Source organism: Nicotiana tomentosiformis, chromosome 12 (assembly GCF_000390325.3).
Source record: "Nicotiana tomentosiformis chromosome 12, ASM39032v3, whole genome shotgun sequence".
NCBI lineage: Eukaryota > Viridiplantae > Streptophyta > Magnoliopsida > Solanales > Solanaceae > Nicotiana > Nicotiana tomentosiformis.
This window is the reverse complement of record NC_090823.1, coordinates 12860258-12932346: the sequence shown is the minus strand read 5'-3', so window position 1 is coordinate 12932346 and position 72089 is coordinate 12860258. Positions and strand designations below refer to the sequence as shown.

General features: G+C 36.4%; 1 protein-coding gene, 1 long non-coding RNA gene and 2 pseudogenes across 2 annotated transcripts; 3 read left to right on the top strand and 1 right to left on the bottom strand.

Annotated features, from left to right (window-relative positions):
- The first annotated feature begins 11653 nt into the window (after positions 1-11653).
- On the top strand, positions 11654-12508 carry LOC138902247 (mitogen-activated protein kinase kinase kinase 20-like). The gene has a single exon (XM_070190094.1). It carries the CDS (start codon positions 11654-11656, stop codon positions 12506-12508), a length of 855 nt encoding a protein of 284 aa, XP_070046195.1.
- Positions 12509-45170: 32662 nt separating this feature from the next.
- Positions 45171-45989, top strand: LOC138902246 (mitogen-activated protein kinase kinase kinase 20-like; annotated as a pseudogene).
- Positions 45990-55186: 9197 nt separating this feature from the next.
- On the bottom strand, positions 55187-56144 carry LOC104117556 (uncharacterized). The gene is made up of 2 exons (XR_691088.3): positions 55966-56144; positions 55187-55527 (listed from the first exon to the last, which is right to left on the bottom strand). It is a non-coding gene; the product is annotated as an uncharacterized lncRNA (long non-coding RNA).
- Positions 56145-58844: 2700 nt separating this feature from the next.
- LOC104117557 (mitogen-activated protein kinase kinase kinase 20-like) lies at positions 58845-59879 on the top strand (annotated as a pseudogene).
- Positions 59880-72089: the final 12210 nt, after the last annotated feature.

The following is a 72089-nucleotide window of genomic DNA, read 5'->3' as shown; positions in this document are numbered from 1 at the left end:
TAGAGTCATAAAACTGAGTTATGATATGCAATGAAATAAATATGACTGAGTATGACTTTTCAATTTAACACAATAATTCACAGCAATATGACCTCTGTGAGTCCCAATAATACTGGCACATAGCCTCAACATGATTTGTAATATGCTTTTCAGCTCAATTTCTTTAACACATAAAATCGCATGAAAAATACCAAGGTTATTTAACTATAACATTCCACATAAACAATTATGTCGTAATTTCTATAGTGCACGCCCATACGCCCGTCACCTAGCATGTGCGTCACTTTCCAACAATTCACAAAATACATATATTCAGGGTGCATACCCTCAACTCCAAGATTAGAAGAGTTACTTACCTCAATCCAAGAAAATTCTTTAATCCAATAAACCTTTTCCTCGTGATTCGGCCTTCGAACGCCTCGAATCTTAGTCAAAAAAATTTGATACAATCAACACGAAGTATAGAAATCAATTCAATATGAAAATGCTAATTTTCCATAAAAATCCGAAATTTAGTTCAAAAATTGCCCGTGGGGCCCATATCTCGGAACCCGATAAAGTTACAAAATCCGAACACCCATTCCGATACGAGTCCAACCATACAAAAATTATCAAATTCCGATATCGGATTGACCTTCAAATCTTCATTTTATATTTTTGGAAGATTTTATAAAAATCTGATTTTTCTTCCATAAATTCATGGATTCATGATATAAATGAGTATGGAATCATGAAATATAATCAATATAGGATAAGGAACACTTACCCCAATGTTTTCCCGTGAAAATCGCCCAAACATCGCATAAACCGAGCTCCATAAACTCAAAAATGAGTAAAAATGGCAAGAACCCCGTTTTATAGACCCTCAGTTGTTTCGGGCGTCACAGGTAGCGTGGGGCGCTGCCTGTGGCGCAGTTTCCAGCATCCCGAAATTTCCAGCACCAGGGCTAGCGCCCCACGCTACCCTGGGCGCTCGCGGCGACGAAAAATCATTCCCGATACGGAAATAGGCATAACTCTCTCATATGATGTCCGAATTCAACGATTCTTTTTGCTATGGCTCCGTAATTTCAATACGGATCTAATACTTCAATCAAAACTGAATTTGGAGATCATTTGCTTGATGTGATACCACATATTCTTGAAGAATCGACATCGAACATTCTAGGTTCGATGCCGAAACATAGCAAATCAATCCGGAATGAACTCACATTTTGCGTACAAGTCGTAAATAGAATAACAAAGTTGTTCCAACTTCAAAAATATGATACCGACCTCGATATCAAAAAGTAAAACCCCGGTCAACCTTTCCAAAAATTCAACTTTCGGCATTTCAAGCCTAATTCCATTACGGACCTCCAAATAATTTTCTGGACACACTCCTAAGTCCAAAATCACCATACGGAGCTATTGGAATCATCAAAATTCGAATCCGAGGTCGTTTACACATAAGTCAACATCCGGTCATTATTTTTAACTTAAGCTTTAAACCTTGGAACTAGATGTTCTAATTCATTCTAAAATCTCACTGGACCCGTACCAATTGCCCCGACAAGTCACACAACAACTGTAAAGCCCAATTTTAGCAGTAATGGGGGAAGCAAGGTTGTAATACTCAAAATGACCGGTCGGGTCGTTACATTCTCCCCCACTTAAACATACGTTCAAGAGTTGTTTCCAAGCCATCAAATCACCGTTCCATCTTACCACACACGTACCCGGGGGTGAACCCACGTCACCCTATTCCATATAGGCTTGACAACACAATCCAACTGAATTCATTAATTTAACTCTAGCCCATAAACCTTGGAATTTTATTTCCAACCTTTAGAATTTCTTTCAAGACACAAGTCTTAAACTTACACACCGTATAAATCCGAACAAGTTGCATCGAGCTATAACTATCACCACGGATATAATCAACCAACATATTACACAACTCGCTTGCTCGTAGCACCATTCCCGATCGCAGTGACTACTCCAAAACTAACCGCATACTTGTATTAAACCCATATCGAACCAAACCTCATCCCAAAACCTTTGTACCCTGTTGATAATAAAAGAAACACGCGAAATAAACAAGTCATGGAGCTCTCTCGCCCAACCAGAACCATAATCGCTTTTTGAGCCGACTTTCAATATTATCCTCCCTAACATACGGTAATCAAACATGATAGTACCCATTTGAGGTCCAATGACCTTATATTACTAAACACAACTATTTCCACAGTCATGCCGCACCAATATAACTCAGAGCCACAACTCATGCCATCTGTGCACCAATACGCAACAATTTAAATATACTCAGTCATGAAAAATGACTCAAATGAGAGAACTGCCCTGCAATATTAATAACTACCGCCACAACGAAATGCTGAAAATTCATCATACACCGTAGAACCATCACCTGATTCTAACACAAGGTTCATACCTTAATATAGCTCTGCTGCAATGTGTGTCCCCATCCAAACGTTGGTCTATATAATATACCCCGCGCCACCCTGCTCAAAATTAATAACCACGGAGAGGCAAATGACAAAAATGCCACATAAAACCTGAAAGAACATAACCATTACGCAATCGATCATGCAATACCAAAATACTCATTACGCTCAAATTCCACTATAAACTCAAATAGGACCGCACTATCTGTGCACATAACCAATGAATCACAACTCCTCGTAGCATAAAGGAGCAACTCACAGATCATCTCAGAACACGAATAAGCTCAACATCAACCAAATGTCACATCCCTCATCAATAGCAGTATGGAGTCAACCATTCCGGCTCGGTGTAGAATACACATCTTAATTGGGCCTACTAATGGACCGCCAAATCAACTCGGGTTACCCACAAATAGATAAAAATTCTTCCGAAACTCCATAATGACTGAATCATAACACATTCTATCATCTGGCCAGCTCCGGCCACAACTTCACAGTCCATAACCATTAAACAATCCGCTCTTGAGAACTCCCAATCTCCAAATCCATAGAACACGCGAATCACCATATTTGATTCCATCTCCACCGCCCGAATGTCTAACACCTCTCTAATACAAGATCATCCCACGAGAAATACTTTAAAAAAAATTCTTCCGTGCCACTTGTCAAAATTTGAATATCAGCATTCTATCAACAGTGTGAGTATCGCAATACAAATTTATACATCCGTAAGTCAAAATACAGTGCGCCTTCTGAAGTCCGCCCCCTTCTCATACAACACCAAGTAGTAATAGTATTAATCTAGACATCGAAAACTGTTCATGCCTCTAAGAATTTATGACCTCCCTTTCAAGGCTAAACCGTGACCTTGCACACGCCAACCTTAATCCCACACAACTCACCGCATCTATTATGCCATCATGTGACAAGCACAAGAATCCCATTATCAACTTTGAGTCACCAATAATTTACATACCCTTTTAGTTATAAACCTTTCTCTTGCTTCTTTTCAGGAGAAAATCACAATACATAACACGTTCTCCACACCGGTAGAAACCATCAAGAATTCTTTGGAATCCATTTGCACAACCAAGCCACCAAGACCGAATCTCTCCAACTTATCCAAGCCACGCAAGTCGCCAAGTCTAGGTGTATTGCCACAAAGCACCTGTAGAAAACCCACCCCCCACATCATAAGCACCCAAAGAACCGATCATATATATTACCATACTGATCCAACCTACTACCCAGTTGTCCTATTTTCTCCGAGTTCCTTCCAAATTTGTCTTCAGATTGATACTTCTTCTTGCTAAAATACCATGATCTTTAACTACAACTCACCCTACAAACCTTACCAAAGAACCACAACGCCCTACGTCCCATAAGCACCTGTATTCTTCTTAAGCACCTTCAAAAATACCACAACTATAACACTCACTTTGAGAATACCTTATGTGAATTTGAAATTGTTCTTCTTACCTTCCTTATACAAAAATGTAGAATCCTTAGTCATATAGAATTTTCGCAAGTCCAGGCACCATCAAACGCAAATCTCGGATTTTATCCATACACAAGTCCGAAAATATTCTCAATTGCTATATATAATTCTCAAACCCACTGGAATTTTCTCGGGAGTCACCTACTTTGCTCAAATTTAATTGCACCGCCCAAATGGGTCGAAAGACACGTGCCCCATTAGTACAACAATACTCAAGGAAGTAACTCTACTTTAACACCACCTATCAAATCCATACTCTGTGTGCACTACATCATTCACCCATAACAACTCACTCATCCCGCGAATTCCATTTACTCATACGTGCAATATAATCCTTAACCAGAAATTTCCTTATTCGAGTCATCCTCGATCTCAACTTTTGCAAGTCATAGCTATTTCACAAGTATGCCTCAGACCAAAATTAAAAATTAACACCTAACCATGAAATTAAATTGTCAATAGCAGACTCCCCCACTTGGCTGAAAGCCATAGATTAAAATATTACATAACTCACAAAACCAATACTTTTTTTTTACTGCCATAATGTCACAGTCAGTCCAACGAAACTTCTTCCCAAGTTCATACAACGCCAACCATAAAAATACCTCAATCATCCGCTAAGCTCGTATTTATCCTCTTAACACACAAGTCAACTTTCTCAACCAGTTTCAGATTCAAATCTCTACCCATACACCCCGTTGGTAGAAAAGAAACTCTCTACTCATATCATAAGGAATACTCCTACGTAGATTACTCCGCAGGGGATAATCCACCTACTTAGCCTCACTCTGGTATCTTGTTATACCCTTTCACATTCACAATTACTATGTAATCACTTAGTTTATCTGAGTCCAAACTCATTAACCAGACGTGAGAATTTAGTTTTACCCCAAAATTTAACCATGTGAAAGATCCTTCAAAACATACTTACTAGAGACTATACGCCACATCAATTCGAAAATCAAGCATCCAATGGCCTTTCCTTTACATTTCAAGGAAACACTTCTCGTCATATTCAAATCGTCTTAACACATCCCGCATTTACATCATACTCATCACAAAGTCATTCCACCGCTCATCGAGCCACAACTTCCACTCATAGGGATATTACCGGACATATGAGTCCAAATGTACAGGTTATAACTGAAGCTACCGAGCCTAAGCTGCGGTCTAAACTTGGCCTCAAGTCCTCCAGACTGGCCTATCACCAAAACACAAAATACACACCTCGAACCTCATTTATAGAATCACAAGCCGGCGATGCACAACTGATACCGAGCGCTCATGTGCGCATACGAATACGTGGAAGGAATTCAAAAAGTTATATTTCAAGTTGAATCAATTCCACACGATAAGGAAAGAAAGATGGGAAATTATCCTAAATGCCTTGTAGCCTCTCGAAGATAAGTATGGACGTCATCATACCGATCCGCAAGACTCTACTAGACACTTTCTCATGACTTGTAGAACCTATGAACCTAGTGCTCTGATACCAAATTGTCACGACCCAAAATTCCACTAGTCGTGATGGCACCTAACCCAACCCATTAGGTAAGCCAATTTCCAACTATCCAATTCCAATGAAATTAATTAAAAGAAAATATCTAAAACTGATACATCTCCCCAAGAACTGGTAGTACAAATCATGAGCTTCTAAGAATAGAGTATACAAAGCGGAAATGAAATAAATACATAGTCTGTTTGAATAATACATAAACAGAGCTTTTATAAATCTAAGGCTACCCTGAACAAGAGGCAGCTACAACAGGAACGCAGGTACAACTTCAAGTCCCGCAACCAGCTAGCACAGCAACAACAACAGCCAACATCTGCATGCAATGTGCAGAAGTGTAGTATCAGTACAACCGACCCCATGTACTGAGTAAGTAACAAACCTAGCCGTAGGTTGAAAGTAGTGACGAGCTTCTACCAAGGTCGGGTCCATAACCAATAGTACACAACAATCCATAACAACATAAAGCAAATAATACCAGAAATAACTCAGGGATAAAATACTCAGGCAAATAATGATTTCAAAAATTATAGTTCTTCCTTTCAAATATCTCAGTGAAAACCCAAATCGTTTGTCGAAGTTTCCAATAACATAAATAGTTTGAAAACATTAAATTTCTCCCAAAACCTTGTCAATAATAAATAAGATGTTTCATTTTCCTTTCGGATAACCCGTGTAAAACAAATGCATCACTATGCCTATCTGTCAAAAATGTGTGAGAAATCATGAATGATGTGATGTTGTACAGCATGAGGAAAAAATACATCTCTATGCTTGTATGTCATGTGTGCATGCCAATGCGATGCAATTCATTGATAAAATCATAAACAGCCCCTCGGGCAGAACATCACTCATATACAGCCCCTTGGGCAAACCTCACAGTCACTCGTGCCACTCGGGCATACCTCACAATCACTCTTGCCACTCGGGCATACCTCACAATCACTCTTGCCACTCGGGCATACCTCACAATCACTCATGCCTCCCAGTCACTCAACACTCGGCACTCGGCACTCGCACTCAGTAGGTACCTGCGCTCACTGAGGGTGTGTACAGACTCCAGAGGGGATCCTTTATCCCAAGCGCTATAATCTGCATGGACAACTCACGTGCGATAATAATAAAGTATGCTGCAGGCGGGCAGCCCTGATCCACACTCTTCCTCACAATTTAGGCCCTCGGCCTCACTCAGGTATGCTGCAGGCGGGCAGCCCCGATCCACACTCATCCTCAACAATCAGGCCCTCGGCCGATATCAAACATGCTGCGGCGTGCAGCCCGATCCCATGAATATGCAACATGCTGCGGCGTGCAGCCCAATCCCATGAATATGAAACATAAATCAGGCCCTCGGCCTCACTCAGTCATAAACCTCTCAAGCCACTCGGGCATCTCAGTAAAACAGGGCATTCGACCTAAAATATTTTTATGCATCAAAATAGAGTCATAAAACTGAGTTATGATATGCAATGAAATGAATATGACTGAGTATGACTTTTTAATTTAACACAATAATTCACAGCAATATGACCTCTGTGGGTTCCAATAATACTGGCACATAGCCTCAACATGATTTGTAATATGCTTTTCAGCTCAATTTCTTTAACACATAAAACCGCATGAAAAATACCAAGGTTATTTAACTATAACATTCCACATAAACAATTATGTTGTAATTTCTATAGTGCACGCCCACACGTCCGTCACCTAGCATATGCGTCACCTCCCAACAATTCACAAAATACATATATTCAGGGTTCATACCCTCAACTCCAAGATTACAAGAGTTACTTACCTCAATCCAAGCAAATTCTTTAATCCAATAAACCTTTTCCTCGTGATTCGGCCTCCTAATGCCTCGAATCTTAGTCAAAATAATTTGATACAATCAACACGAGGTATAGAAATCAATTCCATATGAAAATGCTAATTTTCCATAAAAATTCGAAATTTAGTTCAAAAATTGCCCGTGGGGCCCACGTCTCGGAACCCGACAAAAGTTACAAAATCCGAACACCCATTCCGATACGAGTCCAACCATACAAAAATTATCAAATTCCGACATCGGATTGACCTTCAAATCTTCATTTTATATTTTTGGAAGATTTTATAAAAATCTGATTTTTCTTCCATAAATTCATGGATTCATGATGTAAATGAGTATGGAATCATGAAATATAATCAATATAGGATAAGGAACACTTACCCCAATGTTTTCCCGTGAAAATCGCCCAAAAATCGCATAAACCGAGCTCCATAATCTCAAAAATGAGTAAAAATGGCAAGAACCCTGTTTTATAGACCCTCAGATGTTTCGGATGTCACAGGTAGCGTGGGGCGCTGCCTGTGGCACAGTTTCCAGCATCCCAAAATTTCCAGCGCCAAGGCTAGCGCCCCACGCTACCCTGGGCGCTCGCGGCGACGAAAAAATTATTCCCGATACGGAAATAGGCATAACTCTCTCATACGATGTCAGAATTCAACGATTCTTTTTGCTATGGCTCCGTAATTTTAATACGGATCTAATAATTTAATCAAACCTGAATTTGGAGCTCATTTTCTTGATGTGATACCACATATTCTTGAAGAATCGACATCGAACATTCTAGGTTCGATGCCGAAACATAGCAAATCAATCCGGAATGAACTCACATTTTGCGTACAAGTCGTAAATGGAATAACAAAGCTGTTCCAATTTCAAAAATATGATTCCGACCTCGATATCAAAAAGTGAAACCTCGGTCAACCTTTTCAAAAATTTAACTTTCGGCATTTCACGCCTAATTCCATTACGGACCTCCAAATAATTTTCCGGACACGCTCCTAAGTCCAAAATCACCATAAAGAGCTATTGAAATCATCGAAATTCGAATCCGAGGTCGTTTACACATAAGTCAATATCCGATCATTATTTTTAACTTAAGTTTTAAACCTTGGAACTAGATGTTTCAATTCATTCCAAAATCTCACTAGACCCGAACCAATTGCCCCGACAAGTCACACAACAACTGTAAAGCTCAATTTTAGCAGTAATGGGGGAAGCAAGGTTGTAATACTCAAAATAACCGGTCGGGTCGTTACAGGCCTTTACATATTGGGATTGCTACTATGTTGGGACTTCATCACGTCTATCAATTAGGCCATCTATGCTATATATGCTAACACCCCCTCAAGCTTTGGGGTGAGAGAACTCCCAGCAAGATTGTGTGGAACACCAGACAAGGATTTAGTGAAAATATCGGCCAGTTGAGATGAAGAGGAGATGAAATGAAGAGAAATCAAACCATCTCAAGCTTCTTCCGCACAAAATGACAATCAAATTCAGGGAAAGGGTTGCATGATTTTGAGGTAAAGCAGTACGTGAAATCGATTCTCTTGGGGCTTAGTGATATTCACAGGAGAGGTTTCGTTCACCTTGATATTAAACCGGATAACATTCGCGAAGTTGCCAAAATTACTGATTTTGGGTTCACGAAGAAGGTTGGAGTGAGGAGTCAGAAAATAAAGAGCGGACTCAAGGGAACACCTATGTACATGGCACCATAATCAGTTCTTCATAACGAGTACGGACCTGAAGCCGATATTTGGGCTTTTGGGTGCACTGGCTTTGAGATGGTTATAGGGAAGATAATGTCGGATTGCAGTGAAGCTGACGACGTTGTTTATCTATTGTGCAAAATTGGAATGGGATCACCGGATTTGAAGAACAAAGGTTTGTCAAAAGTAGCTGAAGATTTTTTAAAAAAAGTGTCTTGTAAAGGAGCCGAGATCGCTATGGACTGCTGATATGCTATTGAAGCATCCTTTCCTTTCATCTGAGCAGACAAGAAAAAAGGAACTCAACCCACTTTTGTTTATAGAAATTGCTAGAGGAAGTGATCGATTGATTGATGATTTTCGCAATAATACGGAGATGGATAAGCTAAAACCAATGAAGTTGTTGAATTGCAGATCCAACAAAAGAAGAAAGTTACCGGAAGGATGATGATTATCAATTTTGATTGGAATTATACAAATGTAAAAAACTACGTTTTGGCTTGATCCCCTTAGAAAGTTCACGTGTAAATTGAATAATTAGCACATATGGAGTTTACACGAGTTACCTCTTGAAGCTTGAACTAAGTACGTTTTTTACGTTAGCCTCCAATTCCAGAACAACTTAATCAAAATGCCATGACCAACACGATCACAATCTCCTAACATCTCGTAGTCTTTTACTGTATTACTCAAATAATATCTGGAAAGAATAAATTTAGTATGAGCGAAATTTGAGAAAAAAAAAAGCACCAAAAATTCGGCCATCCCTGCGGCAGAAAAACCCATATATATATATACACGCACAAGGTCAAAACAGTAGGAACCATAGAATTTAATTAACAAGGCTCCCTATTATGGAATTAATTTCGAAAATTTGAAATTAACTTCAACCGTAGTAAATTGCGAATTATTTCACTAAAAATTCGTAATTGTACTCCTTAGTTTAATTTCAAAATTCTTTCATAAAATCTCATTTAAATCCTCGTGTTAAGATTCAGATATTAATCAATCAATTTAAATTACTGACAATTTAATTTATATATCGATTACTACCTTTAAACATTTGATTAGTCTATTTTATGCCCTGGATACAAAATTCAATGGGCGGGTTTATCCATAAAACTTTATAAGCTTTCAAAAAGGTATATTATCAATCTCAAAGTCGAGATATGGATTCTATCAACTAATTATTATTTTGTCAATGTAAGTATATTACTAGTAAAAATAGCACGGGTTAGCCAGTTTTTGGACTGGTCATTCAAAAATAGCCAGCGTTTGTAAAGTCATTTAAAATTAGTCACTATTTTGCTGTAACACGGAAAGTTCCAGCATAATATACTGGAGATCGATGTACCTGTGTATGAACTTCCACCATTTTATGCTGGAACTCCAACACGCGGAAAGTTCCAGTATGATATACTGGAGATTGGAGCAACTGTGTATGAACTTTTAGCATATTATGCTGGATCGGTATATTATACTGGAACTTCAGTATATTATGCTGGAAGTCCAGTATAAATATACTAGAGTTAGGGTATACTTTTACATGAAAAGTGGCTAAATTTCGATTACTTTTGAAATTGTGGCTATTTTTGAATGACTACTTGTAAATCTGGCTATTTTTGAATTTCTCCCTATATTACTATTGTCCAATTTACCAGGCTTGTTAAAGAATCTTGCTTTTAATAAATCAAAACAATAAATAACATGCCCAACTAATAATAATTATATCAAGATTTAGAGTATAAGTACAAGAAGTTGGAATTAAATCATTCTCATAATCAAGATAAATTATATTTAATCTTGTGCTACAACGCCATTCCGACGGTTTGTGCAACTTTGTCAATAAATTGTGACCATAAACTTTATGACTTATAAGAACCGATGATTTAATCTTCCGTGTATAAGCTCAATTATATACACTAAATCATCTACTATATATGCAAAGCACACACAACAAATACATGACCTATTTAAAATAAAATTTTATTGAATTGAATAAATAAATAAATAATTATTTCATAAAAAATACTATAACAAAATGCATAGTTTATAGTATACCCTAGCAATATTTTTTGTTTATAGTGTCTTTTTCCTTTTTGGCAAGGTAGAATATTTCTAGGAGAGCTAGAACAAAGAATACTAATTTCACGAATTATTTACTTAGACTTATCAATCTTCCGTTTCGTGCTTGAGACTTGACCAAATTTATTTTCTTTTTGCATAGCTAAAGCATAAATGAGAAAGAAAATTCAATTGCTACATTGAACCATGACCTTCATCGGCGAAAAATAGCCCTAAAGTATGAGTGTTCTGGAAAGATTCCTTATACGTGAACTTCTCATCAAATCTGTACCTATTAATTAACAGCTATTAGTAAGATTACTTGTAAAAATGGTAATCATTTGTTACAAATTACTACAATATAGGAAAAAGAGAAAAGAAACAAATTTTGGAAACTTTACAACTTTAGTTTCTCGGCCCTAAAATAAAAACCTAGCTTGTAACTCAAGAAACACGTAATCATATGTTAATAGGGAAAAGGAAAACTAGGTAACTCCTACTTATATATAAGTAAGTACAGCAATAACAGAAAGTTACCAAAACAAAACAAAAACCAGGTTATCAATTACTATTGAGAGCAAGAAAAAAATTGATTCAATGGCGGCGATCACCGATCATCCAATAATATGGACGAGAGGCAAAACCATCGGAAGAGGCAGTTTTGGTATCGTCACTTCAGCAACAACAACAAACTTCTCCATTGATATTCCGTCGACAATCGCAGTAAAATCTGTCTTGTTTTCGCGTTCAAAGTCGTTACAGAAAGAGAGAGAATTACTACACGAGTTTCAAGATTGTGATCACGTTATTCGATGTTTCGGAGCTAATGTTACTGAAGAAGATGGGAAGATATTGTACAACATGTTACTCGAGTACGCGTCTGCTGGAAGTTTAGCTGATCGGATTGGTCAAAATTCAAGGCACGGGTTGCAAGATTTTGAGGTAAAACAGTACGCGAAATCGATTCTATTGGGGCTTAGTCATATTCATGGAAGAGGTTTTGTTCACCGTGACATTAAACCAGATAACATTCTTCTAGTTGGTACTGATAAAGTTGCCAAAATTGCTGATTTCGGGTTCGCGAAGAAGGTTGGAGGAGTAAAGAGTCAGAAAAGAAAGCACGGACTCAAAGGAACACCTATGTACATGGCGCCAAAATTAGTTCTTGATAACGAATACGGACCTGAAGCTGATATTTGGGCTTTCGGATGCACTGTCTTTGAGATGGTTACAGGGAAGACAGTATGGGATTGCAGTGAAGCTAACAACGTTGTTTATCTATTGTGCAAAATTGGAATGGGATCACCGGATTTGCAGAACAAAAGATTGTCGAAAGAGGCTGAAGATTTTCTGAAAAAGTGTCTTGTTAAGGAGCCGAGATCGCGATGGACTGCTGATATGCTATTAAAGCATCCATTCCTTCCATTTATAAAAGCAACGATCATTCTCTGATGGAGGCTAGATGGTAACATATTTTCCATCTGCATTAGCACAATGGCTCAAACCTATATATAGTGGCTTTTCCTCTAGCAATAGGATCGTGAAGCCAAAGTTTATCTAGCACCTTCTACACCAAAATTTTATCCCATCACGCCAGTTAATAGTTATTACAAACTACAGCTGCTGCCATAGTTAGCCATCATGGTAAAATTGTATAGTGACCACAACCAATCTATATGATTTATTGTTCACTGCAGCTATTGACCTTGCTTAGGGTGGAGACGCGGTCAAGCCTTTGACCAGAGTGTAAAGTAGACAGCTTGGGTCAAATTTGAATAGTAGGTTAAAATGAGTAGAGTAAATGATTGGGTCATGAACCTGAACAGAACGAATTAAGTCGATGAATAAGCTATGATCCAACCCCCAACAGAATATGTCAATTTGAGCAATTTAAATATTATCAAATCAAATTAAACCAAACTTCCTTTTTTATAGAGATTGAAAATCTTTTTCTATGTTTGATGAGATTATATAGACAGAACAACTTTGAATTCACTCGACAAAGTTTTCCTATTGATTAATTTGGACTATATGTATAGTTTAAAATGACCCAACCTTAGGTTAGGTTAATTTGAGCTTTGACTAGATTGACAATCCAATCCGTCCAAGTTTTGACAGATTACACTTATGGCTCAACGATTGCAAACTAGGGTTAAGGCCCGGTCAGATTCATGGAAACATTGGTGACGATTCAAACAGTTGTTTGTCTAATTCGATCGGATATTAGAATCGAAAGCAATAATGCCTCTTTTATTCACTTATCCTCTATTTTTATGGCTGCCATAAAAATCATAATACTTTTTAATTTTACGGAAAATAGTCAAAAATATCCCTATACTATTGAATATTATATATAATTACCCTCCGTTATATTATTTGGTTAATTTAGCCCTTATATTCTTACTATTGGCCATATATACCCCTGAGTTAACAGAAGAAACAATAAAGCAGAAAAAGATGGACCCCCTAACATCTCATTGCATGCATTCTATGTCATAGACGCTGTTAAGAGTGGTCTCTTGTGCTGATATTTTAGCTCTCGCTGCTAGGGATGCTGTTGCTCTTGTAAGTTCTATATATCTATTGCTAAACTATTCATTGCTGGCAAATAAAAATAAACATGATATTACCATAAAAACCATTCCTAGCAAACCAAAAAAGAAAAGCAATATTACTTCTTTACTAATGTGAAATTATTTATTGGGCATATATATTTTGTCCAGTCTGGAGCTCCTACTTGGGATGTGCCAAAAGGTAGAAAAGATGGAAGAATCTCCAAAGACACGGTAATATCAAGACTCAATTTGAAAATGGTGCTTTTAATTTGGTGAGATTTTTAGAAATGATCAAGATAAGTAGATGCTCGGACACTCAAGCAAGATGAAGCCTGCCTTACGTCTCGCTGCAAATTAAAACTATTCCGTATCAAACAAGGGCTAACATTAGCAAACGAAATAGGCTATAAAGAACTAAAATTGAAATTATTGTCACGCTTGTAATAGAGTATGATATACATTGTCACCCGTCTCCAATGGGTATCAATTGGCACCAAAGTTGGTCGATTTTTTTAAATGACCCGCCGAATTAACCGACCAATTTTGGTCGGTTTTTTTAATATTAATTTTTATTTATTTTAATGGAAAAATCGATCAAAGTTGGTCGGTTTCTTGAAATATAAATTTCGCGGGACTCAAAAATAGTTTCCCGCATTTTTGCGCCAAAGAAAACCGACCAAAGTTGGTCGGTTTCGTAAAAAAAAAATTAAAAAAAATATTTTAAAAAACCGACCAAAGTTGGTCGGTCGACCTTGGTCGGTTTTTGCCGAATTTCTAGTAGTGTTTGTAGCCATCCGGGAAAAACTAATGACAATAGCTAGCCACAAAATAAATCATACAATTAACAGCCCAAAACTAATTAAAAGGCTAGCCCAATATCACTGCCACTCAAAACCATAACTTCCTTCTCTCAGCGATCATACGCATTTTTCTCAGCCGAAGAAGCCGTTGTTATCCCAAATATCCATTTGTATTACTCCCATTTTGACGTGTACCATTTGAGCCCGAACCCGAACCCAAATTGGTATTTTGATTCCTTGCAAATTCGCCTAACTGCAAATTGGACCCATTATTATTCGTATTCAAAGCTTCCAGCAAAGCCCCAAATTGCGGCCCGTTTGACTCCAACAGCGAACTGAATTGCCCATTAGTCATACCAATCACTCTACTAAGGTTCTGATCAAAAGCTGGAATTGCAGGTATACCAAATGGCTCTGGTTTTGGATTTGTTATCTGATCAGGTTTTGAAGATTAAACTGAAGACGACGTCGTTGAGGAGAAAATTTTCTTATTGGATGAAGAAGAACATTTTTGTGTTCTTACGAGAACCACCACCAACTGGAATATTCCTAAGAGTACCACCTTTGGTCCAATACCTACGACAACTCTTACAAAAGTGACGTGGCTGAGAAAGATTATAATTGTTGTAATAACAGAATTTTGTGTTTGGTGAATCACATCTTGGACATTTCAAGTGTTCTTGCTCTGGAAATTGTGGTTTTATTTGTGTATAAATTGATGGATCTTGCATATTTAATTTTCTCTTTAGCCTATAAAAATTCAGTCCTTTTGAAATAAACCAAGTGAATTAGTAGTATTGAAACCAAAAAAATTGGTTCTTAGTAGTATTGAAACAAAAATTTGTATAGTGAATATATACAAAAATAAATTATCATTATATAAAAAATATACTAAATAGACTGTCACTATACAAAATATAGGATTGGTTTAGCAGTGAATTAGTAGTATTGAAACAAAAAATTATACAAAAATAGACTGTCACTATATAATTTATATACAATAGGTTGTCACTATACAAAATATGTACAAAATAGACTGTCACTATACAAAATATATACTAAAATAGACTGTCACTATACAAACAATATAGAAAATATACTGTCACTATATAAAAATATACTAAATAGACTGCCACTATATAATTTATATACAATAGACTATCACTATACAAAATATATACAAAATAAACTGTCACTATACAAAATATATACTAAATAGACTGTCACTATACAAAAAAATATACAAAATATACTGTCACTATATAAAATATACTGTCACTATATAAAATAGACTGTCACTATACAACAAATATACAAAATAAACTGTCACTATACAATAAATATACAAAATAGATATTTCGGGCTATTAGATGTAATATGTTTGGGCCGAAGGGCTATTTTGTGTCAATGTGCAAAAATATGGGCTATTAAAATTTTGAGGGGCTACATAGGGTAGTTTTCTCAATCAGAAACCCAAGCCCTAAAATTAAAAAAAAAAAACTTCCACTTGCGATTGAGAAGAAACCCAAGTTAAGACAGCTCGAGTTGTCATAATATTACATACAGTTGTCGATAAAAGGCAAACGAAGAAACTTTTAGGCAAAAAAGATTTAAAATTTTCAGTGCACACTGTTGTGTATATCTTTCCAGATAAAATAAAGAAATAAAATGATAGAAGCAAGAATGTTAAGCATAAAAAAGACATAGCTTGGTGAAGAAACGCAAATCGTCAACCATAGCATAATGCTCAAAAAGAAAGGTAAAGAAAATGCATTTCGGGATGCCCAGATTCAAAAAAAAATTAATCCCTTTTTCTTTCTAGCTTTATTCATTTTATTCTTCCTCTTCTTCTTTTGAATACATGCAGAAACATATATTTATGTATACTATATGTAGAAAAAGAGAACTGGGATAAACTTTTTCTCGTGAAGAACACTATAATGAGAGGGTTCTTTAGTGACCCTTCTATTCAATTATCACGGCCTTGTCGGACAATATGTTTTTGTGCAGGTTAATTTGTTATAATTCTGTATTGCTGTAATAAATAATTAAACTTTCTGAAAAAACAAAACAGAAAGTTAGTAATATTTGTTTAACGAAATAGATTCTGAAAAAAAAAATAGTATAGGAATAAATCGAGCCCACTGAATATACAGTGTATCCTTAAGAAAATTATTTCCCTCAAGTACCCGAGGTGCTGGAATATATCCTCCCAGGATAGAACGATTTAACTCACCGGAGTATTGGTACCAAAGCGCCGGTGAACAGCAAGCCACTCGAAGGCTGTAAAATACACTGGAATGTTTTTGTGCAGAAGAAGAAGAAGAAGAAGCTCAGAAAATTTCGTAAGGAAAGATTCTGGGATTCAAACTCTATTTATAGAGTTGCTGGCATTGTTTCTGAAAAGGTTTGCAACCTTTCAGAAACAGCCATGGCTGTTGGAACAGGGTTGTTTGAAATATTGCAGGAAAATGTATTTAAAATAATCCGGGAAAGAAAACGGGCCTGATCGAACCGGGTCGCGGGTTATTCCGAATTGAATTTTTCGTTAATTCCGAAGCCGAAGCCGAAGCCGAAGCCGAGCCGAGCGAGCGACGACGACGACGGCGCGAGGCTTCCCTTCTTCTTAACTCTTTAAGAGCTAGAAGAAGAGCAATTATATATATACTCATCAAAAGTCTTTTCATTCTCCGATATGGGACAATGTCCCTTTGCCAAGGGAAACTCAAATATTTCATTTTCCCTCCATTTCTCATTCACCCTCTTTAAGCTACACAAGCTTAAAATCCCAACAATCCCCCACATGAATGGGGAATGGCTATAAAATAAAGAAATGCACGGACGCGTGTGTGTTTTACATGCAAGAATTAATTGCATCTGGATAAGTAAATTTCCCTTTGAACTTTCCGTAGTGAACTTATATCGGATATACTCGGTCAATCGGTAGATTTGATATCTTTGAACCGTCGAGCTTTGTTGTATACCTAGACAACATAAGTCACACGATCAATCCTTAACCATCTATGGTTCTCACGGTTGTATTCGTTTCAGCCATGAACACCGCCTGGTTTCATAAGTGCTTAGAGAATGGGCCTTTACTTTCATTCCCCTTGAAGCGGCTTACACTTCACACTCACATAGGTGATTTCTAAACGTGTAATCCTATAGACACACTATCTGGTCATATCCTGCCAGACTTAATAAATCATTAAAAAACCTTTAAGCTTTGTTGACTCATCAAAAAGCCTTAATGCTTTACCTCAATTTCTGAATATTGTCTTCATCACGAGAATGGGTTGAGTTATTTGACAATGTTGAACTGTCATTCATAACTTTGTTTGATCTGTTTGCACCTAGCTCGTGGGATCTCCAGTCTGCTAGGTAGAGTTACCGTCATGATGACTTGTCCTAGACCTTAACCCCATTCCCTTTTGATGATCTTTCAACTGCCTCTCTAGAAAGGCCTTTTGTAAGTGGATCTGACACGTTATCTCTTGACTTTATGTAGTCAATTGTGATAACACCACTAGAGAGTAGTTGTCTAACAGTATTGTGTCTCCGTCGTATATGACAAGATTTTCCGTTATACATAACGCTCCCTGCCCTGCCTATTGCCGCTTGACTATCACAATGTATACAAATAGATGCCAAAGGTTTGGGCCAAAATGGAATATCTTCCAAAAAATTCCGGAGCCATTCAGCTTCTTCACCGGCCTTATCTAAAGCTATGAATTCAGATTCCATTGTAGAACAGACGATGCACATTTGTTTGGATGATTTCCAAGACACTGCTCCTGTGAAAACATATCCACTCGTGGATTTAACTTCAGATGATCCATTGATCCAATTTGCATCACTATATCCCTCGATCACGGAGTTAGTTAGTTAATAATACACGTGATTGGTTAGTGAGGTGGTTATAGTAGTTAGTATCCATTTTACTGCATCCTAATGTTCTTTTTCAAGATTAGAAAGGTATCTGCTAACAGTACCAACGACATGTGCAATATATGATCTAGTGCAAACTATAGCATACATCAAGCTACCACTGGAAGAAGAGTAAGGAATACGAGACATATCCTTTTTTCTCCAGTAGATGGACTCTAACTAATACTCAATTTGAAGTATATAGCAAGAGGAGTACTAACCACTTTTGCATCTGTCATATTGAACCTCTTGAGTACCTTCTCAATGTATTTATTTTGGGACAAAAATAGCTCCATTTTATCTCTGTGTCGGTAGATTTGAGTGCCCAAGGTTTTTTTTGCTGGCCCCAAGTCCCTCATCGCAAACGATTTGCTCAACTACTTCTTAAAGACTGTAATTATAGATTTATTATTGCCAACATTAAGCATATCATCCACATAAAGCAATAAGATAATAAAATCATCATTAGAGAACTTCTGGAAGAATACATAGTGGTCTGAAGAAGTTTTCTTGTACTCTTGTTTTTCTATGACAGATTCAAACTTCAAATACCATTGCCTTGGAGCTTGTTTCAATCCATACAAGCTCTTTTTCAATTTGCAGACATAGTTTTCTTTTCCATTAATTACAAAACCCTCAGGCTGCTCCATATAAATATCCTCATCTAAATCACCATGAAAAAAAGTAGTCTTGACATTCATCTGCTCAACCTCTAAATCTAGACTTGCGGCTAAGCCTAGAACCACACGAATAGAAAGCATCTTCACAATAGGGGAAGATAATTTCATCAAAGTCAACTCCCTTCTTTTGGCCAAAACCTTTAACAACTAACCTCGCCTTGTACCTGGGCGCAGAGGTATGGTTATCTGCTTTACTCTAAATATCTATTTGTTTGATAAAGCTTTCTTATCTTTCGGCAATTTCGCTAACTCATATGTGACATTCTCATGGAGTGACTTCATCTTATCTTCCATGGCTTCTATCCACTTATCTTTGTGAGTATCTTGCATGGCTTCATCATAATTCTTAGATTCTCCCATGTCAGTCAAAAGTACATACTCATCAGGAGGATAGCTCATGAATATTTTGCTTCTCCCTTGTAGATCTTCTAAGAGAGGTTTCAGGAGCATTCGAAGTAGTTACCTGAGCAGGAATTGATTGCTGATCAACCACAACTTCATCAACTGGAGCATCCATAATATCTACACCATGATGATCATTTTGATCTTGATCACTATCTTCATTATTGTCTTGGGTTCCTTCATGTACAATAGGTTGCTTAGCAATAGAAACTGGATCAATATCAACTAAGCTTTCATTACTCTGAGAATCTATCTTCTCAGCTTTGTCAATATCTTCAATAGTCTGGTCTTCAAAGAATATTGCATCACGACTTGTAATAAGTTTATTGTCAACATGATCATAAAAACGATGCCCAAACTCATCTTGACCATAACCGATAAAGATGCAATGCTTAGTTTTGAAATCCAGTTTCGATCTCTCATCTTTAGGAACATGCACACAAGCTTTACGCCCAAAACGCTCAGGTGATCATAATAAAGATCTTTGGCAAACCAAACTCTGTCTAGGACATCACCATCCAAAGCAACAGCATGAGACAAATTGATAACATATGCAACAGTGTTAAGTGCTTCCGCTCAAAATATATTTGGAAGTTTAACTCCTGAAAGCAAGCATCTAACTCTCTCAACTAGAGTTTTATTCATCCTCTCTGCCAAACCATTCAATTGAGGCGTCTTGGGTGGAGTTTTCTTATGACGATTTCCTTGTTCCTTGCAATAGTTATCAAAGGGACCACAATATTCACCACTATTGTCTGTGCGAATACATTTTAATTTCTTCCTCGTCCGTTTCTCAGCTAAGGCCTTAAATTCCTTAAACACGCCGAGTGTTTGATCTTTTTATTTTAAAGGATACACCTAGAGCTTGCGAGAATGATCATCAAAGAAGGTCACAAAGTAAAGTGCCATCTTTTGACTTTACTTTAAAAGGACCACACAAATCAAAGTGTACTAACTCCAACAAATCGGGCTTTCTTGAAGGAGGATGGCTATGGAAGGAAACTCTTTTCTGTTTGCCAGCTAAACAATGGATACACCTTTCCAGCTTTGCTTATTTCACCCCAGAAAGCAAACTCTTCTTAGCCAAACACGTAATCCCTCTCTCGCTCATATGACTCAATCTTCTATGCCACAATTCTGATAAAGTGTCACTTTTTACCAGATTTATGGAATGATTAAGAATAGAGTCCTGTGTCACATATAGATGAGAAGACTTGACTCCTCGAGCCACTACTAACGAGCCCTTGGTGAGCTTCCATTGGCTATTAAAGAGGGCATTATGGTAACCTTCATCGTCTAATCTTCCTGGGGAGATCAAATTAAAAGAAAAGTCTGGAGCATGCTTGACATCTTGAAAAAGTAACGTTGAACTATTATTAGTTTTCAAACAAACTGTGCCAACACCAAACATCTTAACTTCACTGCATTGCCCATTTTTAATACTCCAGAGTCAACTTGAGTATAAGATGAGAAAAAGTCTTTCCTTGGTGTGACATGTGATGTAGCTCCAGAATCTACTATCCAACTCATCTCATGGGGATACCAAATTGATGACGTTTTCATCATAAGAAAAAAGAAGTTCATCTCGAACAATAGCAGAAACATTATTCTCTTGCTTCAACTTGTAGCAAAGCCTTTTGATGTGTCCTTTCTTTCCACAATGGTTGCATGTAATATTATGGTATTTGGACCTTGACATAATTCTATTTTTACCTCTATTCCTCAAACCTCTTGTTCTATCTCTCCCCCGGTCTTCTGTAACCAAGATATCTGCTTATGAGGACGAACCTCAGATTTTCTCCTTACTTCCTCGTTCAACACACCACTCTTTGCATATTCCATGGTTACCTTACCTCCAGGAGCTGAATTTGTCAAAGAAATATGAAGAATTTCCCAAGAGTCTGGCAGAGTATTAAGAAGCCAAAGTCCTTGTACCTCATCATCAAAGTTAACTCCCATTCCAGACAGATGATCAAGGACACCCTGAAAATCATTTATATGATCAAGGATAGGACTGCCCTCCTTGTATTTAAAGGTCGTCAATTGCTTTAGTAGGAACAACTTGTTGTTCCCAGTTTTTGAAACATAAAGAGTCTCAAACTTTTTCCACAATGATATCGCATATGTCTCATTCACAATATGGTTGTGAATATTATCTTCAACCCATTGTCGCATATGTCCACAAGGGGTGTACGTGGACTGGGTTGGTTCGGTTTTTAGCAAAACCAAACCAAACCAACTATATCGGTTTGGATTGGTTCGGTTTTGTCGGGTTTTTTGGGTTTTCGGGTTTTTTTGTTACTTAAATATTATTTCAATCTTACTTTGTTAAATATTTGATAAGTAAATATATATTTAGTAAAAATATAAAAAAAATTGACAAACATATTATCGATTAAAATATTCTTATGGGAGAATTCTATTAGTAACACATAATAGTTATTTTTTTAGTTGTCTAATAATAATTTTTCGTTGATGTACACTTTTAGGTTAACCGAATTTAGTAATTAAACATAAAAATCAATATGATACATAAATATTAATAATCACTTCACATTCGAAAAAGATATAAGAATTTAATAGATCTTAATATATGATATGAATATGGAAGAATAAAGAGATAGACGCATTTCAGTAACACTTGATAAGAAAGTGATCATACAACCCATTATTTAAGGTCAATAAATATGGAGCATTTCATATTCTATTAAAATCTATATCCCGCAAGAGAATCCCAAATATTTCTAGACATATTTTAAAGAAAATTTTATATAAAATCTTAAAAGTATATATAAAAATTATATATTTATATGTCGGGCTGGTTCAGATTTTTTTACTCAATACCAAACCAAATCAAACCAAACCAAGTCGGAATTTTTAATCGGTTTGGTTTGACTTTGCGGTTTAGTGCGGTTTTTTGGTTCGATTTGTACACCCCTAATGTCCACATACTTGTTGGTGCTTGAAATCCCAATCTTCATCAGATGTAGTTTTGGGTTTATGAGCTGTAAAATCTGGTAGATACATCTTTTTCACGAACAACAAACTTTCATCTTGTTTCTCCAAACATTATAATTTCTCAAATTTAAACATACCATCCGCTCATATTCGGCTCCATTCCGTAAAAACTCGGATAAATAACCAAGGCTCTGATATTATTATGTCGAGGAAGAGGCAAACCCGAAAATAAAGAAGATAAAGAATACCAAATTTTAACGTGAAAAACCCTTCAAATCGAAGGTAAAAATCACGGGATCAGAAAGATCCAAAAAATTGCACTATAACAATAAGAGGGTTACAAAAGTTCTCCAAATTGACTACACAACAAGTGCCAAATACGGAGCAACAATAGCAACAACAAATCAATTGAAGAAAGAGGAGAATCCCCAAAAAAGTAACTGTTGTTTGAGGCTCAAAATCATAAGTTACAGGGTCCAACTCAGATCTCCACCTTTCAAATCTAAGACCAAAATGTTACGAATACTCAGTCAAAATGTCAGCCCGATCCAACGGTTAACGAATCGGGAAAGATGATTTGAAATTGGCTGGTCGGAATAAACAAATCTGCAGCAAAACAAATACTTTTCTTCTCTCTTCTCTCTCAAAAACCACTCTTATGTGCTTAAGTCTTTCAAAGACTTGTATCAATGAGCATAGAACAATTCTTCAAAGTTGTCCTATTTATAGATAATGAGTGATGCTTTCTCTTAAAACCAAAACCAACTCTAAATAGGAGATTAGTTCGGGGTACGTAGGCAGCCTGTTAGAAAAAAAGAGATCAGGTGCAGCCCCTTGTATTAAACAAAAACAATTTTGTGCTTATATTTTCTGGTAGTATTGAACAATCTGTACAAAAAGGCAGTTATTTGCTAACAGTGAGTACATTCTCTTTTTCAACATATCTTGCAGATTTATATGTTGTATCTTCTTCTTAGATCATGAAACAATCAATTTGTTCTCTTGAAAGAGAGGCTATTTTGCAAATAGAATTTTGCTAATAGTGACTACATTCTATTTTTAATGTGTGCAAAACATGAAAATTCTTTCTTCAAGCGACAAAAGATTAGGTTTTGCCAAGTAAATTCAGCAATTGGTTCCTACAAAGTTATTGTAACTAAGGAAACAAAAGGAGGCCTAATTACTAAACAGCTATCCAAAGCAATTGACATGGTTTACAAAAGCAATGATCATTCTCCGACGTAGGCTAGATGGTGACATATTTGTCATTGCATTAGCAAAATGGCTTAAACCTTAGATATAGTGGCATTTCCTCTAGCAATGGGAACATGAAGCCAAAATTAAACTAGCACTTTCTACACCAAAATTTTCTCACATCACACGAGTTAATAGTTATTACAAACTACATCTGCTGCCAAAGTTAGAACGTGAGTTGCAATCACACATGACACTACATCTTCTCCATAAATTTCCACCAAATACTATAACGCTCATTTTCTATTCAATTTCACTTCCATTCTTTTTTATAGACATTTTGTTTATAGTTTCTTTTGACAAGGTAGAATACCTTTATCACCAAACAACTCCCACGCATATTCTCATGAGAGCTAGAAATTATTTACTTCATCTTGTCAATCTTCCAATTTATGCTTGATACTTGACCCAATTTGTTTTATTATTGCATAATTAACTAAATGAGAGAAAAATTCATATGGTACATTAAACCATGTCTTTCAACAGTGATAAATAGGCCTAACGTATAAAGGTCTGTCCGGGAAATAGTATTTCTCAACTATCAATCAACAGGACAATGATGCATATTTGATAAAGCTTTTGGCGCTACAGAAATGGGAAAAGAAAAAAAAATAGAACTTTCACACAAGTCCCTTCTGAATAGAAAAAAAAAAAAAAAAATTCATGTCCTTTTATCCTTTGTTTGGGACTTACTAGCAAACAAAGGTATTCACATCACATGTTTCATGTCAAAATGGCAAATCAACACGGTATACCCAGCATATTTCTTTTGCACGTACTAGCTTACACTTCTCAAATTAAAGTACAATATATATTTGCGAATCACTTAATTTATGATATGAATGTCCAATCATTTCATGTGCAACCACTTGCCCAAGCAATCACCAAATTTGGAGAATGAGACGTAAGAATAAACCATAATGGAAAGAATAGACGCAAGTGCTCAACAATAATACAGGCCATAAGTTGCATATGCCACAATTGCAATTTATAAATCGCATTTGTCAAATGCATTCTCCAGTTACGAGGTATAAGTTGCATTTGTCAATTGCATCAATCGATTCCAATTATAGGTCACAGTTGGCAATTACATTTATAAGTTTCCGAACTGCGATATATAGATGTATAGGTATCATGATTATTCATGAGTTGCATTACTTATTCGTGGTTTTAATTTTTTGGTGTGGCTTTGGGATTAAGACCTAGGGCGGACCCACGTGGTGCTAAGCGGGTTCAATCGACCCCACTTCTTAATAAATAATACTATATATATATATATATATATGTATAAAATGTGACTAAAGCAGCATAAATATTATATAAAAATTATAATTGAACCCACTTGAGCTCTTGCAAAAGTGGTCAGAAAAGAAGAAATAAACCATAATGATAGCAGCATAGCCTAATATAACTGTCTTTGCAATCAAATAAAATTATTTTCCTCGTTTATATTTTGTAGTTTTCTTTATTTTACTTTATAGTATATTGCACGTGGCATTCAAATAACTGGCTTGATCCCGTTAGGAGATTAGTTTGGGGGTACTGAGGCAGCCTGTTAGAAACAAAAGATGATAAGGTCCAGCCCCTTGTATTAAACAAAAACAATTGTGTGTTAGTTCTCTTTATAATTGAACAATCTGTACAAAGAAGCTTTTTGCCAAGTAAATTTGGCTAGCAATTGTAGTACATTCTTTCCAATGTATTGTAGAGTCATGTTCTATTTATTTTCTTGGATCATGTCAGAATCAATTAGTTCACTAAGAAATCTCAAACAAGTTTTCATATGCTTGGCAATAATGCATTCTGTAAAATTGTCAAAAAGAATGTCATATTTTCCTTCTATCCAATAAATTTGTATTCGAAAAAAATAATAAAACGGGAGCTTTGGAACAAAGGTAAAGTTGTATCCGTGTGACCTATAGGTCATTGGTTCGAGCCATGGAAACAACCACTAATGTGTCTATTAGGGTAGGTTGTCTACATCATATCCCTTGGGGTACGACCTTTTCCCGAACCCTGCGTGAACATAGAATACCTTGTGCACCAGACTGCCTTTTTTTTTTTTTGAAAAAAACAATAGATTTGCATTAATCAGCTTCTTCTCCATGATCTCTTTTTGTTTTTCTTCTTCTTCTTCTTCTTTTGCTGTTACTAAATTCTTAGGTTTATGAATGTCCAATGTATGTCCTGACAGTTGGTTGGTTAATACCTTCCTAAGTCGCTAGGATTATAAGTTGCAATTCTCAATTGCGACCTATAAGTCGCATTAGGAGATTGCGGCGTATAAATCTCAATTGGAAATTGCGCTTATAGTACCCGAATTGCGATATATCGTGATTATTAATGAGTGGCATTTTTTGATTGCGCTTTATGAGTCGCATTACCTAATCGCTATTTTAATTTTTGGTATCTCACTACTTCCAGTTAAATGCGCTTTGGGATTAAGATTTGCTCAATGTTTAACGCTAGCAATTGAAACTTAACTGTTATCCTTTATCCTGTTTAGGAGCTCAAGTTTTATCGCTCGCTTACATTGATATTGTTTACCCTTAAAAACGGATAACAATTGAATTTATATGAGGTTTTAAGAATATGTGGATTAATTCAATTCAAGTGATTAATGACATTAGATTAAGCAAATGAAAGACGTAATAAATGGTCAAACCAATGATAAGAGTGATCCCGAGCTCTGTTAATGGCTCAACGAGGAACCTGCCTTCGGTTCTGAGCTTGCACTTATGAGGAACTTATGAACAAAAATAAGAACTTTGAATAACTTTTAGAAACATAGAGAATAGGAGTAAATTGCCTTGGTATGCATGTTACAATGTATTCTATGAATAATAAGCTTTTCCCTTGATATAATAGGTGAGTTTTACCCTACGTACAATTCTAAGAAAGGTAAAAATCTTCCGTTTCGCTAATCACTGATTTTCTGCCGATACGGGCCGAGGTACACTCCGTGATATCCAGTTCGTCACGGACATCACGGACCTTTGTTAGTCATGTGCAGCTGTTTGGTATTTCTCTCCAAAGTCTTGAGGCTCGAACCGGACCCGGAGGACGTGGTCCCGATGCTCCCGAGGGCAGGTGTTTTGCTCGAGCTCCGATATGAGGGGCTCCTCGCTCTGACTCCGATTCCTTACGGTCACGTTCCTGCTCCGTTTGCCTCACTGGGAAACCGGGGTGCTCATTGGACTCGGTTTTATCCGTATACAGATAGTCTCCTTGTTTCTTAGAGAGTAGGCTTGCCGAAATGATGGAAAACGACAGATGACTCCGGTTCCTTCCTTCGTACGTTATGACGAGGGAGCCGAACTGTCCCGTCAGTCGCATCGTTCTGATTTCGGACACGTGTCACTCATCGGCAGGTTGCCTCGAATGTGCAGCGTCAGTTGTTTCCCTATAAAAGCTTCCTTCCTTTGTTCTTTTTCTACTTTTTGACTAAATTACTACCTTCGAGCTTTCCAGTCATCATCAAACCTTCTTCAAACCTTCATATCTTCATCCTTGTTCTTCAATTTCTATAGTAATCTCTAGATTTTCCCCCAAATTTTCTTCAAATCTTCATATTGTGTTCTACATCTTCAAAACCCATTTTTCCAAAATTTTGCATTCTTTATTCAAATTTTCAAACACTCCCCCAGATGACAATGGCCAAACCATCGAAAATCGTTCCTCAAAAAGTTGCCTCTTCATCTTCTCAACCGCCCGTTGATCCTGAAGCGGTTGGCCCTGAAGTGGTCTCCCTCGATATGGCTTCCCTTGTTGTGGTTGCTAATGAACCCGCAGCCGAGCCTCCCTTAAAAGCGTTCATGCAAACAGGACCAAGGTGAAGGAGTCTCGAGGTACATATGTTCTATGACTGAAGATATTCTTCTCATAGTTTGTAAGGACTGCAATTGGAAAGGCAAGAACGTAGTAGTATTTGGGCCCGAGGAAGCCGTTACTACCCACGTGGAGGGGTACTTAAGTGTTTACACTTATCCCTTCACACTGGGCCTGATGGACCCGATCATTCTAGACTTTTGCAAGAGGTATGATGTGTGCCTCTGGCAAATCCATCCATCATTGTGGGGGATCGTGATCCTCCTCCGCTACTTTTTAAACAAGACCGAGTCTCGTCGGTTCACTATCGACCACCCGCTCCGATTAACAATTAAACTTATTTAGTGGTTTTAAGGATACGTGATTTAATCCAATACCAATTGACAAATAAGGAATTGAATAGATAATCTGAATAGTAAAATAAATTAAACCAGTGTTCTAGCAACGCTTTCGACCTCAATTCAAGATGGTCTCGAGGTTGGGTAAGAAGAACAGTAAAGAATAGAGGATAAACAATGATGAACAGTAATGGATAGTAAGTAAAATAGAGAGCAGTGTTTTTATATATTTTTATCAGTGAATCAATGCCCCTTACAAATAAATGTAGTCCCTCTTTATATAGTAGAGGAATCCTAAATAAGGTACAAATATAATAACGAAAATAAATCCCATGATTGACGTCAATAACTGCTTGATTTGATCTGTTCCAGGATTTCTTCCGAGATCTTCGGTCAGTTGCTAATATCTCGCCATTCCGTTATTATGCCTTACTCGAAGTTGTTTATGCTCGATCTCAATCTTCAGCGAGTACTTCGATCTTCGTGATCCGTACTTTGCCATTGAGCTCGAGCCTGGTTTATTGCGAGCTTACCCTCGGGGCAGCTCCTCGTGCCTAAGATATCTGACATGCCCGATTTCGACCGTATACAACATCTAATGTTGAAAATCTTACTATATTTTTTAACTGTTAAATCGTACTTTGTACAAGAAAAAAAGACATTTTTTATATTTAATTAGTGATAGTAAATGTCGATAAAAAGCTTGTTTAAAATATTGACATAACAATAACGACAGAATAGTGTAAAAAAACGATAACAAAAATAATAATTTTGATTTTGATCTTAAATCACAATAAAGTACAATTTAGTGACATTTAGAACTAAAAATGAAAAATTTACCGCATTTGTAACTTAAATGTGATAGGTGGATATTAAGAAAATTTTAAGACTATTACTGAAAAACAAATTAGGAACTCTTAATAAAGGCCTCACTCTAATTCTTTTCTTTCAAAACCCTAACCGCCTCTCACCTTTCCTCAACTCTTTCTCACGATTGATTTGGGATTCCTTGAAAACATCCAGATTTCCATTTGCAAAAGCCAAGAAAATATGAAATTGGGGAAGGACATAAAAAGGTATTCTGAATTTTAGGATTATTATCAACTTGTTAGCTATCTTTTTTCTCAAGAGGGGGGTATTATTTATCTTTTTGTTTGTTTATGTTTTAACGAGTTACAGGTTCAACAAGTTTGGATTTATAGATCAGTGACCTAGGTTGTGGTACTGGATACACAACTTGGGTAACGATCTGTTTCAAGGAAGGCTTCTAGCTAGCCGATCAATCAAGAACCCCTTTCGATGTTGTTCCAGTGTTATGACGGAAAGTCGATTATTATGAAAGATTTGGTTTTGAGTAATATTCTCCAACACGGCACGAGCAAGATAAAAAATGCTTGAAACTAAGTTTAGAGATAGATCTTGTCCCCTATTGCTGATTATTATTCGCCTAGACTATAGACGATCTTAACTTATTTTAGAGAAGTATAAAAAAAAATTACATTTGTTTGAGAACAATTATGTATTACTATGTTGCTTACAATATTTTGATAATTACAGTTCGTAGTTCATTACAAAAAGAGTATGCAGAAGTGGCTATTTGTTTCATTTTTGTGGTGTATGGTGTTCTGAAATATCAAATAATTATTTGATCATGAAGAATTTTAAAATTCATTATATTATTTTAATATAGGAACCAAAAACAGAAAAACTATTGAGGAGACATATTTTCCGACATTTCTATTTTATGTCGCAAGCAAGATGAGTCGAGAGTACATCTCATTGACATTTGACAACATGTCGTAAAACAAATGTCACTAATTAGTTTACGACACTAATTTAAATGTCGGAAATTTCCCGACATCGAAATTTCCGACATTTATTTTAAGTGTAAAATAAATGTCAGTTAAGCATTTTGTGACATTTATGTGATCTATGGCGACATTTTTAAAATGTCGTCATAGCCTTATTTTCTTGTAGTGAACCAACAACGTTCGCTCTGATACCATGTGAGATTTGCAAATGAAAAGAGAGAAATTGAAGGATTTTGGTTAGACGAACCCTAGAATGTTCGAGAGAGAAATATCTGAAAAAAATATGAGCTTCATTCATTATTAAAAAGGTATCTGTACAAGTGTAATACCCGGTCCTTATACAAAAAGAATACAACTAAATAAACAGTGGGCCTTTACATATTGGGATTGCTACTATGTTGGGACTTCAGCACGTCTATCAATTGGGCCATCTGTGCTATCTATTCTAACACCCCCTCAAGCTTTGGGGTGAGAGAACTCCCAGCAAGATTGTGTGGAACACCAGACAAGGATTTAGTGAAAATATCGGCCAGTTGAGATGAAGAGGAGATGATATGAAGAGAAATCAAACCATCTCAAGCTTCTTCCGCACAAAATGACAATCAAATTCAGGGAAAGGGTTGCATGATTTTGAGGTAAAGCAGTACGTGAAATCGATTCTCTTGGGGCTTAGTGATATTCACGGGAGAGGTTTCGTTCACCTTGATATTAAACCGGATAACATTCGCGAAGTTGCCAAAATTGCTGATTTTGGGTTCACGAAGAAGGTTGGAGTGAGGAGTCAGAAAATAAAGAGCGGACTCAAGGGAACACCTATGTACATGGCACCATAATCAGTTCTTCATAACGAGTACGGACCTGAAGCCGATATTTGGGCTTTTGGGTGCACTGGCTTTGAGATGGTTATAGGGAAGACAATGTCGGATTGCAGTGAAGCTGACGACGTTGTTTATCTATTGTGCAAAATTGGAATGGGATCACCGGATTTGAAGAACAAAGGTTTGTCAAAAGAAGCTGAAGATTTTTTAAAAAAGTGTCTTGTTAAGGAGCCGAGATCGCTATGGACTGCTGATATGCTATTGAAGCATCCTTTCCTTTCATCTGAGCAGACAAGAAAAAAGAAACTCAACCCACTTTTGTTTATAGAAATTGCTAGAGGAAGTGATCGATTGATTGATGATTTTCGCAATAGTACGGAGATGGATAAGCTAAAACCAATGAAGTTGTTGAATTGCAGATGCAACAAAAGAAGAAAGTTACCGGAAGGATGCTGATTATCAATTTTGATTGGAATTATACAAATGTAAAGAACTACGTTTTGGCTTGATTCCCTTAGAAAGTTCACGTATAAATTGAACAATTAGCACATATGGAGTTTACACGAGTTACCTCTTGAAGCGTGAACTAAGTACGTCTTTTATGTTAGCCTCCAATTCCAGAACAACTTAATTAAAATGCCATGACCAACACGATCACAATCTCCTAACGTCTCGTAGTCTTCTACTGTATTACTCAAATAGTATCTAGAAAGAATAAATTTAGTATGAGCGATATTTGAGAAAAAAAAGCACCAAAAATTCGGCCATCCCTGCGGCAGAAAAACCCATGTATATATACACGCACAAGTTCAAAACAGTAGGGACCATAGAATTTTATTAACAAGGCTCCCTATTATGGAATTAATTTCGAAAATTTGAAATTAACTTCAACCGTAGTAAATTGCGAATTATTTCACTAAAAATTCGTAATTGTACTCCTTAGTTTAATTTCAAAATTCTTTCATAAAATCTCATTTAACTCCTCGTGTTAAGATTCAGATATTAATCAATCAATTTAAATTACTGACAATTTAATTTATATATCGATTACTACCTTTAGACATTTGATTAGCCTATTTTATGCCCTGGATACAAAATTCACTGGGCGGGTTTATCCATAAAGCTTTATAAGCTTTCAAAAAGGTATATTATCAATCTCAAAGTCGAGATATGGATTCTGTCAACTAATTATTATTTTGTCAATGTAAGTATATTACTAGTAAAAATAGCACGGGTTAGCCAGTTTTTGGACTGGTCATTCAAAAATAGCCAGCGTTTGCAAAGTCATTAAAAATTAGTCACTATTTTGCTGTAACACGGAAAGTTCCAGCATAATATACTGGAGATCGATGTACCTGTGTATGAACTTCCATCATTTTATGCTGGAACTCCAACACGCGGAAAGTTCCAGTATGATATACTGGAGATTGGAGCAACTGTGTATGAACTTTTAGCATATTATGCTGGATCGGTATATTATACTGGAACTCTAGTATATTACGCTGGAAGTCCAGTATATTATACTGGAACTCCAGTATAAATATACTAGAGTTAGGGTATACTTATGCTGGACCTCCAGTATAATATACTGGAGTTTCAGTATATTATCTTTACATGAAAAGTGGCTAAATTTTGATTACTTTTGAAATTGTGGCTATTTTTGAATGACCACTTGTAAATCTGGCTATTTTTGAATTTCTCCCTATATTACTATTGTCCAATTTACCAGGCTTGTTAAAGAATCTTGCTTTTAATAAATCAAAACAATAAATAACATGCACAACTAATAATAATTATATCAAGATTTAGAGTATAAGTACAAGAAGTTGGAATTAAATTATTCTCATAATCAAGATAAATTATATTTAATCTTGTGCTACAACGTTATTCTGGCGGTTTGTGCAACTTTGTCAATAAATTGTGACATTAAACTTTATGACTTATAAGAACCGATGATTTAATCTTCTGTGTATAAGCTCAATTATATACACTAAATCATCTACTATATATGCAAAGCACACACAACAAATACATGACCTATTTAAAATAAAATTTTATTGAATTGAATAAATAAATAAATAACTATTTCATAAAAAATACTATAACAAAATGCATAGTTTATAGTATACCCTAGCAATATTTTTCGTTTATAGGTCTTTTTTCTTTTTGGCAAGGTAGAATATTCCTAGGAGAGCTAGAACAAAGAATACTAATTTCACGAATTATTTACTTAGACTTGTCAATCTTCCGTTTCGTGCTTGAGTGTCACGACCCCAAATTCACTCCGTAGGGTGTCGTGATGGCACCTAGTCTCTAAGACTAGGTAAGCCTATCAATGCGGAATAATAATAAATATCTAAAATAAATAAACTACAATTCAAACAATTTCAACTCCCAAAACCCGGTAGAAATAAGTCACAAGCTTCTAAGAATTTATTCTCAATGTCTCTATATGTCAAGGTCTAGATAAAATATAAGGAAGCAACATAAAATGATAGAAGGGGACTCCGGAGTCTGCGGACGCTGGCAGATATACCTCGAAGTCTCCGTGCGCAGGTAACTCAATGACGTCTAGGCTGGTAAAATGTACCTGGATCTGCACAAAAAGATGTGCAGAAGCGTAGTATGAGTACACCACAGCGGTACCCAGTAAGTGCCAAGCCTAACCTCGGTAGAGTAGTGACGAGGTCAGGTGAGGCCCTACTGGAATATAATAATGGCATGGTAAAATGTTTATCAATGTAGTAAAATAAAATGACATTGAAAATGAATCAAATAGTATGTCACATTTAATGACACCAAATAATTGCAAATAATATCTCGTGGAAATCAAAACAGAATTTCCTTCAACTTTATGAAAATCACAATAATAATCAAAGGCAACTACGGCCATAAATCAATATCAACAAGGGCACTCCCGAGGTACCGCCTCGTAGTCCCAAATCATAAATAAATTCACAATATCTCATTTCCTTATATCACCGCGGGAGCATTCATAATTTATTTAAAGAAAATATTTTTTCCGAAATAGCATCCCGCGTTTTAGCCACCCTTATCACACCGCATGACTTCTAGTAGTTCCCCTACTAGCCACGCGTATCAAGCCACCCTTATCTCACCGCATGCGTTTCAACACCCAGACCTTATACCACCACATGCGTATCAATATCACAATTTACACCTCAAGTGCTCAAAAAATTTAACTTGCCAAAATAATTCAACAATAATATTTTTTCACAATAAAGAGCTCACGGCTCATGCCAAAATAAATCATCAATAATAGTTTGCCACAATAAAGAGCTCACGGCTCATGCCAAAATAAATCATCAATAATAGTTTGCCACAATAAAGAGCTCACGGCTCATGCCAAAATAAATCATCAATAATAGTTTTCCACAATAAAGAGCTCACAGCTCATGTCAAAATAATTCATCAATAATATTCTTCCACAATAAAGAGCTCACGGCTCCCTCACAATGAGTATAAAAATATTCAGGAGTAAATAATTTAGGAAAATAATATTTCAAAATCTTTACTACGTTGCTTCAATATCAAGTTTAAAAATATCAAATACTTCATATTAATAATATTTAATTTAAAGAAAATCAACCTTCAAATAATGCACAGAATAAAAGAAACCAAGTTTCAACGAAATAGGTAAAACAATTAGTAAGAAAAGATCAAACAAATTTGAAGTATATATCTCACATCAATGATGAAGAATATAACAAGATAAAATAATTTAATAAATGCGCAACACTGATCTACACAATTTAAAAATATAATCTTTTACAATTTAACCCGTGTACACACTCGTCACCTCGTGCACATGACTTTCAACACATTTAAATAATCACATCAATACCAATCCTAGGGGAAATTTCCCCCACACAAGGTTTGACAATTCACTTACCTCGACTTGCTCCAATTTAACCAAGTATTATGCTTTTTCCTCGAATTTCCGACTCCGATCGACTCGTATCTAGTCATAATTAATTCGATACAGTCAACAAAAATTATAGTAATCACTTTCATAAGAAAATATTACATTTTCATTAAAATCCGAAATTAGCTCAAAATTTGCCCGTGGGACCCACATCTCGGAATCCGGCGAAACTTATAAAATCCGATAACTCATTCAATTACGAGTCCACCCATACCAATTTTACCAAAATCCGATAACAACTCGACCTCCAAATCTTAAATTTTCGTTTTTGGAAGATTTTGCAAAAATCTTGATTTCTTCCATTTAAATCCGAAATAAATGATGAATATGACCATGGATTTATGAAATATAATCACATTTGGATATAGAACACTTACCCAAGTTGAAGTCTTGAAGAAATCCTCAAAATCGCCCAAGAACCGTGCTCCAAAACTCCAAAACGAAATAAAGGAAATGACCATTTTTGGTCCTTAAGTTTCTGCCCCAAAAACACTATTCCGGTCGCTAAAAGTCCAATCCCGTCGCTAAAAGTGTCACATCTGGTCGCTAAAGGTGCACACCAGGACTATTTACACCAGCAGTTTTATTTCACTAAAAAGGCTCTAACTCCATCATACGAAATCGGAATTCAACGATTCTTGTTCCTATGAGTCACAAATAAAACTATGAACCCATTCTTTCAATCAAAACCCAATTCAGAGCTCATTTGCTCAACGTGATACCAATTTCGCTCGTTAAACAATTAACTCATATTTCGCGCTTAAAACTCAATCGCGACTTGATGAAATTAGACCAAACTTTCCAGATCACTCCTATAATTCATTATCAAAATGTCGAAAGTCTCGAAATCGAATTTCGATCTCTAGAACTAAAAATAGACTTTTGGATCATTACATGCTTATGTTGAAAACATCAAACTCTTCCTCGACAGCCTGTAGTGTATCAATCTTAACTTCTTGTACTCAACTCCAACTGCCAAACGGTTTAAAGTTCTGCAAATTAGATACAAAGTACTACAACTTTCATGTTTTGCTCATCGCCCAACTCCTTATAGATTGCGAGATATAAGCTCCCAAAATCAGCCTTGTGCAGCAGAAATTTCTGGCGATGCACACTGCTGTAGCAAAAATCTGAAGTAGCAGCTTCAGTCAATCGATCATAACATTTTGTATAAATGTCTGAATGATAAATGGTTTATCATTCCGAAAACTAGAATCAAAGAGCTACAATTTTCATGTTTTGAAAATGTTCAGATTTCTTATAGATTTCGAGATATAAGCTTCCAAAGTCAGCTCTGCGATTGCACCGGTTGCTGTCCAAAAACAGCTTATGCAGCAGAAAAATTCCAGCAGCTCCTTTTTGTCCGAAATTCATTCCGTTAACCTTCCAAAATCCACCCGAGGCCCTAGGTACCTTAACCAAATATACCAATATGTCCCAAAATACAATATGAACTTAGTTGAGGCTTCAAACCATGCCAAACAACGCCGAAATTACGAATCGCGCATCGAATCGAATTATAAGTTTTCAAATCTTCCAACTTCTATATTTTGCGCCGAAACATATCAAATCAATTCCGATTGACCTCAAATTTTGCACACAAGTCATAAATGACATAATGGATTTATAAAAAATTTCATAATCGGATTTCGACCCCGATATCAAAAAGTCAACCCCTCGGTCAAACTTCCCAAAAATTCAACTTTCGGCATTTCAAGCCTAATTCTACTACGGACTTCCAAATAAAATTACGATCATGCTACTAAGTCCAAAATCACCATACGGAGCTGTTGGAATCATCAAAATTCTATTACGGGGTCGTTTGCACATAATTTGACATCCGGTCACTATTTGAACTTAAACTTTTAATTTTCCATCAAAATTCCATATCTCTGGCTAGGGACCTCGGAATTTGATTCCGGGCATACACCTAAGTCCCAAATCACGATACAGACCTACCAAAATTGTCAAAACACTGATCCGAGTCTGTTTGCTCAAAATGTTGACCAAAGTCAACTCAGTTGAGTTTTAAAGTTCTAATTCACATTTTAATCCATTTTTCACCTGAAAACTTTCTAAATTTAAAGATGGTAATGATTCGAGTAATGGTAAATAGTGCTTAGATCACATAATTAATCATTAAATTTAAAGTTGACATTTTGGGTCATCACATTCTCCACCTCTAAAACAAACGTTCGTCCTCGAACGGAGTTAGAAAAAGTACTTGAACTGGTGAATAAGTGTGGATAACAGCTGCATAAATCATGCTCGACCTCCCAAGTCGCCTCCTCGACCGGATGACCCCTCCACTGAACCTTTACGGAAATAATGTTCTTTGACCTCAGCTTTCGAACCTGCCTATCTAAAATAGCCATTGGTTCCTCAACGTAAGATAGATCCTTGTCCAACTGAACCGAACTGAAGTCTAACACATGAGACGGATCGCCGTGATATTTCCGAAGCATAGAAACATGGAATACCGGATGAACTGCAGAAAGACTAGGTGGTAGTGCAAGTCTGTAAGCCACCTCTCCAACTCTCTCAAGAATCTCAAAAGGCCCAATATACCTAGGGCCCAACTTGCCCTTCTTCCCGAACCTCATCACACCCTTCATAGGCGAAACCCGGAGCAATACCCGCTCACCAACCATGAATGCAACATCGCGAACCTTCTGATCCGCATAACTCTTCTGTCTAGATTGGGCTGTATGAAGTCAATCCTGAACCAACTTAACCTTTTCTAAGGCATCCTGAACCAAGTCTGTACCCAATAGCCTAGCCTCGCCCTGTTCGAACCAACCCACTGGGGGCCGGCACCGCCTACCATACAAGGCCTTATACGGAGCCAACTGAATGCTTGACTGGCAACTGTTGTTATAAGCAAACTCCGCAAGTGGTAAGAACTGATCCCAAACACCCCCAAAATCTATCACACACGCACGAAGCATATCCTCCGGTATCTGAATAGTTCGTTTGAACCGCCCGTCCGTCTGAGGGTGAAATGTTGTACTGCCCTCCAGAACCGTGATGTAAACTGCGTACCCCGATCAGAGATGATAGATATCGGTATGTCGTGAAATCTGACAATCTCGTGAATATATACCTGAGCCAGTTGCTCTGAAGAGTAAGTAGTAATCACAAGAATGAAATGAGCTGACTTCGTCAATCTATCCACAATCACCCAACTACATCGAACTTCCTCCGAGTCCGTGGGAGCCCAACAACGAAATCCATAGTGATTTGCTCTCATTTCCATTCTGGAATTTCCAACTTCTGAAGCAATCCACCCGGTCGTTGATGCTCATATTTCACCTGCTGACAATATAGGCACCGAGCTACATATTTCATTATGTCTTTCTTCATCCGTCTCCACCAATAGTGTTGTCTCAAGTCTTGCTACATCTTCGCAGCACCCGAATGTATGAAGTACCGCAAACTGTGAGCCTCCTGGAGAATCAATTCACGAAAACCATTTATATTTGGCACACATAGCCTGCCCTACATCCGTAATACATCTTCATCTCCAATAGTGACTTCCTCAGTATCGTCGTGCTGAACTGTGTACTTAAGGACAAGTAGATGGGGGTCATCATACAAACATTCCTTGATACGATCATAAAGAGAAGACTGAGAAATCACACAAGACAAAACTCGACTCGGTTCGGAAACATCCAATCTGACAAACTGGTTGGCCAAGGCCTGAATATCCAAGACCAAAGGCCTCTCTGCTACCGGTAAATATGCTAAGCTACCCAAACTCTCCGCCTTATGACTCAAGGCATCGGCCACTACATTGGCCTTCCCAAGATGATAGAGAATGGTGATATCATAATCCTTAAGCAACTCCAACCATCTCCGCTGCTGCAAATTAAGATCCTTCTGTTTAAACAGATGTTGTAGACTTTGGTGATCGATGTAGACCTCATAATAGACACCGTACAAATAATGCCGCCAAATTCTTCAAGGCACGAACAATAGCTGCTAACTCAAGGTCGTGGACTGAATTTTTTTTTTCATGTACCTTTAACTGTCTGGACGCGTAGGCAATCACCCTACCGTCTTGCATCAACATCACGCCGAGACCAATACGTGACGTGTCACAATACATAGTATAAAACCTTGAACATGTAAGTAATACCAATGCTTGTGTCGGAGTCAAAGTGATCTTGAGCTTCTGAAAGCTTAACTCACACTCATCTGACCCTGTAAATGGGGCACCCTCTTGGATCAATTTGGTCTTAATAGTTATTCATAATCAATTACAGAATCATCATTTAACCTCATGTTAACAAAAATCTCGTTGCAAACCTTCACAATACTGATAACTAGATGCGAGGCATGAAGACTTCATAATTATTTACCTGAATTAACGAGTCACATTTAACGCCACCTAGGCGGGCACCTACCTCGTAGGTTAAAAATTAATAATTACAACATGAATTTGACAACTATGCACAGAGAATTTCATATAAGAATTTTCAAATAAGCCTAACAGGCATGACTCCCTATTAGTACTATAGTACAAATTTAATTTCACAAGGGAGAACTTAAACACAAGAATTTTCCTCACAAGGATCTCGTCCTTATATAACTTCCACCGCAGCTCGTAGCCCGGTTTAAACATATCAATTTATATAAAAATATGAGGATCTCGTCCTCAGTTCTGAATCACAAGTAATATGCACATCGTGCCAATTGAAAATTTCCATTTTCTCCTTTTAAATAATTTCGGTTACACCAAATCACAACACATAATGAACCTCACACCGGTAGGGCATATAATTCACAATTTGCAATTAATTATTCGGAATTTACATCAAAATTTACCAAAATGAGTAACAAAAAGCCACATTTAGCCTTGCAGCTCTTATTAGTGACCAACACGAAATGATAGGCGAAGTTATCTCCATAGAATCTCCCAACAGGAGTAAACACATAAGTAGATTATAGAATTACGAAGCTCACTCATAAGTGGAGCACCATAGAAGGACTCGTTTCGATACTGAGATCCGAATCAAGTTAAGAAAATTATTCCTTTATATTATATCAAGGTCGTACATGTAACGACACCAACTGATGTAGCGACCTCCACCATACCATAAAAAATATATCAATGGCTGAATCTTCACCTCTAGGACGCCTTCTACCCGCCTGTCCTCCACCCCTAACTAGTCGTGTGGGTGGTGTAGTAACTTCAATGGGGCACGTAGCCTGAGTGCTTTAATGAAATATGTCTCTCCCAAGTTTGGGATAATTTTCTCATGATGTGCCTAGTATCACCGTATTCATAACAACCCCTTTGCAGGTTAGGCTGCTCATATTGAGTTTGTGCCAGATAATTGGAATAACCATTGTAGGAACTCATGTCGGTGGTGCATTAAAAGAACTTACTAGATCACCCCAAGTAATCCGATGTGTGGACTGGGCTGGACGACTGCCTGAGCCAAGTGGGCGGTGTTGTATTGGCTGGTCTTCCCTCTTCATAGGCTTACCACGAACACTGGTGGAGAATTATCTCTCCCAAGCAAATTTCTTCTTTTGTTATGCTGACTCAACACTGTTGAGCTGACCCATTTCTTAACATACTCTTTGATTCTTCTTTGGGGTAACCCTTACCCCTATTTATACATAACGATCACAAAAGTAGAGCTACATACAGACAAATCTTGGCACGAATCACATAGTCCAGAATCTCGTCAACAACTGTACTTCCTCCAAAGCACCCCAAAATTCGCAACCGTGACGTCTACGCTAAGTAGACCTTCTGTAAATTTAGAGTTGTTTCTATAATGCCTTTGGTACTGAAGTATAGGATTATTAAGGAGGCGGACATACCGCAAGTCCCAACCTTATCCTCTACAAAATCTCAGGCCTTAAACATGTGTAAATTTTAGGGAACCTTTCAGTACCACATATATATATTTCAGGCCCAAAACCGATATAATACATGACCCCGCAATCCACCTATTGATAGTGGACGGCGTGAAGTCATAGGTCACAACGTCCAATGATCCACAATAATAACCTTCATAACTCATATAAATCAACCAGACGCCAATGTCCGTTGCACCCCGCACATGATTCACTAGGTGATCTCTCAATACGCCCACATCTTCAGTCGCAACCACACGTTAAGGTAATGTTTGAGCATCTCTGGCTCCCTCGTAGTCCATCTGCGGCATCACGAACCATCGATGCACAACTGATATTGAGTGCGCAATGTCATACACGAGTGGATACAAAGGAATATGAGATATATGTTTCAAGCTAAATCAATGCCGCATGATAAGGAATCAAAGAAGTGAATATTTTCCTAACAGTTCCATAGCCTCTCGAAGATAAGTACAGACGTCTCCGTACCGATCCACAAGACTCTACTAAACCTGCTTGTGACTCATAACACCTATGAACCTAGTGCTCTGATACCAACTTGTTACGACCCCAAATTCCCTCCGTATGATGTCGTGATGGCACCTAGTCTCTAAGACTAGGTAAGCCTATCAATGCGAAATAATAATAAATATCTGAAATAAATAAACTACAATTCAAACAATTTCAACTCCCAAAACCCGGTAGAAATAAGTCACAAGCTTTTAAGAATTTATTCTCAATGTCTCTATATGTCAAGGTCTAGATAAAATATAAGGAAGCAACATAAAATGATAGAAGGGGACTCCGGAGTCTGCGGACGCTAGCAGATATACCTCGAAGTCTCCGTGCGCAGGTAACTCAATGATGTCTAGGCTGGTAAAATGTACCTGGATCTACACAAAAAGATGTGCAGAAGCGTAGTATGAGTACACCACAGCGGTACCCAGTAAGTGCCAAGCCTAACCTCGGTAGAGTAGTGACGAGGTTAGGTGAGGCCCTACCGGAATATAATAATGGCATGGTAAAATGTTTATCAATGTAGTAAAATAAAATGACATTGAAAATGAATCAAATAGTATGTCACATTTAATGACACCAAATAATTGCAAATAATATCTCGTGGAAATCAAAACAGAATTTTCTTCAACTTTATGAAAATCACAATAATAATCAAAGGCAACTACGACCATAAATCAATATCAACAAGGGCACTCCCGAGGTACCGCCTCGTAGTCCCAAATCATAAATAAATTCACAATATCTCATTTTCTTATATCACCGCGGGAGCCTTCACAATTTATTTAAAGAAAATATTTTTTCCGAAATAGCATCCCGCGTTTTAGCCACCCTTATCACACCGCATGACTTCTAGTAGTTCCCCTACTAGCCACGCGTATCAAGACACCCTTATCTCACCGTATGCGTTTCAACACCCAGACCTTATACCACCGCATGCGTATCAATATCACAATATATCACAATTTGCACCTCAAGTGCTCAAAAAATTTAACTTGCCAAAATAATTCAACAACAATATTTTTTCACAATAAAGAGCTCACGGCTCATGCCAAAATAAATCATCAATAATAGTTTGCCACAATAAAGAGCTCACAGCTCATGCCAAAATAAATCATCAATAATAGTTTGCCACAATAAAGAGCTCACGGCTCATGCCAAAATAAATCATCAATAATAGTTTTTCACAATAAAGAGCTCACAGCTCATGTCAAAATAATTCATCAATAATATTCTTCCACAATAAAGAGCTCACGGCTCCCTCACAATGAGTATAAAAATATTCAGGAGTAAATAATTTAGGAAAATAATATTTCAAAATCTTTACTACGTTGCTTCAATATCAAGTTTAAAAATGTCAAATACTTCATATTAATAATATTTAATTTAAAGAAAATCAACCTTCAAATAATGCACAGAATAAAAGAAACCAAGTTTCAACTAAATAGGTAAAACAATTAGTAAGAAAAGATCAAACAAATTTGAAGTATATATCTCACATCAATGATGAAGAATATAACAAGATAAAATAATTTAATAAATGCGCAACACTGATCTACACAATTTAAAAATATAATCTTTCGCAATTTAACCCGTGTACACACTCGTCACCTCGTGCACACGACTTTCAACACATTTAAATAATCACATCAATACCAATCCTAGGGAAATTTCCCCCACACAAGGTTAGACAAGTCACTTACCTCGACTTGCTCCAATTTAACCAAATATTATGCTTTTTCCTCGAATTTCCGACTCCGATCGACTCGTATCTAGTCATAATTAATTCGATACAGTCAACAAAAATTATAGTAATCACTTTCATAAGAAAATATTACATTTTCATTAAAATCCGAAATTAGCTCAAAATTTTCCCGTGGGACCCACATCTCGGAATCCGGCAAAACTTATAAAATCCGATAACCCATTCAATTACGAGTCCACCCATACCAATTTTACCAAAATCCGATAACAACTCGACCTCCAAATCTTAAATTTTTATTTTTGGAAGATTTTGGAAAAATCTTGATTTCTTCCATTTAAATCCGAAATAAATAATGAATATGACCATGGATTTATGAAATATAATCACATTTGGATATAGAACACTTACCCAAGTTGAAGTCTTGAAGAAATCCTCAAAATCGCCCAAGAACCGTGCTCCAAAACTCCAAAACGAAATGAAGGAAATGACCATTTTTGGTCCTTAAGTTTCTGCCCCAAAAACACTATTCCGGTCGCTAAAAGTCCAATCCCGTCGCTAAAAGTGTCACATCTGGTCGCTAAAGGTGCACACCAGGACTATTTATACCAGCAGTTTTATTTCACTAAAAAGGCTCTAACTCCATCATACGAACTCGGAATTCGACGATTCTTGTTCCTATGAGTCACAAATAAAACTACAAACCCATTCGTTCAATCGAAACTCAATTCGGAGCTCATTTGCTCAATGTGATACCAATTTCGCTCGTTAAACAATTAACTCATATTTCGCGCTTAAAACTCAATCGCGACTTGATGAAATTAGACCAAACTTTCCAGATCACTCCTATAATTCATTATCAAAATGTCGAAAGTCTCGAAATCGAATTTCGATCTCTAGAACTAAAAATGAACTTTTGGATCATTACATGCTTATGTTGAAAACATCAAACTCTTCCTCGACAGCCTGTAGTGTATCAATCTTAACTTCTTGTACTCAACTCCAACTGCCAAACGGTTTAAAGTTCTGCAAATTAGATACAAAGTACTACAAATTTTATGTTTTGCTCATCGCCCAACTCCTTATAGATTGCGAGATATAAGCTCCCAAAATCAGCCTTGTGCAGCAGAAATTTCTGGCGATGCACACTGCTGTAGCAAAAATCTGAAGTAGCAGCTTCAGTCAATCGATCATAACATTTTGTATAAATGTCTGAATGATAAATGATTTATCATTCCGAAAACTAGAATCAAAGAGCTACAATTTTCATGTTTTGAAAATGTTCAGATTCCTTATAGATTTCGAGATATAAGCTTCCAAAGTCAGCTCTGCGATTGCACCGGTTGCTGTCCAAAAACAGCTTATGCAGCAGAAAAATTCCAGCAGCTCCTTTTTGTCCGAAATTCATTCCGTTAACCTTCCGAAATCCACCCGAGGCCCTAGGTACCTTAACCAAATATACCAACATGTCCCAAAATACAATATGAACTTAGTTGAGGCTTCAAACCATGCCAAACAACGCCGAAATTACGAATCGCGCATCGAATCGAATTATGAGTTTTCAAATCTTCCAACTTCTATATTTTGCGCCGAAACATATCAAATCAATTCCGATTGACCTCAAATTTTGCACACAAGTCATAAATGACATAATGGATTTATAAAAAATTTCAGAATCGGATTTCGACCCTGATATCAAAAAGTCAACCCCTCGGTCAAACTTCCCAAAAATTTAACTTTCGGCATTTCAAGCCTAATTCTACTACGGACTTCCAAATAAAATTACGATCATGCTACTAAGTCCAAAATCACCATACGGAGCTGTTGGAATCATCAAAATTCTATTCCGGGGTCGTTTGTACATAATTTGACATCCGGTCACTATTTGAACTTAAACTTTTAATTTTTCATCAAAATTCCATATCTCTGGCTAGGGACCTCGGAATTTGATTCCGGGCATACACCTAAGTCCCAAATCACGATACAGACCTACCAAAATTGTCAAAATACTATCCAAGTCTGTTTGCTCAAAATGTTGACCAAAGTCAACTCAGTTGAGTTTTAAAGTTCTAATTCACATTTTAATCCATTTTTCACCTGAAAACTTTCTAAATTTAAAGATGGTAATGATTCGAGTAATGGTAAATAGTGCTTAGATCACATAATTAATCATTAAATTTAAAGATGACATTTTGGGTCATCACATTGAGACTTGACCAAATTTATTTTCTTTTTGCATAGCTAAAGCATAAATGAGAAAGAAAATTCAATTGCTACGTTGAACCATGTCCTTCATCGGCGAAATATAGCCCTAAAAATATGAGTGTTCAGGAAAGATTCCTTATATAGATTCGTGAACTTCTCATCAAATTTGTACCTATTAATTAACAGCTATTAGTAAGATTACTTGTAAAAATGGTAATCATTTGTTACAAATTACTACAATATAGGAAAAAGAGAAAAGAAACAAATTTTGGAAACTTTACAACTTTAGTTTCTCGGCCCTAAAATAAAAACCTAGCTTGTAACTCAAGAAACACGTAATCATATGTTAATAGGGAAAAGGAAAACTAGGTAACTCCTACTTATATATAAGTAAGTATAGCAATAACAGAAAGTTACCAAAACAAAACAAAAACCAGGTTATCAATTACTATTGAGAGCAAGAAAAAAATTGATTCAATGGCTGCGATCCAATAATATGGACGAGAGGCAAAACCATCGGAAGAGGCAGTTTTGGTATCGTCACTTCAGCAACAACAACAAACTTCTCCATTGATATTCCGTCGACAATCGCAGTAAAATTTGTCTTGTTTTCGCGTTCAAAGTCGTTATAGAAAGAGAGAGAATTACTACACGAGTTTCAAGATTGTGATCACGTTATTCGATGTTTCGGAGCTAATGTTACTGAAGAAGATGGGAAGATATTGTACAACATGTTACTCGAGTACGCGTCTGCTGGAAGTTTAGCTGATCGGATTGGTCAAAATTCAAGGCACGGGTTGCAAGATTTTGAGGTAAAACAGTACGCGAAATCGATTCTATTGGGGCTTAGTCATATTCATGGAAGAGGTTTTGTTCACCGTGACATTAAACCAGATAACATTCTTCTTGTTGGTACTGATAAAGTTGCCAAAATTGCTGATTTCGGATTCGCGAAGAAGGTTGGAGGAGTAAAGAGTCAGAAAAGAAAGCACAGACTCAAAGGAACACCTATGTACATGGCGCCAGAATCAGTTCTTGATAACGAATACGGACCTGAAGCTGATATTTGGGCTTTCGGATGCACTGTCTTTGAGATGGTTACAGGGAAGACAGTATGGGATTGCAGTGAAGCTAACAACGTTGTTTATCTATTGTGCAAAATTGGAATGGGATCACCGGATTTGCAGAACAAAAGATTGTCAAAAGAGGCTGAAGATTTTCTGAAAAAGTGTCTTGTTAAGGAGCCGAGATCGCGATGGACTGCTGATATGCTATTAAAGCATCCATTCCTTCCATTTATAAAAGCAACGATCATTCTCTGATGGAGGCTAGATGGTAACATATTTTCCATCTGCATTAGCACAATGGCTCAAACCTATATATAGTGGCTTTTCCTCTAGCAATAGGATCCTGAAGCCAAAGTTTATCTAGCACTTTCTACACCAAACTACAGCTGCTGCCAAAGTTAGCCATCGTGGTAGAATTGTATAGTGACCACAACCAATCTATATGATTTATTGTATTGTGTATTGTGAGTGACAACATAGATTAGAAAAGAAAAAAAAAGTATCATGATATTAAAAATAGGCAAAATACATAAAGAGACTCAAAGTTAGGCTTCGAATATCTATCTCGCACTCCAAGGCATTATTTTTCTTTCTTTTTTATTTTGGATCACAAGTTGGATGGCTTATAAGGGAGTTTCTACCTTCTAAAAATGGAGTTTTCACTGCAGCTATTGACCTTGCTTAGGGTAGAGTTTCTACCTTCTATGTTTGATGAGATTATGTAGACTGAACAACTTTGAATTCACTCGACAAATTTTTCTTATTGATTAATTTGGACTATATGTATAAGTTTAAAATGACCCAACCTTAAGTTATGTTAATTTGTGCTTTTCCTAGATTGACAATCCAATCCGTCCAAGTTTTGACAGATTACACTTATGGCTCAACGATTGCAAACTAGGGTTAAGGCCCGGTCATATTCATGAAAACAATAATGCCTCTTTTATTTGCTTATCCTCTATTTTTATGGCTGCCATAAAAATCATAATACTGTTTAATTGAATGGTGTATTTGGTGTTGTTCTTGTTGGGGTGATAGCATGATCGTGGTGATGAGTTTGTGATGATGACGGAAGAGTGGAGGTGACTATGCATTAATTGGAGAAGAAGAAAGTGGGCCCCATATGAAATAAATAAAATAAAAATATAATTTTAAGAGCTTTCACACACCCAAAGTTGTGCGAAAATCAATCATTTTGCCATGTCAGCTCGTGGTGTCCATGAAACACACTTGTGCCAAGTTGAGATATATCAGTTGGAGTGTGAGATAGATATTTGAGGCCAATTTTAAGTCTCTTTATATATTTTGCCAGAAAAAAAGAAAGTCGGGGGTTATCATTATATTTACGATAAAATAAGCATTTTTAAAATTTTATTAAATGTAGAAAATGTTTGTTTATCACCAAAGTTATAGATTACAAAAACGACATATTTTTTGTTTATAGTTTCTTTTGACAAGGTAGAATACCTTTATCACCATACAACTCCCACGCATATTCTCATGAGAGCTAGAAATTATTTACTTCATCTTGTCAATCTTCCAATTTATGCTTCAGACTTGACCCAATTTGTTTTATTTTTGCATAATTAACTAAATGAGAGAAAAATTCATATGGTACATTAAACCATGTCTTTCAACAGTGATAAATAGGCCTAACGTATAAAGGTCTGTCCGGAAAATAGTATTTCTCAACTATCAATCGACAGGACAATGATGCATATTTGAGAAAGCTTTTGGCGCTACAGAAATGGGAAAAGAAAAAAAAATAGAACTTTCACACAAGTCCCTTCTGAATAGAAAAAAAATATATATATATAATTCATGTCCTTTTATCCTTTGTTTGGGACTTACTAGAAAACAAAGGTATTCACATCACATGTTTTATGTCAAAATGGCAAAGCAACACGGTATACCTAGCATATTTCTTTTGCACGTATAGACGCAAGTGCTCGACAATAATACAGGCCATGAGTTGCATATGCCACAATTGTGATTTATAAATCGCATTTGTGAATTGCAACTTATAAATCGCATTTGTCAAATGCATTCTCCAGTTACGAGGTATAAGTTGTATTTGTCAATTGCATCAATCGATACCAATTATAGGTCACAGTTGGCAATTGCATTTATAAGTCTCCGAACTGCGATATATAGATGCATAGGTATCATGATTATTCATGAATTGCATTACTTATTCGCGATTTTAATTTTTTGGTGTGGCTTTGGGATTAAGACCTGGGGCGGATCCACGTGGTGCTAAGCGGGTTCAATCGACCCTGCTTCATCAAAAAATAATACTATATATATATATATATATATATATATAAAGTGTGACTAAAGCAGCGTAAATATTATATAAAAATTATAATTGAACCCACTTGACAAAAGCTTTTGCTCTTGCAAAAGTGGTCAGAAAAGAAGAAATAAACCATAATGATAGCAGCATAGCCTAATATAACTGTCTTTGCAATCAAATAAAATTATTTTCCTCGTTTATATTTTGTAGTTTTCTTTATTTTACTTTATAGTATAAAACGGGAGCTTTGGAACAAAGGTAAAGTTGTATCTGTATGACCTATAAGTCATTGGTTCGAGCCATGGAAATAACCACTAATGTGTCTATTAGGGTAGGTTGTCTACATCATATCCCTTGGGGTGCGGCCTTTTTTCGGACCCTGCGTGAACATGGAATACCTTGTGCACCAGACTGCCTTTTTTTTTTTTTGAAAAAAATTATAGATTTGCATTAATCATCTTCTTCTCCATGATCTCTTTCTTCTTCTTCTTCTTCTTCTTCTTCTTCTTCTTCTTCTTCTTCTTCTTCTTCTTCTTCTTCTTTTATTGTTACTAAATTCTTAGGTTTATGAATGTCCAATGTATGTCCTGACAGTTGGTTGGTTGATACCTTCCTAAGTCGCTAGGATTATAAGTCGCAGTTCTCAATTGCGACCTATAAGTCGCATTGGGAGATTGCGACGTATAAGTCTCAATTAGAAATTGTGTTTATAGTACCCGAATTGCGATATATCGTGATTATTAATGAGTGGCATTTTTTGATTGCGCTTTATGAGTCGCATTACCTAATCGCTATTTTAATTTTTGGTATCGCACTACTTCCAGTTAAATGCGCTTTGGGATTAAGATTTGCTCAATGTTTAACGGTAGCAATTGAAGCTTAACTGTTATCCTTTATCCTGTTTAGGAGCTCAAGTTTTATCGCTCGCTTATATTGATATTGTTTACCCTTAAAAACGGATAACAATTGAATTTATATGAGGTTTTAAGAATATGTGGATTAATTCAATTCAAGTGATTAATGACGTTAGATTAAGCAAATGAAAGACGTAATAAATGGTCAAACCAATGATAAGAGTTATCCCGAGCTCTGTTAATGGCTCAACGAGGAACCTGCCTTCGGTTCCGAGCTTGCACTTATGAGGAACTTATGAACAAAAATAAGAACTTTGAATAAATTTTAGAAACATAGAGAATAGGAGTAAATTGCCTTGGTATGCATGTTACAATGTATTCTATGAATAATAAGCTTTCCCTTTTATATAGTAGGTGAGTTTTACCCTAAGTACAATTCTAAGAAAGGTAAAAATATTCTATTTCGCTAATCACTGATTTTCTTCCAATACGGGCCGAGGTACACTCTGTGATATCCAGTTGGTCATGGACATCACGGACCTTTGTTAGTCGTGTGCAGCTGTTTGGTATTTCTCTCCAAAGTCTTGAGGCTCGAACCGAACCCGGAGGACGTGGTCCCGATGCTCCCGAGGGCAGGTGTTTTTCTCGAGCACCGATATAAGGGGCTCCTCGCTCTGACTCCGATTCCTTACGGTCACGTTCCTGCTCCGTTTGCCTCACAGGGAAACCCGGGTGCTCATTGGACTTGGTTTTACCCGTATACAGATAGTCCCTTTGTTTCTTAGAGAGTAGGCTTGCCGCAAAGATGAAAAACGACAGATGACTCCAGTTCCTTCCTTCGTACGTTACGACGAGGGAGCCGAACCGTCCCGTCAGTCGCATCGTTCTGATTTCGGACACGTGTCACTCATCGACAGGTTGCCCTGAATGCGCAGCGTGAGCTGTTTCCCTATAAAAGCTTCCTTCCTTTGTTCTTTTTCTACTTTTTGACTAAATTACTACCTTCAAGCTTTCCAGTCATCATGAAACCTTCTTCAAACCTTTATATCTTCATCCTTGTTCTTCAATTTCTGTAGTAATCTCCAGATTTTTTCCCAAATTTTCTTCAAATCTTCATATAGTGTTCTTCATCTTCAAAACCCATTTTTCCAAAATTTTGCATTCTTTCTTCAAATTTTCAAACACTACCCCAGATGACAATGGCCAAACCATCAAAAGTCGTTCCTCAAAAAGTTGCGTCTTCATCTTCTCAACCGCCCGTTGGTACTAAAGCAGTTTCCCCTGAAGTGGTCGCCCTCGATACGGCTTCCCTTGTTGTGGTTGCTAACGAACCGGCTGCCAAGCCTCCCTTGAAAGCATTCATTCCCAGGGGATGCTCAATTGCATATAACTTTAAAGTCGAGAAGCCTTCATGCAAACAGGACCAGGGTGAAGGAGTCTGGAGGTATATATGTTCCGTGACTGAAGATATTCTTCCCATAGTTCGTAAGGACTGCAATTGGAAAAGCAAGAACGTAGTAGTCTTTGGGCTCGAGGCAGCCGTTACTACCCACGTGGAGGGGTACTTAAGTGTTTACACTTATTCTTTCACACTAGGCCTGATGGACCTGATCATTCTAGACTTTTGCAAGAGGTATGATGTGTGCCTCTAGCAAATCCATCCATCGTTGTGGGGGATCGTGATCCTCCTCCGCTACTTTTTAAACAAGACCGAGTCTCGTCGGTTCACTATCGACCATCTGCTCCGATTAACAATTAAACTTATTTAGTGATTTTAAGGATACATGATTTAACCCAATACCAATTGACAAACAAGAAATTGAATAGATAATCTGAATAGTAAAATAAATCAAACCAGTGTTCTAGCAATGCTTTCGACCTCGATTCGAGATGGTCTCGAGGTTGGGTAAGAAGAACAGTAAAGAATAGAGGATAAACAATGATGAACAATAATGGATAGTAAGTAAAATAGAGAGCAACATTTTTGTATATCTTTATCAGTGAATCAATGCCCCTTACAAATAAATGTGGTCCCTCTTTATATAGTAGAGGAATCCTAAATAAGGTACAAATATAATAACGAAAACAAATCCCATGATTGACGTCAATAACCGCTTGATTTGATCTGTCCCGGGATTTCTTTCGAGATCTTCGGTCGGTTACTAATATCTCGCCATTCCGTTATTATGCCTTACTCGAAGTCGGTTATGCTCGGTCTCAATCTTCAACGAGCACTTCGATCTTCGTGATCCGTACTTTGCCATTGAGCTCGAGCCTGATTTATTGCGAGCTTACCCTCGGGGCAGCTCCTCGTGCCTAAGATATCTGACATGCCCGATTTCGACCGTATACAACATCTAATGTTGAAAATTTTACTATATTTTTTAATTGTTAAATCGTACTTTGTACAAGAAAAAAAGACATTTTTTATATTTAATTAGTGATAGTAAATGTCGATAAAAATCTTGTTTAAAATATTGACATAACAATAACGACAGAATAGTGTAAAAAAAATGATAACAAAAATAATAATTTTGATTTTGATCTTAAATCACAATAAAGTACAATTTAGTGACATTTAGAAGTAAAAATAAAAAATTTATCGCATTTGTCACTTAAATGTGATAGATGGATATTAAGAAAATTTTAAGACTATTACTAAAAAACAAATTAGGAACTCTTAATAAAGGCCTCACTCTAATTCTTTTCTTTTAAATCCCTAACCGCCTCTCACCTTTCCTCAACTCTTTCTCACGATTGATTTGGGATTCCTTAGAAACATCCAGATTTCCATTTGCAAAAGCCAAGAAAATATGAAATTGGGGAAGGCCATCAACAAGGTATTCTGAATTTTAGGATTGTTATCAACTTGTTAGCTATCTTTTTTCTCAAGAGGGGGGTATTATTTATCTTTTTGTTTGTTTATGTTTTAACGAGTTACAGGTTCAACAAGTTTGGATTTATAGATCAGTGACCTAGGTTGTGGTATTGGATACACAACTTGGGTAACGATCTGTTTCAAGGAAGGCTTCCAGCTAGCCGATCAATCAAGAACCCCTTTCGATGTTGTTCCAGTGTTATGACGGAAAGTCGGTTATTATGAAAGATTTGGTTTTGAGTAATATTTCCCAACACGGCACGAGCAAGATAAAAAATGCTTGAAACTACGTTTAGAGATAGATCTTGACCCCTATTGCTGATTATTATTCTTCTAGACTATAGACGATCTTAACTTATTTTAGAGATGTATAAAAAAATTTACATTTGTTTGAGAACAATTATGTATTATTACGTTGCTTACAATATTTTGATAATTACAGTTTATAGTTCTTTACAAAAAGAGTATGCAGAAGTGGCTATTTGTTTCATTTTTGTGGTGTATGGTGTTCTGAAATATCAAATGATTATTTCATCATGAAGAATTTTAAAATTCATTATATTATTTTAATATAAAAACCAAAAACAGAAAAACTATTGACGAGACATATTTTCCGACATTTCTATTTTATGTCGCAAGCAAGATGAGTCGAGAGTACATCTTATTGACATTTGACAACATGTCGTAAAACAAATGTCACTAATTATTTTACGACACTAATTTAAATGTCCAAAAATTCCCGACATCGAAATTTCCGACATTTGTTTTAAGTGTAAAATAAATGTCAGTTAAGCATTTTGTGACATTTATGTGATCTATGGCGACATTTTTAAAATGTCGTCATAGCCTTATTTTCTTGTAGTGAACCAACAACGTCCGCTCTGATACCATGTGAGATTTGCAAATGAAAAGAGAGAAATTGAAGGATTTCAGTTAGACGAACCCTAGAATGTTCGAAAGAGGGAGAAATATCTGAAAAAAAATATGAGCTTCATTCATTATTAAAAAGGTGTCTGTACAAGTGTAATACCCGGTCCTTATACAAAAAGAATACAGCCAAATAAACAGTCGGCCTTTACATATTGGGATTGCTACTATGTTGGTACTTCAGCACGTCTATCAATTGGACCATCTGTGCTATCTATGCTAATACCCCCTCAAGCTTTGGGGTGAGAGAACTCCCAGCAATATTGTGTGGAACACCAGACAAGGATTTAGTGAAAATATCGGCCAGTTGAGATGAAGAGGAGATGAAATGAAGAGAAATCAAACCATCTCAAGCTTCTTCCACACAAAATGACAATCAAATTCAGGGGAAGGGTTGTGTGATTTTGAGGTAAAGCAGTACGTAAAATCGATTCTCTTGGGGCTTAGTGATATTCACGGGAGAGGCTTCGTTCACCTTGATATTAAACCGGATAACATTCGCGAAGTTGCCAAAATTGCTGATTTTGGGTTCACGAAGAAGGTTAGAGTGAGGAGATAGAAAATAAAGAGCGGACTCAAGGGAACACCTATGTACATGGCACCATAATCAGTTCTTCGTAACGAGTACGGACCTGAAGCCGATATTTGAGCTTTTGGGTGCACTGGCTTTGAGATAGTTACAGGGAAGACAATGTCGGATTGCAGTGAAGTTGACGACATTGTTTATCTATTGTGCAAAATTGGAATGGGATCACCGGATTTGCAGAACAAAGGTTTGTCAAAAGAAGCTGAAGAATTTTTGAAAAAGTGTCTTGTTAAGGAGCCGAGATCGCTATGGACTGCAGGTCCACCTATTGCCCTTTGGCCTTTAGATTTGGTTTTGGTGTGTGTGTGTGAGAGAGAGAGAGGGGGCTGGCATTATCACCTTAATATGATGAATCTTGAATAAAAGAAACATGCATGTGAAGACTGTGAGACGTAACAATTGGAAGTTCAGCCAACAGTTGTTAGCAAGCCTCTTTTGTATGCAAAATTAAACGCAATGCTAATTTAGCAATTGGTTCCTAACAGAGTTATTGTAACTAAGAAAGTAAAAGAAGATTGACATTCTCTATAAAAGCTGTCATTCTCTTATGTAGGCTGGACGGTAACATATTTGTCATCTGCATTAGCACAGTGGCTCAAACCTTAGATATAGTGCCATTTCCTCTAGCAATAGGAACATGAAGCCAAAATATAGCTAGCACTTCTCTCATCACACCAGTTGTTAAAACTACAGCTGCTGCGAAAGACAATTCACGAATATTAGAGAAATCGCATAGCTGATGGATTATATAACGCAAAGCACTTCAGTATCGAATTAACGTGTAAATTGAACAATTAGCACATATGGAGTTTACACGAGTTACCTCTTGAAGCGTGAACTAAGTATGTCTTTTACGTTAGCCTCCAATTCCAGAACAACTTAATCAAAATGCCATGACCAACACGATCACAATCTCCTAACGTCTCGTAGTCTTCTACTGTATTACTCAAATAATATCCGGAAAGAATAAATTTAGTATGAGCGAAATTTGAGAAAAAAAAGCACCAATAAATTCGGCCATCCCTACGGCAGAAAAACCCATGTATATATACACGCACAAGGTCAAAACAGTAGGGACCATAGAATTTAATTAACAAGGCTCCCTATTATGGAATTAATTTCGAAAATTTGAAATTAACTTCAACCGTAGTAAATTGTAAATTATTTCACTAAAAATTCGTAATTGTACTCCTTAGTTTAATTTCAAAATTCTTTCATAAAACCTCATTTAACTCCTCGTGTTAAGATTCAGATATTAATCAATCAATTTAAATTACTGACAATTTAATTTATATATCGATTACTACCTTTAGACATTTGCTTAGCCTATTTTATGCCCTGGATACAAAATTCACTGGGCGGGTTTATCCATAAAAACTTATAAGCTTTCAAAAAGATATATTATCAATCTCAAAGTCGAGATATGGATTCTATCAACTAATTATTCTTTTGTCAATGTAAGTATATTACTAGTAAAAATAGCACGGGCTAGCCAGTTTTTGGACTGGTCATTCAAAATAGCCAGCGTTTGCAAAGTCATTGAAAATTAGTCACTAGTGCTGTAACACGGAAAGTTCCAGCATAATATACTGATGATCGATGTACCTGTGTATGAACTTCCATCATATTATGCTGGAACTTCAACACGCGGAAAGTTCCAGTATAATATACTGAAGATTGGAGCACCTGTGTATGAACTTCCAGCATATTATGCTGGATCGGTATATTATACTGGAACTCCAGTATATTATGCTGGAACTCCAATATATTATACTAGAACTCCAGTATAAATATACTGGAACTCTAGTATATTATGCTGGAAGTCCAGTATATTATACTGGAACTCCAGAATAAATATACTGGAGTTCTAGTATATTATCTTTAGATGAAAAGTGGCTAAATTTCGATTACTTTTGAAATTATGGCTATTTTTGAATGACCACTTGTAAATCTAGCTATTTTTGAATTTCTCCCTATATTAGTCAGAATAATTTTCATAATAGCTAAAACTCCAAATATTTCAGATTCCAAAACAAATTCAAAGTTACACATAAGCTTTTAATAACGTAGCTAAGAATAAAACGAATTTACATTCCACAATAGGTTTCAAGTTATACATAATTGTAAATTTCAAAGCATTCACGATGCACAATTTTTCTACGACACTGTCTTCTTCTTTCACTCCTCCTCGGGTCTTTAACTACACCTTATCTTGGTCTTAACTTGTCATTGCTCTAACTCCACCAATCTACCTGTCAATAAAAAAATATTTTTAATACCACGAAGCAAAAATAACTCATCGTATATGTTTAACAGGTATAACTGAGTTGAAACTTTAACACAAAGATGTAAGTTCAATTAGTAAAAATATTGATAGAATTTCAAGCAGATAAAAAACATGTATTGATAAATATTTTATAAGAATTTCTAACAGATAACAAAAGGAAAAAATACAAAGCAACAAAAGAAGTAAAAAAGAAAATCTTGAACACTTTTTAAACAACTTAAATTATCTTCATCCCAGTTTTGTAATATTGCTTTTCTCTTCAAATTCTCAATCACTACTTATCAAAAATAAGATACAATATTCATCAAATTGCTGGAATAGTCCACAAAATTATACCCAAAAATCAAAGTGAAGTAGGTATAAAAATATTTAGAAGCCCTAAAATATAGAGATATGAGCTTACCTCTTCTGTCCGACAATAAAGAAGCGATTGGGTTCTCTCTCGCTCTTCCTTGTCATTCTTGGTCTTCTTAGTTTAGCCGTGGTTAAAGAATGAAATAGAAAAGTGGGGAAGGGGAGGTGGCGGCGGGAGAGAGAGAGAGAGAGGAGGTCAGAGTGTAGTTTAGGTTTAAGGGATTTTGCTTTGGGCCTTTGTCGTTTCTTTATTTGTTGTTATATACTATAGATTTTTGCTTTCTTTTAATTTTTAATAAGACATGTAATACATTAAATGCAAAAAATATAAGTGCTAATGAATATAAGTAATAAAAACAACTACCAAAAACCAAAATGAATAATATTATAAATACTTAATTTATAATAAGTAACATAGAAACAATAAACTATTTAAATAAAATGAAGGTATTCTAATTTACCTTTTTCTTTAAAGCTTCTTTCGTGCTATATGATATTCTTAGTTTATTATATTCTCCTATTTCAATTATATTAATTTTAAAAAATATTAGTGCCTAATTAGATTTATGATAGTAATTATTAAAGTATCAAAATAGCATTAGACCATTAATTATGCATATTCAAATTGAATACAATTAGTGATCAATGTAAATAGATACAAGCACAAAGTTTCTAGACCAAGTCTTGTCATGACTTTCATACTCGAAGCAAAAATATTCATCTTTAAAAAATTATGACCTAATTTATTATGGTTAAAATATTATTATTACAATGGTAACCTGAAATGTACGATAATATAATTATAGTCAACTATAAAAGTTTATTGATATTTTGAATATGTTACTATTCATTTTTTTCTTGATAAAAATTTGTAACTATTGAGCCAACTATTTGGAATTTGTTTCTAACGTGAAGCAAAATTATCCATTAACTACAAGATTGTGTTTCAACTAATTTAATAGTAGTAAAATATTACTATTGCTACAGTAAGTTCCAATTCTTGGTAATACTTATAAATAGCTACGAAATTTTATCATAGTGATAAATCTGTGGTTTAAATCATTTATGACAAATAATTGTTAAGCCAAATGTAGCAATAGTTTATTTAGAACTTAAAGCAGAATTATTTATTCAGATACAACATTTATTTTAAATAATTTATTGTGACTAAAAATTAGTTTTAGTACAGTAAGTTTTAGCATGTAGCAAAAACTAATGATTAGCAAAGAAATTTTATCATATCAAAAGATCTGTGGCTATATCATGTCTTTATGACAAATAATCGTAGCTTTTAAATCAACTAATGCCACGATATTTTATAACTTGAAGCAAAAATATTTATTTTAGCTACAATAGTTTGTTTCAAATAATTTATTGTGGCTAAAAGATTACTGTTGCTTCAATAACTTTTAATGCGTTGCAAAAACTTATGATTAGCTACGAAATTATACCGTAGCAATAAATTTATAGCTATTTAGGTAATTGTTGCCACGATAATTAGCAACCATGATGTATACTTGATAAATAGGGGTTCAATCGATATGACAATGATGTATACTTGATAAAGTTTTTGGCGCCACCAAAATCCTAAAAAAAGAAAAGAAAAGAAAAAAGAGCTTTCGCAAGAGTCAACGTAGCCCCTTCTGAATACGAGGAGAAACAAAAAGAGTGCTCTCCTATACCTCTAATTTCTTTTTATCCTTTGTCTGGGGCTCCCTAGCAAACAAAGGTATTCACATCACATGTTTCATGTCGAAATGGCAAAGCAACATATATATAGTATTCACAACATATTTCATTTGTACGTACTAGCTTAATTACACTTCTTAAAGTAAAATTATATATTTCACTGTATACATGCAGCTGGAGTAGAATAGAAGTTTCTCTACCTCAGAATACCATGCTGCAGATTAAAATGCTCCTCCTCTTATAACTTAAATATATTTTACAATTAACATTAATTGTCATATCAATCGTGACGAATCACCTAATTTATGACATGAATGTCCAATCATTTCATGTGCAATATCCGTCACAAGCATGGACCGCTGTACAAAATGCAAGAGGACCTTCCTCAAGTGTGAGAAAGAGTACTCAGATTGTTTTTCCAAAATGTGTACGTTTTGGATTAAGAATTCTAGTGGTGTGTTGTTTTTAAAGGAATACCAGATATATGCAAAATACAATTATAGAATAATAATACAGGGCATAAGTTGCATATCCACAATTGCGATTTATAAGGCGCATTTGGCAGTTGCGATTTGGTAATTGCGATTTTTCATTGCAGTTGCGACTTACAAGACGCATTTGGCAAACTATAAGTCGCATTTCAAATACTATTTATGAGTGGCCGAACTGATTCATGAGTCGCAACTTAGTCGCGATTTTAATTTTTTGGTGTCGCTTTGGGATTAAGACTTGCTCTATGTTTAACCATAGCAATTGAAACTGAACTGTCATCCTTTATCTTGCTAGGAGTTCAAGTTTTTTCCCTCTGTTTACATTGATATATTTTATTATATAATTTCTCACAAGTGAACAATGACGTTGGAAAATTAATAAATAGTCTTGTGAGCCCTTTGTGAAAGCCGTGATTTCCTTAATGAGTAACTGAAGTTTTGAACTTCTCATCAAATTTGTACCTGTTAATTAACAGCTATTAGTCAGATTACTTGGAAAAGTGGTAAATAATTTGTTACAGATTACAATAGAGGAAAAAAACAAATTTTGGAAACTTTACAGCTTTAGTTTGTCGGCCCTAAAACAAAAACCTAGCTTGTAATTCAAGAAACACGTAATAGGGAAAAGGAAAACCAAGTAATTCATATTTCATACTAATATATAACTTATAAGTAAAGCAATATCAGAAAGTTACCAAAACAAAACAAAAAACAGGTTATCGACTTACTATAGAGAGCAAGAGAAAAATTGATTCAATGGCGGCGATTAGCGATCCAATAATATGGACGAGAGGCAAAACTATAGGAAGAGGCAGTTTCGGTATCGTCACTTCAGCAACGACAACAAACTCATCCGTTGATATTCCGTCGACAATCGCAGTAAAATCTGCCTTGTTTTCGCGTTCAAAGTCGTTACAGAAAGAGAGAGAATTGCTACACGAGTTTCAAGATTGTGATCATGTTATTCGATGTTTCGGAGCTGATGTTACTGAAGAAGATGGGAAGATATTGTACAACATGTTGCTCGAGTACGCGTCTGGTGGAAGTTTAGCTGATCGGATTGGTCAAAATTCAAGGAAAGGGTTGCAAGATTTTGAGGTAAAACAGCACGCGAAATCGCTTCTCTTAGGGCTTAGTCATAATCATGGAAGAGGTTTCGTTCACCTTGACATTAAACCAGATAATATTCTTCCTGTGGGTATGGAAAAAGGTGCCAAGATTGATGATTTCGGGTTTGCGAAGAAGGTTGGAGGAGTAAAGAGTCAGAAAAGAAAGCACGGACTCAAAGGAACACCTATGTACATGGCGCCAGAATTATTTCTTGATAACGAGTACGGACCTGAAGCCGATATTTGGGCTTTCGGGTGCACTGTCTTTGAGATGGTTACAGGGAAGACAGTGTGAGATTGCAGTGAAGCCAACGACGTTGTTTATCTGTTGTGCAAAATTGGAATGGGATCACCGGATTTGCAAAACAAAAGATTGTCAAAAGAGGCTGAAGATTTTCTGAAAAAGTGTCTTGTTAAGGAGCCGAGATCGCGATGGACTGCTGATATGCTATTAAAGCATCCATTTCTTTCATCTAATGATAATGTTGTTGTTCGTGAGCAGACAAGGAAAAAGGAACTCAATCCGTTTTTGTTTATTCGGTATTTGTGCCGGTGAAAGTGATCCTTTAATTGACGATTTCTGCAATAGTACGGAGATGGATAAGCTAAAACCAATGAAGTTGTTGAATTGCAGATCCAACAAAAGAAGAAATCTACTAGCTGAAGGATGCTGATTATCAGTTTTGATTAGAATTTTACAAATGTAAAGAATTATACTAATGCAAAGAACTACGTTTGGGCTTGATCCCCATAGGAGCTTAGCCCGGGGTACGTAAGTCCCAAAAAAAACAGTTTTGTGTTTATATTTTCTTAATTAGTATTGAACAATCTGTACAAAAAGGCAGCTTGTAATTTTAGTTAACAGTAAGTACATTCTCTTTTCAACATATCTTGCAGATTTATATGTTGTATTTTTTCTTATAGAATATTCAATCTGTTCACTTGAAAGAGAGGCTCTTTTGCAAGTAGATTTTGCTAATAGGAACTACATTCTGTTTTATGTTATATTCTTTTATGTCATATTGTCATGGAACAAGAATATACCAAGTCAGAGTAGCAAAAGAATAAAATGAAAGAGCCTCTTTTGTATGTAATTAAACGCAATGTTTATTTGAAATATGAAAATTCTTTCTTCAAGCGACAAAAGATTAGGTTTTGCCAAGTTAATTTAGGATTTGGTTCCTAAAAACTTGTTGTAACTAAGGAAGTAAAAGGAGGCTTAATTACTAAATAGCTATCCAAAGCAATTGACATGATTTACAAAAGCAAAGATCATTCTCTGATATAGGCTAGGTGGTAACATATTTATCATATGCATTAGCACAATGGCTCAAACCTAGATATAGTGGCATTTCCTCTAGCAATTTATATCTAGCACTTTCTACACACAAATTATATCCCATCACAGTAGTTATTACAAACTACAGCTGCTGCCAAAGTTAACCATCGTGGTAAAATTGATGATGGGTAGCGAGCTTAAAAAAAATAAAAAGGACAGCTCGATACACAAGGCATTCCGCGTTCATAGCTGGTGGTCTGTTTGAGTGGGTGAAAGTATAAAATATAATATTATGAATACTCAAGAGGACCAACAACCATAAAGTGGCAGCAAGATGTTAGGAATTTTTGGAAGTAAACATTTCTAATGACAACAAAATATAGAAAAACATCACAATCCTGCACGGATAAGTATCCCTTTTCAAGCCGCAAAGGCAGTAGGGGTGGGTGTTCGCAATTCAGATTGGATATGAAAATTTCAGTTTGAATTTTCGATTTTCGGATTGAAAAATGACAATCCAAATAAGCTCGGATTGGATCAGATTTTTTAAGTGTGATTTCGGATAGAAAAAATAGCAATCCAAATAAGCTCGAATTGGATCGGATTTAAGTTTGATTTCGGATTAGTCGTTTGGATATTTTGGATTTTAGATTTTAAGTCTATAAGTTGAGAGTCTTACAAAAATGAACATTCAAATGAAGTCCTCATGTTAAATTGCTTAGAAAGTTTCTCATTCTAACCGCAATCAACTAAATAAAGTATTCACGTAATGAAATCATCATCAAGTATAATAAGGCCGATACACTACTAGAAATCCAGTAAAAACCGACCAACGTTGGTCGGTAATGGCCAAAAATCGACCAAAACACGACCATTTATGTGTGGACGGTATTTTTATGGTCGGAAAGGCATACCGACCAAAGTTGGTCGGAAATTACCGACCAACTTTGGTCGGTCAATTAAATTCAAAAAAAAAAAAAAATATTGCAAAAAAAATCGACCAAAGTTGGTCGGTTTTTTCCGATCAAAGTTGGTCGGTATTTTAATTATGTAATAAAAAGATTCACCATCTGGGAATCGAACCGGGGTCTGTACTATGGCAGGATGCTATTCTACCACTAGTCCATTGGTACATTTTATTTTAAGACTGTTTTTTATTTGATTTATACTCTTTAATTGTATTTTTCGCACGAAAATAACCGACCAAAGTTGGTCGGTTTTATTAAAAAGTAAAATTACCGACCAAAGTTGGTCGGGTTTTTTAAATGACCGGCCGAATTAACCGACCAATTTTGGTCGTTTTTTTAATATTAATTTTTATTTATTTTAATTGAAAAACCGATCAAAGTTGGTCGGTTTCTTGAAACATAAATTTCGCGAGATTCAAAAATAGTTTCCCGTATTTTTGCGCCAAAGAAAACCGACCAAAGTTGGTCGGTTTCGTAAAAGAAAATTAAAAAAAAATATTTTGAAAAACCGACTCGGTCGACCTTGGTCAGTTTTTGTCGAATTTCTAGTAGTGATAATAAGTAGTACTCCCTCCGTTTCAATTTATATGAACCTATTTGACTGGGCAAGGAGTTTAAGAAAAAATAAATATTTTTAGAATTTGTAGTCCTAAACAAGTCAAAAAAGGCCCGGAGTATTTGTGTGGTTATAAAAGCTTCTCATTAAGGGTACAATTGGAAGTTTAAGCTAGATTGATTCCAAAATTAGAAAGGGGTCATTCTTTTTGGAACAGAACAAAAAGAAAATAGGTTCACATAAGCTGGAACGGAGGGAGTAATAGTAAGACCATATTGTCCTAATAAAAAGCATTATAATAGTAATTTAGTAATTAGTATTGAATATATGAGATAATATCTAATGGGTGGGGATGGCATTGGACTTATTATATTGCATATGGATAATGGAATAAATATAAAGTATATCCAAAAATCCGAAATACCAAATCCAACATCCAATCTGAAATCCAAAAATTTTAAAAATTAAATCCGTAATTCGAAGATTTAAACCAAAAATCCAAAAAAATCGAATTTAGGTTTGGATTTTAGGTTTGCCAGAACTATTCTCACCCCTAAAAGGCAGAATCAAATTACTCGTCAAGTCCATCAATTTGAGTTGTGTGAAAATCGTGTTACCCCTCCAACTTTGTGTGAAAAAACAAATTCCTTCTCAATTTGTAAGCTATAAACATTTTCTCCCTCCTATTCTTAGGTATTTATTGAATTTTCTCTTTTCAACATATCTTGCAGATGTATATATATGTTGTATTCTTCTTTCTTAGCCCTAAAGTATGAGTGTTCTGAAGATAATATTTCTCAGCTAACGATCGATGTGACAATCATGCCTGCTTGACAAAGTCTTTGGCGCCACTAATTGACATTCCAAGCCTCTAATACCTCAAATGTCCGTTTATTCTTCGTTTCGGACTAGCTAGTATATACTGCTTTCGTGCTTAATAGTATTTGGTGATTTGTGTAATTTTTAGGATGTACATTTTTCTTAAACTTCGTCAAGCCTATCCGCTTATTTGTTCCAAACCATAGTTTCTAGTTTCAAGATCGCTACGCTTTTAGCACGCGTGTGGTGAGATGTGCCAAGCCCGGTGTCTACTGATTTTGTCATTCCTATGATTCAAAGAATTCACCGGCTATAGGGACATCAAGTAAGGGGCTACTCATGCCTAATGAACATTCGATTATTTTTTCGGGGAAGAGAAGAGCTCTACGTCACGACCCGAAATTCCCATCTTCGGACCGTGATGGCGCCTAACATTTTACTTGCTAGGAAAGCCAACGTTAGAATAATATTATCCATTTTTAAAATAATTTTTTTATTTATTAATAATCAAAGAAACAAATGCGGAAGTAAAGTCTAAAATATAGTGAATAATCCATAAAAATAACGATGTATAAATACCATCCCATAATTAGTGTCATAAGTGCACGAGCTTCTAGAATAATACAAATAATGGTCTGAATAAAATAAAGTTGTCTGAAAATAAACACACAGCTAAAGTAAAGTAGACAGGGACTTCAGAAACTGCGGACGCCATGCAGTTATACCTCAAGTCTCCTTTAGTAGTTGAAATCCGAACAAGTCTATGGTACGCCGCTGGGACCAACTCCGAAATCTGCACAAGAAGTGCAAAATGTAGTATCAGTACAACCGACCCCATGTACTGGTAAATGCTGAGCCTAACCTCGATGAAATAGTGACGAGGCTAAGGCAGGTCACTTACATTAACCTGTACGCAATATTAGTAACAACAACAAATAATAAAAATAAATCAGATAACTCATTTATAATAATTGAAGCCAGCCCTGCAGTCATAACCAATTATCATTTCCATCAATTTCCGTTGCAGCGTGCAACCCGCTCTCACAATATATTCATATTCAATTCTGTTGCGGCGTGCAACCCGCTCCTCTAATATATTCATTTTAATCAAGTCTGTTGCGGCGTGCAACCCGATCCTCCAATATAGACTTTTAATAAGTCTGTTGCGGCGTGCAGCCCGATCCTCCAATATGGACTTTTAATAAGTCTGTTGCGGCGTGTAACCCGATCCTTCAATTTATTCATTTACCAATTCTTATAGAAGAAATTACCCCAATGAGTGTAACAATTAATATAAAAGTTTTTAAGACAACAAGCATACAATAATTATGATTTAATTATAAAACAAACAATGACAAATAGCAATTTATATAGGAAATTAGGGAGAAAATAGGCAGTTTAATGTTAAATATGCTAAATGTCAAGTAGCAATTAACACACATAAATCAAATAGCATGTAACAATTATTGCAGGAATTCAAGAATTAATATTTGTCAAAGAATAGGAAAGAAATAATTTTTATAATAATAAATTCATGATTAAAACAACTTATGATTTTTCAAGTAAATATGCAAACAATTAATTTGACGATGTATAGACACTCGTCACCTCGCCTATACGTCGTTCACATGCATTTCACGTAACAAATAGTTTAAGGGTTCTATTCCCTCAAGTCAAGGTTAACCACAATACTTACCTCGCTTTGCAAATTCCAATCAATTACTCGACCACAACTTTTCCTCTTAAATTTGTCTCCAAAAGCTTCAAATCTATTCACAAACAATTTGATATACTCAATACGAATCATAGGAATTAGTTCCATATGAATTTACTAATTTTTCAAATAAAAATCCAAAATTAATTTAAATATTCGACAGTGGGATCCACGTCTCAAATCTCGGAAAAACTTAAGAAATCCGAATACCTATTCCGAGACGAGTCCAACCATATAAAAATTATCCAATTCCGATGTCAAATGGACCTTCAAATCTTAAATTTTTGTTTTTTGAAGATTTTATAAAAATCTGATTTTTCTCCCAACATTTCACGGATTCATGATATAAACAGGTATGGAATCATGAAATATAATCAATATAAGATAAGGAACACTTACCCTAATATTTTTTCGTGAAAATCGCCCAAGAATCGGCCTACCCGAGCTCAAAAATGGAAAAGGGTTAAAATGGGACGAATCCCATTTTCCATAACTTAAGTTCTGTTTCTGGGATTTTTTTCCTTCGCGAACGCGGTCAGTGCCTCGCACTCGCGAAGCACAAATTTGTGCTGTCCAATTTTATTCTTCGCAAATGCGAGGGCTACCTCGCGAACGCGATGCTTGCCTCGCTTGGCCTTCGCGAACGCGAGATGCCCTTCGCGAACACGAAGGAAAATTTTCCTGGCCAGCCTCTTCCCTTTCGCAAATGCGAGGCTTCGATTGCGAGCGCGAAACTTTGCACCTAGACCCTTCGCGAACGCGTTCCCTCTGTCGCGACCGTGAATCACAATTTCGTCTGTCTCCAGTTTCTTTTTCGCGAATGCGAGACCCCTCTCGCAAACGCGAAGAAGGATACCAGAAGCAGATTTCTGCAATTTTTCCATGTCCAAAAATGATCCGTTAACCACCCGAGCCCTCACGGCTCCAAACGAAACATGCATCCAAGTCCTAAAACATTGTACGGACTTGTTCTCGCGATCAAATCGCCAAAATAACACCTAGAACCACGAATTGAACACCAAATCGAATGGAATTTTTAACAAAACTTTAAAACTTATATTTTTACAACCGGACGTCCGAATCACGTCAAATCAACTCCGTTTCTCACCGAATTCGGCAGAAAAGTCATAAATATTATAGTGGACCTATACCGGGCTCCGGAACCAAAAATACGAACCCGGTGTCAGTAAATCCAACATCAATGAATTCTTAAAAATTATTAAGCTTTCAAGCTTTTAATTTTTTATCAAAATTCCATATCTCGGGCTAGGGACCTCGGAATTCGATTCTGAGCATACGCCCAATTCCCAAATCACGATACGGACCTACCGAAATTGTCAAAATACTGATCCGAGTCCGTTTGCTCAAAATGTTGACCAAAGTCAACTCAATGGAGTTTTAAAGCTCTATTTCACATTTTAATCCATTTTTCACATAAAAACTTTCCGAAAAATTGTACGAACTGCGCACGCAAGTCGAGGAATGATAAATAGTACTTTTCAATATCTTAGAACTCAGAATTACTTATTAAATTTAAAGATGATATTTTGGGTCATCGCATTCTCCACCTCTAAAACAAACGTTCGTCCTCGAACGGAGTTAGAAAAAGTACCTGAGCTGTGAATAAGTGTGGATATTTACTCCGCATGTCCGACTCGGACTCCCAAGTAGATGCCTCTACCAACTGACCTCTTCATTACACCCGAACTGAAGGATAACTCTTAGACCTCAACTGCCGGACTTGCCGGGCTAGAATAGCCACCGGCTCCTCCTCGTAAGTCAAATCTTTGTCCAATTGGACTGAGCTGGAATTTAACACATGGTATGGATCACCATGATATTTCCGGAGCATAGACACATGGAACATCGGATGAACCGATGATAAACTAGGTGGTAATGCAAGCCTGTAGGCTACTTCACCCACCCTTTCAAGAATTTCAAAGGGTCCAATATACCTAGGGCTCAACTTGCCATTCTTTCCGAACCTCATTACACCTTTAATAGGTGAAACCCGAATTAATATTATTTCTCCAACCATGAATGCAATATCACGAACTTTACGGTCGGCATAACTCTTTTGCCTAGACTGAGCTGCACGAAGTCGATCCTGAATAACTTTGACCTTATCCAAAGCATCCTGTTGCGACCAAACACACTCACGCAAGTATACGTGGTCGTCAAGTAATATAGTAATGAGTAGAGTATCATTCCCACGAAGACTTATGATTAACTTTTGACTAACTCAAACTCAAATAACTTATCGATTCGAGCGATTTCTCACAAAATAGATAATTTTCTAATTTACTACCTAAAAACTATCAAGTAATGAAATACTAAAGATCAACCACAACACTTAAATGATTTCGAATAACAATCAATAAGAGATAATAATCTAGGGTCACAGGTTATCTAACAATCATGTTGCATTCATAGCTTAAAATAACTAATTGATTTATCTGGATTGTTGATTGACAGGGTTAATATTACTCATACAAATCTGTCGACCTTCAAATCAATCTTCTCGGTACTTGAACTTGATTCTTTAAAGCCGGGAACTCCCCGCGTGCGGAGGATCCGTTGAGAGTTTGTCTCGGTAGGGAACTGTACGATCTTTTCCCCTATTGTAGTTCTTACTCACCTATTCAAATTAACTTAATGCCTATATGTCTATGGAATTAAGATTAACAAGAATGCATTTACACTTCCTGTATTTCAACCGAGCAAGACAATTAGGTATATTTCTATCCTAATTGCGAATCTGTTCCCTGATGTCCGGGTTCAAGAACTTGCTCTATTTAATTCTATATGCAATCTAGAATTCTCACTTTCGAGTTCAACTCTAGATTCGTAGATAGTAATTCACTGTTAGCTACTCAAGAAATTAATTAAAAACAGAATTAAATAAACAACCCAATATGATAAAATCAACCTTGTCAAATTAAACTTCAAACATCAACATTCATGTATCGCCCATGACCCTAGAATAATAGGGTTCTTAGCCACTCATGTTCATGCAATCATCAAATAATTCACAAGAGTGCATAATAATCAATAAAAGAAGGAAAAATAAGAACTCAAGATGAATTCCGTGGTTCCCCAGCTTTGTCATGGATTTTCCCCCTTCCCAATATGTTAGATGACCTAAAAGAGGCATTTTTGGCTTATATATTGCGTACAAAAGTCGTGGGACAAAGTTCTCCGATTCCTAATCTGACTCAGCTTCAGGGATTGATGCTGGGGTGGATGCGTTGTATCCACCTCGTCCTCCACTTCTCAGCTTCGCATGCTAGGGTGGATGCGTCGCATCCACCCTTTGTTCCTCCATCTCATCTTTGCCCAGGTGCGGATGCTATGGCGGATGCTATGGGCCGACTTCACTGCTAAGGGTGCACGAAATCTGATTTTTTCTTTAGATTGGATGCGACGCATCTAACCCATCTTCCTCTACCTAGAGCACCTTTTCTTCATATTTTTGCACTCCAAACACCCTAAATCATCACACACAACTCGATTAGTCATAAAATCAATAATTAAACCATGTTGGAAATTTTAAAGATCAAATAGCATCAAAAAGTGGTTAAAATATGGGTAAAGTAACATCAACACATATCGAAATATGCCCAACATCACCACCCCACACTTAAACCTTTGTTCGTCCTCGAACAAACCATCACTATAGTAGACGAAACAAAATTAAGCTCTTATCATTCAAAGCTCACTACACCTATGACCATGGCTATTTGCAACAATTAGGCTCTAGAATATGCATCACATACACGTCCCTTTACTTATGTCATTCTTTAAAAAATATTCGAAAAAAACAACATGCTCACAACAATCCTAACCTCAAAAACCGACTCAATGTCACAATGCACTCATGGCTTGAACACCCAACATCATAGAGAAGTCTAATAACATTACCTATCTCTCGTGAAACCATGTGCCCTCACAACAAGAACAAGAGAGCGAGTTCAATCCACACATTCTAATCTCATGATCAAATATATTTTAATGACTCACATATATCAAAGAAAATTGCTCACTCTCACAAAGAAGTCACATGCATGCACTTGGTACCATAGGCTTACCCTTAATGTAAATCTCTACTAATGTAAGCTCGCTCGATCTAAAATCAATTAGGACTTTTTTTTGGTTGTAATGTGGGCTAAGGGACGGGTAGGATATATTTAAGGAATAGTGACTCACCCTCCTAAGCACTTTAATATATCACAAAATTACTTTAAGCGTATTTTCTTCAACACCACTTCAATTTCACAAACAATATCACCCCCAAAACATTCCCTTTTTATTTAAGCACTACTTTAGTTCATACCCACTAGCAAGAACAAGACAACAATTTATTCATTTCTATTTTTCCCATTTTTTTTCTTTTTTTTTATTTTTTCAATTTTCGCTAGTGGTGTAGTATTTTACAAAACAAGTGCACCTTCTTCCTTTCATTGGTTCCACTCAAAAGTCACCCCACACTTAGTCCCTTCTTACTTCTTTTAGCGCTCATCTAACAATTAAAGTGCTTTAAGAGGTAAAAGGATCAAAACAATGTCAATTAAGAATAAAAAGGGTATAGGCTTGTAATGTGGGTACCAAATAAAAGTCAATAGGCTCAAAATGGTTAACTAGGGATAAATTTTATTTATGATAAGCAATAAGCTCAAAAAGATCAAAGAAAGCCTAAAATCATTTTTCAAACCGAGCATCACCTCAAATTTCGCTTCAACTCACATACCGGGCAAGTTCTAGACACAAGTACAATTCATGGACTACACAAAAACCTCACCACACATGGCACATGACTCACTAAGGATGATCACATTCCGACTCTCAAACAATGTAAGTATTCACGGAGCAACGAGATATTAAGCATTAAGCACAAGGTGAACATAAGTCATGTAAACGAGACATAGGCGCCACAAAGCATGCTATCCAATTTAACAAGGCATCATCATTAATATCAAAATATAGGGGAGACACTACACATGCCAAAGCATAAATATGCTTACTATGAAACAAGTCAAGGGCGCTTAGGTTCATCATTCTTCCTCCTTTTATTTCCTAAATTCCTAATCTACTCGAAAAGAATAAAAACTACCCGGTTCAAACTACATCCCATGGAAAAGAACCGAGGCATAAAGTAAAACCACAGGGGATTATTAATACCTAAAGAAAGCTAAAAGACATATTTTTAGATTTTTTGTTTAGACTTTAATCCCTCAAGAAAACTGTCTAGGAGATCAATCGTCGGGAAAAGTCCAATTTTTCTACTTTTTCGTTTTTTTTTCCACAAAAGCTATTACACTTAAGAATGAGTACTACAACTAAGCTAAAATAGCACAGAAACTCATCCAAACGATCTCCTCACCCCAAACTTAAAATTTTGCAATGTCCTCAATGCACACTATAAATAATAAGAGCGTAAACGAGACTCCCTGGTAGGCCAAAGGCCGAAGCAATAGAGGCTCACGAGGTACTCAGACTTCCCCAGGCATCGTCCTTTGTGTGGGCACCCCACACTTAGTCCTCACCATCTAGCTCGCTTTTGCACTCTTCTAATGGCTTTGCTTCCTATGCTCATAATCCTACAAAATAAAAATAAATACTACAAAATAATAAAAATAAAATAAAATAAAAAGTAAACAAAAATAAAAAAAAAGCAGTAAAGCTGGGTTGCCTCCCAACAAGCGCCTGATTTAACGTCGCGGCACGATGCAATACGTTCTTCATGCCTCCACCAAATCCATCGAGGTCTTGTGACGTGCAATGTCACCACCCCAATAGTGTTTTACTCTCTAGCCATTTACCAAGAATGTCGCATTGGAACTCGTATTACGTAATTCCACCGCCCCATGAGGTTTCACACTAACCACTTCAAACGGACCCGACCATCGAGATTTAAGCTTTCCGAGAAAAAGCTTTAGCCTCGAATTAAACAAGAGAACTTCTTGATCTGGCTCAAACTCACGATGTTGGATGTGTTTATCATGCCACCTCTTTGTCTTTTCTTTATACAATTTGGCATTTTCATACGCATGCAATCAAAATTCATCAAGCTCATTGAGTTGTAGCAATCTCTTCTCACCGGCCAAGTCCATCTCCATATTTAGCTTTTTAATCGCCCAATAGGCTTTGTGTTCAAGCTCAACGGGCAAGTGGCACGCCTTCCCATAAACCAACATGTACAGAGAAGTACCTATGGGGGTCTTGTATGCAGTGCGATATGCCCATAATGCATCATCCAGCTTTCCGGCCCAGTCCTTTCTATTCCCACTTACTGTTTTCTCCAAAATCTGCTTTACCTCTCTGTTGGAAACTTCTACTTGACCACTCGTTTGGGGATGATAGGCAGTGGAAACCTTATGCTTAACTCCATACTTTGCAAGAATATTATTCAGCAATTTTTTACAAAAGTGAGTTCCCCCATCGCTTATCAACACTCTTGGAGTCCCAAAACGTGTGAAGATCTGCTTCTTTACAAAGCTTACCACTACCTTTGCATCATTAGTAGGAAGAGTAATGGCCTCCACCCACTTAGAAACATAGTCGACCGCCACCAAGATGTACCTGTGCCCATTAGAATATGGGAACGGTCCCATGAAATTAATCCCCCAAACATCAAAAAGCTCTACTACCAGAATATTTTGCAAGTGCATCTCGTGCTTCCTTGTGATAGTTCAGGTTCTTTGGCATATGTCACAATTTTTAACAAAGGCATGTGCATCCTTAAACAATTTTGGCCAATAGAAACCTGATTGTAGCACTTTTTGGGCAGTTCTATCCCCGCCGTGATGACCTCCATATGGCGAAGCATGACAGTCATGCAGTATAGCATTCATCTCTTCCTCAGGAACACACCTTCGCACCAACTGATCTGCGCACTGCCTATATAAGAATGGCTTATCCCACATGTAGAGCCTCACATCATGTAAAAATCTTCTTCTATTGTCAGGTGTCAATTCTAGTGGCGTCACCCCACTTGCAATAAAATTCACATAATCTGCATACCATGGGGCTTCACCTGAGGTGACTGCTAATAACTGCTCATCAGGAAATGTTTCTTTGATTGACCCTCCTTCAGCTACATGGTTCCGACTTTCTAATCTGGACAAGTGATCAGCCACTTGATTTTCTGTCCCTTTTCGATCTCGGATCTCTAAGTCAAATTCTTGCAAGAGGAGGACCCAACGAATCAGCCTCGGCTTGGCGTCTTTCTTTTTAAACAAGTATCTGATAGCTGAATGATCTGTGTAAACGATGACTTTGGTTCCTACTAGATAGGATCTGAACATGTCAAACGCCCAAAACACTACAAGCAACTCCTTTTCAGTAACTGTGTAATTCATCTGAGCTGGATTCATAGTTTTGCTCGCATAATAAATGGAGTGAAATATTTTATCCCTCCTTTGCCCCAAAACAGCTCCGATTGCTATGTCACTTGCATCGCATATCAACTCAAATGATTGCGCCCAATCTGGGCCAATGATAATTAGTGCAGTCACCAACCTTCCCTTCAGCTCCTCAAATACTCTCAGA

Excerpts from the sequence above, each read along its gene's own strand:
- LOC138902247 (XM_070190094.1), top strand. The coding sequence starts at position 11,654 with ATGGCGGCGATCACCGATCATCCAATAATATGGACGAGAGGCAAAACC.